The following is a 72,089-nucleotide window of genomic DNA, read 5'->3' as shown; positions in this document are numbered from 1 at the left end:
AAAAAATGGCTCAAAGTAAAACGAAAGAATCTCAGGTTCCGGATTGTAAAACTGTCCAGTAAACTTAAAGAAAGGCATATTAAGACAATCATGACACAAGAGGAGCGTAAGATGAGGAGCAATAGCCAAGACGGTAAGCGCCAAGTCTTCTGCTGTCACAGTACTGACGGTTCCTTCTACAGCAGCAGCAGCAACAGCAGCAGAAGCAACAGCAGAAGCAACAGCAGCTTCAGTTAGTGCGCTGGACGAGGAACGTATCGCATTTTAATGAGTTTTATACCACGCGTATAAACAGGGGAACGTTACCCTTACCGCTTTAGTGCATAAGGTTCATATTTTACGTATTACGGTGTTTTATCTGGTTTGCACTAAGTGTTGAATGGTTTCCCATCAAATTGTTGTTCATTGTTGGGGGGAACTAATGGTTCCCTCTCTCCCCCCACTGCCTATCCCCCAAGATCACCCCTCCCCCTTCCCCCCAACCCACGCTTGGATCTATCCAGCTGAAACAAATCACTTTTGCTCACCTTTTTGCCACTGTAACAGCTTGAATATTTTTGTAATTTAGTGGTGTGTAGATGATTCACTTTGTTAGTTTGTATCTTATAATAAAAAAAGAGAGAACATCTCATTTTTCAGTGTACTATGAACTGCGGTGTCTGAGGAGTAAACAAGATGGCCGCCAACATTGTGGGGGCGAGTTGACCTCCCGGAAACATTGCAGAAACGTTTTTTTTTGTAAAGACTTTTTTCACACAATATACATAATATATATATAAATATATAGCTTTAAATCTTTTCACAGCGTCCTTATTGTGATGGGAAACTTCCCCTCAAAATGTAAAGAAGTGTTTGTTTGATTTTATAGAGTAGGGCGACATTTTTATCATCCCTTTATAAAAACTTAAATCACAAATCACTTGCGCCTGATGGTAATTTTTAGAGATATTGTCATTGTATAATTTCCTAGTGTTTTGAGGGTGTTTATTTGTGGTTGATGTCAAAGAGGATGTGTATCCAGATGTGAATTAACAAATACCTCTGATCGACGTGATCCCCAATTAACAAGTATTTCTTAGTTAATATGACCTTGAAGTGACAAGTATTTCTGATAGACATGACCCTGAAATGACAAATACCCTGTACGACATGACCCTGATTTGACGAGTATATCAGATAAACAGTAATTTGAAAAGATATATGCATTTTGTGTTTTGCAATGGATCGAATTATATTTACCTCCATTAGCTTCGGTTTAATATGGTGTTGGAAATCTCCTAATGAGACTCTTCCTTGAGGTTAGAACATTTTATTCGAGGCTTTAGAGAGACTATTGGTCGAGCCTTGGGGGTACTCCTCGAGGCCATGAAATTTTGCTCGAATCTCAAGAGTATTGCTTGAGGCCAGAGAGTGTTGCTCAAGGTTGAAGAGTTTTGCTCGAGGCCATATGGTAGGGGGGGGGGGGTTAAGGGTATTAGAGGCCAAAGAGTGTTCCTCGCTGCTTCGGAATACGACTCGAGCCAAGAGAGTATACTGAATATTGTACTCTGACTGACTGCAGACAAGACCATTACTCAGGCTAACGACACCAGGTGAAGGATGCAACACAGGAGGCCCAGTAAACGTAACACGGGACGGGTGACGGAGGGGCAGAATGTAAGACGGTAATAACAGTGACAAACCGACAGTGCTTTGAATAAGACAGTCCTGGATTAACTAATTCCATTCTCTGTTTCACTTTCTCGCGCGTTTCTCTCTTTACCTGCTTCTCTCTCCTGATACAGGGTGTGTGTGTGTGTGTGTGTGTGTTGTAAATGAGCGTATGAGTGGGTCTATGAGCGTATATGTATGTAAAACATCCGTCTAACTCAAAACACACGCACCTCATCTATGACACACCAATTACAATATTTATATAAATTTCCCACAGTGCAGGGACTAATAAATAACACAACAACCACCAAGAACGAAATAATCCCCCCGACAGAGGTGGCCATATTTTTATCATGTTGACAAATACGAAAGAACAAATTTATCGCCCGTCATTCAGATTTAATTTTTATTGTGACGTCTGTTAATTACTTACCCAATAGCCGGACGGACCGCCAGTACCGCTGTGTGGTTCATTCTGATTAATTGTTGACGTACTGTTTAATTGAAAATACCCTGCACCAATCAGAGAGACAAGTGGATGAAGTGATGATTTGGAGAGTGAGTGAAGTGAATGATTAGGAGAGTGAGTGAAGTGAATGATTAATATGGTAGAGGGTAAACTAAATAGGGAGGTGAAGAAGGAGGGTGAAGGATTTTGACTGTAAATGAGAAGAAACACTGGGATAAATTTTGCCGTTGGTCGACTGGAATGTGAAAGTTATAAATACAAATAAAAAATATTAGTAGATAGGAGATTGAAGGATTGTGATAGAAAGAAAAAATGAAGATACAAATACATATCTAGAGAGAAGGATCGTACAGGTAAGGAAAAATAGGGATGTAAAATAATAGATAAGAAGGACTGCATTAATAAGTGATAAAGGTGTTACATAGAGTAGAGTGGCGATTATGGGCTGAAAAATACAGGTTTCTCCCGACTTTATAAAGATATTAAAAAACATACCTATACGATAACTCACTGAATGGTTGTTTATATGGTTAAAGAACAAGGCCTCCTGTATGTACTCGAGTTGCATACTAATCCATATTATAAGCTGTTAGTTGATCTTAAGGTCTCGTATAGGATAGAGAACTGTGTTATGTTCTGAACACGACACATTTATCAAACCCCGACCATGACGACAAGGCAACTCTTCATAAGACACTTTGACTTAAATAACGACTCCTGACTTAAATAACGACTCCTGACTTAAATAACGACTCCTGATTTAAATAACGACTCCTGACTTAAATAACGACTCCTGACTTAAATAACGACTCCGGGTCTTTGGTATTTGTTAATGGCTATTCTTGTTGTGTTGTATCTGCCGTCATATAGTTCACATCTTCACATGGCCTGCTTTAAGGGTGAAGAGGGCCTTACACTTCAACATTTTAGGATAATTCTGAAGAAATGGAATTATGTGTTTTTGTTCACAAGGTTCATTTGTCTAGAACAAGATTATTCTAATTTATCCGAAGAAACTTTAATGATTAGTTTTCAGATTATTTGAATTTTTTTTGTAAATAAAGGATATTTGAATGGTTTCAGATATTATTATTATATTTATTATTATTAATTATTATTATTATTATTATTATTATTATTATTATTATTATTATTATTATTATTATTATTATTATTATTATTATTATTATTATTATTATTATTATTATTATTATTATTATTATATTATTATTATTACTATCATTATTATTATTATTATTATTATTATTATTATTATTATTATTATTATTATTATTATTGCTATTATTATTATTATTATTATTATTATTATTATTATTATTATTATTATTATTATTATTATTATTATTATTATTATTATTATTATTATTATTATTATTATTATTATTATTATTATTATTATTATTATTATTATTATTATTATTATTATTAAAGTGTTTAGTTTTCCATTCATCAGAGCATATCATCATCCTGAGAATATAGAGATGTATATATAGAGAGAGACAGAGGCATGAACTTGATGGTGTGTGACAAATTTTGGTGTATACGTGAAATATCTTGAATTGAATCCTGATTATTGCTACTCTTTTCTGTATTGATACATTATGTTTCACTGACTTACTTACCATTTGTGCCATTTTTTGGTTTATTTTAGATTTAATACCAGAGAGTTGAATTCCCAGGTATTTTTTCCCACTGAGAATGATTAATGTGGAGTAAGACCGAAGTTGGGAGGAAAATGAGAACTTCTCCAGTGGTTTACACAGCCAACACTTATATTAAATGGCCCCCCAGAAGTTTTCAAGGCTTTAGAGTTTATAGATATTTTATTTTGTCCCTGGTCATCCCACGAGAGCCGCCGCCTCTGCTTCCAAAACAAGGAGAAGCTGAGCCATATTGAACTTCAGAGACCACTTTTGTCAAGGCGACTTTCACGATTTTGAGACACGAAAATTTTTTTTAAAGATAATTTGGATGAATCAGCTACATTGTATTATCTGAAGTTCAATTTTGGCTGACGGTTTGAACTGTGTGTGTTGTTCCTCTCCTCCCTCCCTACACTCTCCCCCAACCCTCCCTCCTTCCCTGAACTAGTAGAGGTTTATAAAGAGTTTATTGGTGGACTTGTAGAGCTCTATGATGTAATACACCAATGGCTTAAAATTATATATTTTTTCCCCTACCTTTCCTTATTCCCTCCCTCCCTCCCTCCCTCCCTACTCTTCTTCATCACCCATCCCATCCCCTTCCTTCTTTCAGGACAATATCATCCCCTGGTCCTATTCCTCCCAAAATTTTTCTTTTTTTTTACTTACACGCACGCACACACACACACACACACACACACACACACACACACACACACACACACACACACACACGTATAGGTACATATAACTTACACACATGCTCATATATAGTCATTTAATGGATACAGACAAATACACAAGTTCATGCATAGTTCAAGGGCATACACAATGCACAGGCATACACATAGATGGACGTACTAGACCACACATTCACTCTCAAATACGCGCGTGTTCCCGCAGAAATATACTTATACTACTACACACAGACACCACACCCCCTTTAAACACCGCCATTCACACACACCTTCACAGCCCCTCCCTCCTTCCCCATAAACGTATATAGGCTACACACAGATTCCTCCTCAGCCCAACACGTAGAACAGGCCTCCTCCCTCGCTCCTCCTCCTCCACTTTCATTCAAGCAGTTTACAACACGTTTCTTATAACCAGGTGCCAAACACAGGAAAATCTTAGTTTTGTGCAACTATTTTTATAACATCAGTTTGGAATACTCTAGCGGGAATGTTCTCTTTCCACTAGAATACCTTGAATATATTTTTGTTTTGCAGCTGTTAACTAACCCAGTATTAGATTTTCCATAACATCTTTGATCATCCTCTTAGAAAGGTTAATTGCTCTGTAATTTTTCAGGTATTATTTACCGGCACCTCAAAAAACTACATAAAGTGTAACTGAAGTTTTATACTTGTTTGTACAAATAAAAGAACTCTTATATTTCCCAAAAGAATGTTAGTCTTATTATCCTTACTGAGAGAGAGTATTTATGTACATCAATGAACACAATTCCCTCGACATGTGTACAGTATCTAGTGTCTAATTGTGGGTCAAATATGTTCTAGATTTATTCTTAGTGACCAATATATTTCATTATAAATCACAGCAAGATTACAAATTGTTAATGTCACCTTATAACGCAAAGAAGAATCTGAGTATCTGAGTTAGTGATGTTTAAACCCTAATACCTTGTACCTATATGACCACCAAGTATATGTCAGATATCGCCAAAGTTCTCAAGAAACAAAGTCCGCCAAAAACACAGGTGAAAACAATGAGAAGAGTGTATACTATATGGCCTACAAATGTTAACTTAATTCATACTAAATTTATATTGTATATATTGATACAAATGCTGAGGAACACAAAGGTTATGGTACAGTACTATTACCTATTACTACGATTCGAACTGATTAGTTGAGGTCTGACCCAACACTTAATCCTGTAGATCATCCAGACTTTTTATTTCTAGTATTAACACAAAACTTAGGATCTGGACATTATTATAATCTTGGGTAATATTATATTATTAATGTTTCATAATTAACATTTTAACTTATACATAAATATTAGAAGAAGAAAATCATAACAACCTGTTTAAAAAAAAATAGTGATAACTTGTACAGAACCAAAGGTCAAAGTTAAAAACATATTGTAGATAATGCCGCTGTTAAGAGGAACATGTACCAGGGTATTAATAACACTCCCAGCAATGGTAGGTTTCGGAGCTATGTAAATATACGAGGTTTCATAAGCATCCCGCGTGTATGTTATGTTATAGACTCCTTGTTATCATGAGGTCATTACTAAGATATTGTAATTTAAATTACATTAATTGCTTATTATGTCCTTCATCATCTGTTCTCCTCTCATCCACCACTCACTAACTACATCTTCTGCAATTCCCTTTCCACCGTTTGTCACATCACCACTTCCTCTCCTTTAAAATACTTTATATTTTGCTCCTTCACTCCTCTTTCACCTCTAATTACTTGATTATCTTCATTTTGCTAGTAAGCTTTCATTATTGCTTCCTCCTACTCCCTTCTGGTACTCCTACACTTCCTACTACCCTCTATCCCTCCTGTTGCTCTTCCTTTAGCTCTCACTCTTCCTTCTCCCTCCTGTTACACCTTCTCCGCATCCCACCATCTCTTTCTCGATCCTCCCACTCCTATAACTTTCAGTCCGTCGTCTTCCTTCAACCATTCACTCGTCACCTATAACCACTCCTGTCTTTCTCCACCTCCTCTCACCAACCTGCCCTCAGGTCATTGCTCTTCCAGTCTCTCCCCAGACCCCTTCCCCATCAGCCATCCACAGATCTGGCAAGGGACACGCAGGACTTGAAATTCAGAGAGTGTTTACGGTTTGTGATCTCTCTCTCTCTCTCTCTCTCTCTCTCTCTCTCTCTCTCTCTCTCTCTCTTCGTTTATCTGGCACTCCACACCTTCTCTAATGGTCAAAGGTAAAAAGATTTACGGGATTAAAACCTTTTCAAGAGGAACTGTTTATACTACGAATGTTCCAGAGAATTTACTTCCTTTTCTCTTGAATATCCTGAAAAGGGTTAATCACTAATGAGTATGACTTTTATCTCTTCTATGTACTATAGTCTCTTCTCTCTCTCTCTCTCTCACACACACACACACAAACACATAAATGTGTCTAAATCACATAAGTTTGTATATTTTCAGCCACCGGCTGCAACTAGATTAATAATCCGTTTATTATTATTATTATTATTATTTATTATTATTACTCTCACACACACACACACACAGACACACACAGATAGATAGATAGATATGTTTATTGGCCACAGCCTACAGTAAAAATATTACACAAGGTGCAAACAACCTATTTGAATACAATACCATCATTGTAAAATATTAAAAACAATATATAACTGTAGTCCAACAAATAATCTTTAAACCATATTAAACAGAGTAAAAATGTAGGAAGCATCAATTGGACAAGGAACATTACTCATACAACCATAAAATGTCATTTGTGAACTTGGAAAACACAGACTCACACACACACACACACACACACACATTACTACTATTACTAATACTTTTTTTTAATGGCCTCCAGCCTCCCCCAATAGCCACATCTTCGCCACCATTTTATTACCTTAATATTAAATATCCTAATACATAAGTAGCTATCCTATCTGTGTTGAATTAGTTGAGCCGCAGATCTATGCGGCATTCAGTGACTGTAGCCTCATAGTCAATATCTGCAGCAGTTGTCGGAATTGGGGCAGAAGCTCTCGTTCCCCTGAGGCAGACCAAAGCCGACCGAAGGAGAGAGAAAGACAGTCGACATCTCATCCAGGCTGTAACATAACTTCTGGGCTGCTGCTTCTGTTCGGAGATCACCTCCGCGAGTCTGGCGTAGAAACATCTTGCACTTGGTCCCATCCCACCAGAGGTTGTGAACACTAGAGGAGTGCTACTACTACTACTACTTTGCTGTCACTCGGAATCGAGTATAATGATCAACCAGCTATGATGCAGTGATATGAGTTATTAAGACTGTCACCTATGTTGGTGAGTTCTGAGGTGACTAAAGAGGCCGATACGAGACTGGCAGAGTCGATCACAGATGTTGCACATGTGGGGAGCTATATCTAGTGCGGGAGAGGCGGCAGCAGCGTCTTTCAGTCGTTATGCAGTCGGGCTAACTCGAAAGTATTGACACCTTCTTGTGTGGTGATCCTCCACACGTTACGGTGTGGAGTAATCGTCTCCCAGGTGAGGGGGGGTCGATTTGACACTTTCTCAAGTTTGTCTTCACGCTATGCTTCCTTTTCATTTACCCGCCAGCATTACATTGACTATTCGTTAGGTGACTGTAAAGTAGTTGCTTTGGCAGTCTACTGTTGTCCATACGGGTAACATAGCCAGTCCAGCATAGTTGTTCATGGATAATGGTAGCCTCGATGCTTCCACAGTTGGTGTCAGCAAGAATAGTGGCATTTGTTCTCTTGTCTTCCCAGCGAACTCGAAGGATGGAATGTAAACTACTTTGGTGAAAGTTTTCAAGTACCCTGATGTGCCTCCTGTATGTAACCCATGCCTCGCTGCCATATAGCACGGTGGGGAGGACCACTGCTTGATATACGTGAAGCTTTGTAGATATTTCAGCTCCCTACAGCTGAAGATACAGTTTCGGAGTCTGCCAAAGGCTTGAGAGGCACATCTGATCCGATGCTGAATCTCTTTATCAATGTCCGTGATGGTGGACAGGTAGGAGCCGAAAGTAGGTTAACATTAGAGGTGGAGGTGTGGCTGAACTAGGACACGCTGAAAGAGAATCTGAGTCTTACGTACATTAACCTCTAGGCCGAAGTGTGCATGTGACATCTGCGTAGGTGTTCAGGACCTCTTGTAGGTCGCGTTCAGTGTGAGCGACAAAGGTGAGGTCGTTTGCATACTAAAGCACAGTAATGGAAGCTGCCGACACCTATGTTCCTGCCTGGAATTGTTTTATGATGAAAAGACCCTTCATCCGGTGCGCGATGTCCACCCCGCCTGCTAAGTTGTCACTGGCACGAGTAGGGAAGGCAGCCAAGAAAGTGGAAAAGATAGTTGGTGCCAATACACACCCCTGTTTAACCACCGTTTGGATGGGGAAGAACTCAGACTGGGTGCCATTGTGCAGGACACTTCCGTTCATGCCATCGTGGAGTTACCTCACAATGGCGATGAACATTGGTGGGCAGCCAAAATGGTTGAGGGTCCACTAGAGGGCTTCCCTGTTGACCGAGTCGGAGGCCTTGGTTAGGTCGATGAAAGCTATGTACAGGTCATGACGGTGTTCTCTGCGCTTTCCTGTATCTGACGGGCAGCAGAGATCATGTCAGTGGTGCCACGTGATGGTCTAAAGCCACATTGAGATTCTGGGAGGAAGTTTTCCCCTTCAGGAAGAAGACTGTTTAGGAGGACTCTGGCGATAATCTTGCCAGGTACGGACAAACAGCGAGATCCTGCGGTAGTTGCCACAGTCTGACCGGTCTCCCTTGTTCTTATAAATACTAATAATGGAGGCATCTTTAAGAGCTTGGGAGATTTCCTCCTTTTCCCAAATATTCTCCAGGAGAGAGTGGAGACTGCTGGTAAGCAGAGGTCCTTCTGCTTTATACACCTCGGCTGGGATATCCATCAGGACCTGTGGCTTTGTTATTTTTCACCTGTTTGATGGCAGCACCTACCTCATCCAGGGATGGAGGATAGCTGAGGTGGGTCAGCACTGGATGATGAGGGAACTGCTGGGTAGTCAGGTCATCCACAACCTGGAAAGCCTTTATTATAAAGTCAAAGGAGGTGTGCCTGTCAAGGGTTGTCTAGAGGATTATTCTCATTTCGAGTTTGTCAAAGACAGTATCTTAAATGTTTATGCTATAACTCCAGAATCATACCGTCAGATTTTTCAAAATTTCCTTAAGCCTTCTAACATAACATATGTTCTATTTGCTATTGAAAAATTACGTTCTTTTCAAATGTGGCTTAAGACAACTTAAACTGGCACTTTTGATGACCTTATCAATCTAATGGTCTGTGAGGAATTCAGAAGACGATTTCCCTTCAATATTTAGAAGACATGGGTGAAAAAGATTTGATGAAGCAAGCACAGCTGGCCGATAGATACGCTTTAGTGCACAGGTTTAAGGAGGAGAGTGAGAAGCCGAATAATGTAAAGTCACCCTCAGGACAAAACCTTCGGATTAAAAGTGAGATGTCAAGTCTTAAAGCCAGTGCTAGAAAACCTGTGAGGTGCTCATATTATTGTAAAGACGGTCACCATGTATTTCGTTGTTAGGAACCAAGACGTAAGAATTCAATATATTTTGGGCCAAATTTTATCAAACCTAATGTAAAAAGTGAAGCCCAAGCTACAACCTCAAAACTAAGTCTGTTAGTAATGTAGCCAAAGTCAACGATTCTAGGACGATCTTTATATTGATTGTATATTCGAAGGATAAAATTTCACATACAAAGGATGGTAAAAGGTTTCCTATTAAAATACTAAGGGACATGCAGGTGCTCAAAATCTTATAGTACATAGTGGTCTCCCTGGAATTAGTAAAAATTATACAGGCGAGAAAGTGCTTTTGGAAGACTTGTCCTCTTATTCATCAGTAAACCTTGTCCAAGTTTACCTTTATTGTTACTTGTTAAAGGGAATGGTGAAGGTGGGAGTGAGAGAGAAGTTGCCAGTAGCAGGTGTTACATTTTTACTGGGTAACCTTATAGTGGTTGATGAACCATTGACGGAGAATCCTACTCAGGACTTGGAGAATGAACTTCCACAATTATTTCCTTTATGTGCCCTCACTAGATCCCAAACTTTACTTGATTCTAGTGCTGATTCTTCATGTGTTCCCACTTTCACTTGTGATCTCCCCAACCAGGTTATGACCAGGGACAACTTAATTAAAGCTCAGAAAGAGGATACTTCTCTTGCCAAATTTCATCATAAAGCAGTACCTAAGTCAGATATTGTTTAAATACCTTGTTTTACTATCAAGATAATGTCTCAATGAGAAAATATCGTCCAAGATATTTAAAGGATGATGACACCTGGGCTGAAGTACATCAAATAGTTATACCATATTCTGTTAGAGTACAGCTCATAGAACTGGCTAATGATGCCTTAAATAGTCACTTGGGGATATATGAAACCTATAACAAACTTAGTCAGGATTTTTCTGGCCCGGTATGAAGAAAGAAATGGCTAACTTCATCAACTCTTGTCATTTTTGCCAACCAGTTGGGAAGCCCAATCAGGTTATTCCTCCCGCTCCACTTAACCCTATTCCTTTTATGGAGGAACCCTTTAACAAGATCCTGATAGATTGTGTGGGCCCACTTCCAAAAACCAGGAAAGGTGACCAATATTTGTTGACCCTAATGTGCCCCAGAACTAGGTGTCCTGAGGCATTCCTAGTAAGAAACATCAGAGCTTAAACTATTGCTGATATTTTGTTGAAATTCTTTACACAATTAGGTATCCCCAAAGAAATTCTATCTGACCAAGTGTCGAATTTTAGAAGTGACCTTTTCTCCAAAGATGTTGTCAGAGTTGGGCATGAAACAAACTTTGTCGTCGGCTTATCATCCCCAGTCACATGGTTCCCAAGAGAGATACCATCAAACAGTAAAATCAATGCTTAGCAGATTTTGTTTTGACACAAAATCTGATTGGGATGAAGGAATTCATTTCATGCTCTTTGCAATTAGAGAATGCCGACAAGAATCACTTGGATTCTCACCTTTTGAAATGGTGTATGGTCGTCAAGTAAGAGGACCCCTTAAAGTCATAACAGAACAATGGCTTAGTCAAAATGCAGAGATTCCTAATCAGACTGTTGGTCAATATCTTGATAATCTTAAATCTAAACTAAATGTAGTAAGAAAAATTGCAATAGATAATTTAATGAAAGTTCAAAGTAAGATGAAGAATATTTATGATCGTAAGGCTAAAATCCGAAAGTTCACGTCTGGACTTGAAGTATTGCTATATTTGCCTATTCCAGGTTCACCTCTCAAATGTTAATATCAAGGCCCTTACAAAGTATCTCATCAGTTAAATAAAGTAAACCACCTCGTTCTAGCTCATGACAGTAGAAAGGATTCTCAACTAGTATGCCTTAACTTAATGAAATTGTACCGCAGATGGAATCCTCAGTGTGACTCGGGTGAGAGACCTGCCCTCACCAACCAGGCGTTTTTTGTTGAGGACATAGATTTGGTTGGGGAGGAAAGTCCTATTGTAGAATGTAGGAAAGAAAACTCTTAAATAATAAACAATATTAAAGAGTATTTACAAAACTTGACCACTCAAAAACAGGCGGATGTTATTAAAATATTGCAAGATAACTCAGGTGTGTGCAGGGATGGTCCAGGTAGATGTCATAATGCTGTCCATGATGTCGAACTTTATGCTAATACCTGTCCTATACGACAGACTCCTTACCGACTCAGTCCAGAGAAGAAGGCCAAGATCTGGTGGTACCCAGCTCCTCCCCATGGGCTTCTCCTTCCCTGCTGGTCCCAAAAGAGGAAGGTGGAACAAGGTATTGTATAGATTATCGTAAATAAAATTCATTAACTGTTCCAGACTCTTATCCTCTCCCATTAATTGACGATGTGGTTGATACTGTAAATCGAGCAATGTATGTGACCAAGATCGGCCTACAGAAAGGATACTACCAGATTGGATTAACAGAGAGAGCTAAATTAATGTCAGCCTTCTGTACGTCATTTGGCACTAATTCATACCTAGATGATTTGGTAGTTATTTCAGATACATGGGATGTTCACGTTGCCCGCCTTCGAGCTCTCCTACAGCGCTTGGATGAGGCAGTCCTGACTATCAACCTGGCAAAGTACCAATTCAGCTAGGCCACCATCACATACCTTGGACACGTCATGGGTCAAGGACGATGTCGACCCAAAACTGCCAACGTCGATGCCATCCTCAACTTTGCAGTACCCACAACCCACAATTCCCTTATGAGATTCCTTGGAATGGCAGAGTATTATAGGAGGTACTGCAAGAATTTCGCACCTGTAGCTGCTCCACTGATATCTCTTACCAGCGGGAAAGTCCCATTCCAGTGGGATCAAGCTTTCCAAGATGCTTTTAACCAGCTAAAGAAGTTACTAGCAAGCGATTCAGGTGAGGGCTCAGGTGTCGTCCTACAACTGAATGATTCTGACGGGGTACTTCATCCAGTCTGTTATTTCTCGACTAAGCTGAAACCTCACCAACATAACTATAGTACAATTGAAAAAGAAGGATTACCCCTGGTGTCTGCCCTTAAGAAGTTTGAGTGTTATCTCCAACATCCTACTCATGGTCAGGTCTTTACAGACCGTAATCCACTCATCTTCATCGAAAAGGCAAGAAGCAGTCATCAATGGATTCTGCGATGAGCCCTCCTAATCCAGCCTTTTCGTATCAAGGTCAACCACATCAAAGGAAAAAACAACATCTTGGGAGATGCGTTATCCCTGGCAGTTGACCGACCTCATTGACCACCATAGTTTTGCACTGCACCTGTGACCCCTTCTATGTGTCATCTGCCCATCTCCTTCTACGACTACGATGGACTTCGAGGGGGAGGTGTAGCATAGAAGGTTACACTTCCATGTATATACACTGCATCGCCACCTTTATCTACACGGCTTACTTCACAATACCCAAACCACTAGTTAACCGGCAGTCAACTAGTAGGCACATGAGTCATGAGATGGCTCCTGATTGGTGGAAAACCATCGCCGGCTGTTGTGTATGCCATCTTTGACAGGTGACGTTTACCCTAACCCTGGGGTTCCAGGACAGTCTAACTCTCCCACCTCGGCAACTTGTTCTCCTTGCCTACTCTGTCGTGAAGTTGATGTACAGCGGGATATACTGGCCAACTAATTGTAACGTGTATTAGTACAGCTGAGCACATTATTTTTCACCCTTGTATATGTGTCTTGCATGAATTTTGTTTTAAGAATATTTTATAAAAATCACTTGCATATTTTTCACGTCCTACTATTTATACTGTGTTGGGTGTTGTCATGTCAACCATGAGTGTGGTGTCAAATATTCAATTAATCCAAGTAATGCTATAATAACTAAACCTATAGTGAAATTTGATAATTATAAAAGTTCAAAATACAAACAGATTGCCATTTGTTACGTAATAGAGCCTGAGTATTACAAGGTATTATAATTAAATAATTTCTGTCAAAAAGCCCCTAGACACACACGGGTAAAGAAATCATTTAAATTTAAAGATTATAATAAAAGTAAAGGAACTTTAGACATTTGCCTTATTAGTTGCTCATTTTCCATAACAGATGCCACATGGCTCCCACGCTGGTCTGGTGGTTAATGCTGTCTGTGAAATTACGCCTGGATTCAGTCCAAAAACATTGTTGTAGGGCAATTAGATTATCTCTTGATGACTGGTACTGGTGGAAGCGATCAAGGGTCGTTTCCCTTGGAATGAGATACCAGCGTCCACCACCTTTTTCTACGCCTGGAGGATATGTTCATCAAGGGTCCAGGCGTAGGCATTGGAGTGACGTTTGATATGTGGCCGACTAACGTACTGACTGTGGAAGTTATGCGTGGAGTTCACCGGGAAGGAGTATAACTTCTCCGGCAACTTTAAATCGAATGTGGGAAGAAGGTTAGACATGAACGAGATGTAGGTGGGACAGTACTTCGGAGGGATGATAATACGGGTACGACTCTGGACAGGGATTGGTCCAACTGGGAGTGAGTAATGGAGGCTGAGGGCGACGTGGTTAGAGGACCTTACATGGGATGCCACTTGTCCAGAAGTAATGATGTGATCAAGGGTACCTCCACGAGAGTTAGTGGCACCACCATAATCCCAGTGAGATAGCTGGTGACGGCGGATGCACTCAAGAAGACGAATCCCATTTTGGTTGGGATTAGGAGAAAGATCCCCAAGCTCAGGGTGTCGAGTTTCGTATCGTTTGTGATTCCACAAACATTCTAAGAGATATTGTGAATAGTTATCCGCTTATCGAACTTGACGTTTACCTTTACGAGAGCCAGGTGTGGAACAGGAGGTGGTACAGTGGTCGCTTTGTAATGCGCGACTTGAGGGGGCCAGGAGACCAATGGTCCCCTCAAGGCGAGAGGTGAGAGCGTCTAGGTATCAGTAAAGGTTATGACAGACGTGATGAAAACATATTGAGTTTCTACAAGAGAGGCGAGAGTGTTTTCAGTCGTGGTGTGCCTGCTTCCCAGACCATTGACTCCTCGTTCATGACAATGAGGACATTTCTAGTTAGAGGTTTCTGACGCAGATGAGGGAGGTAGCCTCGAGGTAGAGTCATCGGAGGTTGTGGGTGATGAAGGGGTCCTATGAAGGCATGACCGGGAGTCATGGGCCTCAGTGCACCAGGCAGAATTCTCTGGAGCAGAGCAGTGGCGAGATATATGACCGATTCCCCAGCACTTGAGGCACAATGGTTGTTCAGTCTTCATTTTACGTAGTTCACAAGATGGGAGACAGGGAAGAAGCTGAAGACGATAGCTGGCATGGGGAGGGTCTGGGAGACTCCAGCGACAAGCAGAGTAGATACTGGGAATTTCTTTGGCAAGAAAGGATCAATGCATATAGGGTAGCGAGTGAGGAAGTAGCTATGGAATTTGCAGGGCCTGTCGGGTGAATACCGAACGTCGAAGAGCAAAGAGAGGAACTCACCAGTCCTAACTCTAACTATGTTGTCCGTGCGTCTTCTGGAGATGTAGACGATGCGAGATGTAACAGTAGACAACTGATCTCAGCAAGGTCCCGATCGAGGTGAAAGGTCCAATGACCTCGACTAGCCAGCGTATTTATGTATCAACCGAAGGGTTTCCTTTGAAGAGGAGTTTGATGTAGTCAGCTCGGGGGGCAAAATCTGGAGGTAAAGGAGAGGGCTGGGAAGCGGCTAGAGTGGAAGTTGTCCTAGAGATGGGGATGCCCGCGGGCTGGAAGCTGTACATGGTCGGCTTCCCGCGCTGTAGTGCAAGAGGGTTGATATGAGGGACCCATATGCTGAAAAGCAGAAGCCTCTGTATTCTTGGGGTTTTGGAGACAAGAAACGAGGATTCTCTGTCACTGTCTGAAGTGGACTCCAGGGGGCGTTTGGTGGTGGTAGAGACCTGGTGGCTAAGCAAAGCAGGGTGGGGCCAAACTTCCCCAGAGAGTATACCCTCGTCGCTTAGCACTAGGTCGGCCTCCAGGTTCGGCAAGGGTGACGGGTCCGGGAGTACTCCATAACACCCCTAGACACCACGATGGGCAGCCCATCGGGCGATGGTGACAATGTCACCACAGCGTCGCTGCCCGGTCACACAGAGTGGTGGAGCAGGGTCGAGGTGTTGGAGGTGGTTGGTTAGTATGGAAATACGTCACTACTACGTCACACTCTTCGCGCTGCGCATGCGCAGACGCGAAAAGAACCAACCAGAGGGTCCAGGCAGAAAGTCCAGACATGTTATCCCAAATTCTGTTTAAATCCAGAAACTTGGGATTTCACAAGTGCCACTATGCTGATAATTGGGCTTCACTGTAGTTCTGTGCACAGACTGGGGGTAGTCAAGTCACTAGATTCGTCAGAATTGAGAATTGTAGGGAGTGCTCACTCACAGCCTTTGTTGACGTTTCACGTCATCCAGTTCTCGCTTTTGACTGTCCTGTGTACCTCTCACCACACCGAGGTTGATGTCATTACCCCGTCACTATAGTTTGGGTTACCGCTCATTCTCTCGTTTGGGACAAGTTGTATGCACTGCTCCGGACCACCACACAACGTCTGCTGCTCGTGTGTGGGAGTGTGACCCCTTCACTAAAATGTGCAAATTAATATTAAAACAAGTAGTCCTGTCTTTTAGGAAATATAGAGCGTGAAACAGTTCCATACTGTATTTTTTTGTTGTATCTCGTGCATAAGGGGTTTTCAATTAAAGAATAAGCACTTTTGTATTTGTTACATAATTTTTCTTTTATGTAATAATTTCAACGTATAAACACGTTATTGATATGCATGTAAAATATATTGACCTTCTGTTGTTATAATGATCAAGATCATAGTTTTCATAAGTAATAAGAAAGACAGTCTTCCCTGCGAACTTCAATCATATGTCATATTCACCAGGAGTGACAACACCAATGAAAGAGGAAGTGAGGAATCGTTTGTTTGTTCTCATGTTTTTAGTATTACATTCAGAACGGAATGTTAGAGAAAATGTGTATAACATCCTCAGCTGTCTGTAAATCAGGATATCGACAGATTGTTGGAACAGCAATATCTCATTTAGTTTCGATACTGACTCGTTCGAAAAGAGACCCGAACTTTTTGAGGTGACTGTATAGTACATAAACGACATAGATAAAAATATATCGAGCCATATTGTCAAGTAAGCGGACGACACGAAGATATTTGAGAAGGTAGCAAGTCAAGATGGTGTCACAACAATGAAGGGAGACCTACATGAGTTGTTCAATGGTCTCTAGACTGGTAAATAGTCTTTAACACTATGAAGCGCAAGACCCTACACGTAAGTTACAAGAACCTTAATCACAAGTATTCTGTAATAAAGCTTTTCTGGATACTGTCGATAAGGAAAATGATATAGGAGTTGTGACAGATCATTTACTGAAGACGGCGCAACAAGTGGTGGGTGGAGCTGTGAGGAAAGTAAATCGAAATTGGGTCAAATATGAAGCGTACACTACAGTACCTTTTGAATACAAAGATAGGAAATTGCTCCTCCAACTGTACATTCTCAAGTACTCTACGTCCCAGTCTGGATTACTGTATAGTGTACAAGCAGGGAAACCCTACCTCTAGAACAGTGGTTCTCAACCTTGTTTGCCCCATGCACCCCTTTCACCATATGTCAGAATGTCATTCCCCCTCCTTTCCAAGATTGACAGCCTCAAAAAGTGCATTCCAAATAATATGCATATAATATTGAAAATCCTTTATTTTTTCCATAACAGTACATATACATTTACAATTTTACATGGATTATTTTTATAGTGGAGTTTTACAAATAAATGCCAATTGAAAATGTTGATGGATTTATAAAACTTGAATAAAAGTAAAATAGTTTTTTTTATTTATAATGAATTACTTAACAGACCAAACTGAAGCATAATGCAATAAACAAAAAATTCAATAGAATACCAGGATATTGTAAATTTGTAATTAATTTTATTCAGATGAAGATTACAGTCAATGAGAAACCTGTGATTATTTTTTCTTCGCCAATTCTGGGATACACGGAGGAGTGCTTGAAAGGGCACAACGCAGGTCATTTTCTACCTCTAATCTACTACGTTGCTTCGTTTTAATTTGCAACAGAGTTGAAAAGCCTGACTCACAAAGATATGTCGACACAAACGGAAGCAATGCACGGATAGCTCTTTCTGCCACTTTTGGGTAGGAATCGCACATCAAGGGCCAAAATTCTGTGATTGATTTCTCATCGAACATATCTCTTGCTCCCGAATCAGTTTTTCCCCCCCTGAAAACCTGAATTCCCCCCTGGTTGAGAACCCCTGTTCTACCAGAAGGGTAAGCATACTGCAGAGAGAAACAGCATTTACGACGTTGGCTTTGCCATTCGTCAATCCATTCTGCAGAGGCTAACTGAAATGCCTGTTTGGATCAACGAGCACCTCCTGACGTTCCGGGTCCCACTGAATCACTCACGGCATGTCTTTTTCGACACTGCATATGCCTTTATATAAGCTTTGGGTAGAGCTCCTTTTAACTTGGCTTATAAATAAGTTAAGGGGTTAAGTTACAAACCCAAATGGTCTTTCTCCATTTATTGGTAAACTAAAATGGTCACAGTCTATTGGTAGATGCACCGTAATTAACACTGTAAGTTGCGAGTGTTAATTAAGGACAGGGCTCAGCTTAACTGAGTTAAGTCATCCGTCCGATTCTCGTGAGGCTCAAGTGAAGACTGGTGCTCCTGAGGGGAGGCTGGGCTGACCCTACATTCTCCAGGTCGGCCTACTGATAGAGGAATTTCCCCTCACGTGAACAGCACATGGCAACTCACAGCTTATGGAAAATTACCGTGGGATGATTGTATTATATAAACTGAATCTATTAACCCAAATATATATAATTGTTATTGTCATGAGATAGAGGCTAATGCACCCTAACACTGGATGCAGAGGATGACATCAGGGAGGCCTTTTTCGCCGACCTTGGCAGAATGCTAATCTCTGTCTCCAGAAAATACGTTTGTGCTCCTAGATGATTTCAATGTTATAGTTGGTAGAGATGCTGACATATGGCAGGGAAGCATAAGGAAAAATAGAGTAGGTAAGTGTAATCCCAACGGCCCACTCGTCCTCAGCAGGTGTGCTGAACATAACCTCACTATCACCAACACCTTGTTTAAGCAGACCGACAAGCTTAAGGGTTCTTGGCAACACCCACGATCCAAACATTAGCATCTTATTGACTAAATAATTTTAAAAGAAAGAGATCGCCGAGATGTCGTCATCGCCCGAGCCATGCGTGGCTCAGACCACTGTGACACAGACCATCGGCTCGCCAGCCAGTACTCTCCCTTTACGTCACTCCAAAACAGCGAAGGCAACAAGCCTCCAGAAGAGTCTTTAACACCAAGTGACTGGCGGATCCAGTAGGAGTACATATCCAGTGGTAGCACATGCCCATCTCAACGATGGGCATCAAACAACCTAAATTCAAGTGCCAAATGGGGTTCCCTTAAAGCTGTCATTACAAAAACCTGCAACGAAACCCTTGGCCACATCAAAAGAAAGTACCAGGTTGGTTTGATGAAAACGACCCGGATCTCGAAGTACTCGTTAATAGTAAACCTGTTTCTCTCACTGACTGGCAGAGCAACCCTAAGTCTCGGACCAATTGTGTGTGATGGCCGTATGCTAAAAATTGAATTTTGTGTCACATTCGAAAAATCACATACTCCTTTGACATCGATCGGGTCCCAAGATTTTTGCTATGCTTAAACCACAACAAAATCCACGCTTGCAGGTTCCAGCAAAACGGCGGGGTTGGTACCCGTGCCTCAGTTTGTATACACACATAAGCGAGGGAAACTTGGAAAGCATGGCAACTGGGCGGTCAACTAACATTACACAAAGGGAGAAATGTCTTGTCATTGACTTAGTCAATGATAAAAAAAGATGTAAAACCGACAAGAGAACAGACGTGAGCATAAAAAAAAAAAAAAACCGCCTGGCAGGAAATAACCAGTGCATAATATAACGAAGCAGGAATGGGCTAGGCACGAACCATGAAGCAGCTAAAAAGAATATGGGAATATTCGAAGAGCAAGTCAGTACAGCATTTGTATTCATTTTAAGTGAAATTAAAATAGTACATTCATATACTGTAGTACCTTTGACCTTCTTATATTTCCTGTAAACTGAGAAGGTGCCGGGCATGTCATTCCTCAGACTCCACTCATTCCTAAGCATAAAATTCTCATAATACTTTTTTTAAATGTGTGCATAAGTTTATTTTCACATTTATGAAAATTTTGTAAGCATCCACTGTTAGTGATGATAGCAGTAATAGTTCAGGACAGTGTCATACCTAAATTGTGAATTTAAATGGATTTACACTTTGTCCAGACATTGCATAACTTGGTTTTACTTAACCTATAAAATTTATATAGAATGACTTAATGAATGGGTACTACTATAGTATATGGTCTTACTATAGTATATGGTCTATCAGAATATTTACACTACAGTATGTGGTCAACCGAACTGTAGTTGGTCTTCCTGGATATTTACACTATAGCATCCACTAACCTGACTTAACCTGACCTAACTCAACCTAACCTAGGTTGGTTAATGGGTGTTACAGTGTAGATATTCCGGTAGACCAACTACAGGTCAGTATACTTTAGTAGCATCTAGCAGACATGGGGCTGAGTATTAATCAATATCAAATAATCATAATTTCCTATGATGATTATGTAATCATCATATACTCATAATCATATTTTATGATTACCAATCATTCACATTACTGTATATTCAGTAATCAAAATTAGAAAATCATATAATCAATGGTCATGTGTGGCTATTACAGTACTTGAAAATTTTCCATATTTATTATTTTAAAAAAATAATCAAGGCCTGTAAGTAATATTTAGTATAAGAGAAGCCAAATTTAGATCTACTGTACCAGATTTTGAGTTACAGTATGTTACACTGAGAATGCATTTTTGTTTTATTTATTTGCAAGTAAGGAATATGTTTGCACTGGATTATTATTGTCAACTACAATAGTGTAAACTACTATATCATTGCACCATCCAAAGAACTTTAATTAAGTTTCGTTAAGAATGCTATTTTTATTTATTTTTGTTGACATTCAAGTAAGGAATATTGGTAAAGTGTTATCCCCGTTAGCCGGAAAAGTTGGTGCAGAGTACTACTGGGGATGAGAGATTTCCAGGTAAAGAGAAAACTCTCTCTAACCTGGAAAAATCCTCCATCCCTGGCATTTTTGCAGGTGCTGGAAAAAAAACCTTGAAATTATTGTGACATTATATATTATTTCATCCTAGGAATTTGCTCCCAGACCTGGAAAAAATGGAGAGTTCCACATTTTTTCGAGTAAATAAAAAAAAAATGCACCATATTTTCAACCTCAGAAAATCATTCCCAAGCCCGTAATTGAGAGAAAATTTCTGGCAAATGATGAGCAAATATCAATTCCGGGTATTGGAGAGTTCGGTTAAGAGGGTTTCCGGTTCATGGAGATACTATTAATGTATTACAATTGTGTCTACTGCCTTATGTAAATTATTTTAAGAGATGTGCTCATTAATTTTTAAATCAAAACATATCTATTCCCTAATTAAATTTAATTAAGATTTCAATATATTTTTTTACTACTTTCAAATATCAGTAAGGAATATATTACAATACTACTGATTTTCAATACATTCAGAAAAAAAATATTATATATTAGTGTATTAAGTATACTGTACAGGGGGGTATATAAATTCTCCTCAAACATAATCCTTTTTACTATGGTAATTGCTGTAAATATTCATAGAAATTACATTGATATGATTTGCTTTGCCTCAGAGCCAAGAAAACACACAATCAACACAAACGTGAGGTGTATAGGACTGGTGGAGGAGCAACCCCCCCTCCTCCCCCCTCTCCATCCAAGATACAAATGAATTAACAGAAAAAGTAATGACTATCCTCAGTCAAGAGATTGGGCCTCAGCCCATATGTCCACAAGATAATGATGGCTAGTTTTGATCCTTTTTCTTTAGATACAAATATTCAGCTCATTTTGGCAAGAAATAATGCAGTACAGTATATAGATTCTGGTAATTGAGAAGCTGGTAGCAGATCATGTGATTTTATTTACTCATCGGTTATAGGTATACAGAAGCCGTATCGATGGGCTGTGTTACGAATGGCATGGTTATGTTATGTTAGTATTAGCTTAAGTTAGGTGATGTTAGAAAGAAGCTCATCTTAGTAACTATCATTGTCTATAGTCTGCTCACCACCCAATAGACATTGACGTTTTGTATATTGCAACTTTTATTTATTAGTTTGTAATATATGATTTTTACACTGATTAACTTATATTTAATCATATTCTTGCAGGTATTGCTGACAATGAAGTGTTCCACGCTGATGTCATTAACATCAATGAAGAATACAAGGAGATTTTCACTGAAACAGATGAAATAGTTGGCGCTGATTCATTGTCTACTGGCAGCCAAGTCACTGGCAGACCATCTGTTGCAGGTTGTAGCAATAGAGCAGATGTCTACACACCATACACACTGGTACCCCAAAAAGTAGCAGCCTGAAATTTTCAAAAGAGGACTGCTACAATAAATTCCGAGAAAGTTTTCCCATTACCCGGAAAAACTCCGGGATGTGGGAATTTTACGTGTTTGAGAGAGTTGTCTTTCTACTTAGATATCTCAGGTGCATATATAAAAATTTGAGTAAGACTATATATATATATATATATATATATATATATATATATATATATATATATATATATATATATATATATAGAGAGAGAGAGAGAGAGAGAGAGAGAGAGAGAGAGAGAGAGAGAGAGAGAGAGAGAGAGAAACAATGGAGAACCCTTAGCTAAATTATCTTGTCCCTAGTATTATCTTCAAAATTGAAAGAGAGATAAATTGATCCCTCCTATGTCTTGATATGCTTATCATGAGAAATGGTCATAACTATAAATTTAAGGTGTACAGAAAGCCTACACAGGTAGATAGCTTCATACATTTTTTATCGAGTTACCACGAGTCTACCAAAATGTCATTTTTTTCTGCTATGTTTTTGAGATGTTTGCTTATTTGTGACACTGAGTTTATTGAAGAAGAACTGCAACACATTCAGTCCATTGCACGAAAACTTGGATACCCTTCATTGTTTGTTGATCGTTGTTTTAAAAGGGCTAAACAATCCTTTTATTCTACTAAAACTAGGCAAGTCCCTTAAATTATCAAACATTAATGTTGTTTTTAAGTATGACTCAACTATTTCTAATATAATAATCATGAATACGCCAACCTTGAATGTAAATGGAAGTGCTTACTGTATTCCATGTAGCAATTGTAATGGAAATTATGTAGATCAGACTGGGAAGGCATTGCAACTCAGAATTAAACAGCACAAGTACAATATTTGAACGGCATCTGAAAGCAGTGCACTGTTCGTTTATATAAGGAACAATAATCATCCCATAGATTGGGAAAACAGTTTAGAAGTGTATAAATCATCATGTGTCACAGAAAGACTTCTAGTTGAAGCAAGTTTTATTCGAGAAATGTATTCTTTAAACCTTGTAAATGCAGCCGCCTGCATTGTTTTAAATGTCACATTAACGTTCCTTGCAAAGAATGTAATTTGTTCTACTTCGGCCACACGGGTAAAGATCTCATAACTAGACTTAAACAGCATAAATATAGTGTTAGGACAGGCCAGGAATCCAATGCTCTGTTCATTCATATGAGAAGTAATAAGCATTGTATTGATTGGGATAATGCCTCCTCAATATTACCTTGTAATTCAATTGTCAGTAGGAACATTATAGAATCTAGTCTCATTAAACATACCGAATCTATCAACATGAATTTGAATAATGGTATGTAGAAACTGGATAATTTTGTGATTAAGAAGATTTGTAACCAGGTGAGAAGGTTGGGTCATCTTACCCTATGACCTGACTACGGGCAGCTGCTGTGCTTAGAGAGGGCATGGTCAATTCTTTTGATTAAGAAGATTATTAAGGGTCACTGACTTATGACCGGAACATTGTGGACAACGGATGTCCCCTTGGGACTTGATCTCACTCTCCTCTAATATACTGTATATGTAGGTGCGCGTGATCTAGGTATATGCTGATAACCACAAGGAAAGAAGATAACACGAAGTTCCCAAGCGCTTTCGTGTAATTCACATCTTCAGGGGTGAGTATATATAAGAACATAAGAAAATAAGGAGTCTGCAATAGGCCGATTGGCCTGTGCATGGCAGCTCCTGTAGAGAGTTACTACCACTCTCTATCATCCATGAATCTATCCAGCCTCCCTTTGAAACTTTCCAGCGTTCCAGCACTTACTACAAGGTTGCTAAGCTTGTTCCACTCGTCCACCACCCTATTTGTAAACCAGTTCCTTCCTATCTCCCTCCTAAACCTAAACTTATCCAACTTGAATCCGTTGGTCCGAGTCCTATCCTGTTCGGATATTATAAGAACTTTATATCACCTTTATTGATTCCTTTCACCCACTTGAATACTTCTATCATATATCCCCGCACTCTTGGTCTTTCTAGGGAATGCAAGTTTAGTTTCTTTAACCTATCCTGATATGGAAGGTTTCTAAGTCCCGGAATCATTTTCGTCATTCTTCGCTGCACCGACTCTAGTGAATTGATATCCATTCTATAATACGGGCACCAGAACTGAACCGCATAATCGAGGTGCGGCCTGACTAACGCAAGATATAGTTGCAATAAGACCTCTGCACTCTTATTACTTACACTTCTAGATATAAAACCCAATACTCTGTTTGCCTTATTTCGAACATTAACGCACTGTTTTCTAGGCCGTAGGTCCGGGCTTACAAGTACCCCGAGGTCTCTTTCACAAGTCGACTTCTCTAGGTTGATGTTGTTAAGGCTGTATACATTGACAGTATTTGTTCTTCCAATGTTAAGTAAGCTGCACTTGCTGGTGTCGAATTTCATTTGCCATTTTTCAGACCACCCCTGCAGTTTATTTAGATCCTATATATATATATATATATATATATATATATATATATATATATATATATATATATATATATATATATATATATATATATATATATATATATATATATATATATATATAGTGACCAAGGCCCAGGTTGCTGATCTGACTTTCTGCTTCATTTACACAATTGCCGGGTTTCAATTGTTTCTCTTACTTTGACAACACAACTTACATACTGTATATTGTTTCTCACTCTTTATTTTGTTTATCATTATTATTATTATTATTATTTTTGTTTTGTTTATAAATTTTATTTAGTATTAATTATTATTATCATTATTCTTATTACATTTTCGCCTGGCTGGGGCTCTAGAGGGGGCAGTTGAAAAGATATCGAAGTCTTTAAACTGCTAGGAGAACATATGAGCACGGGGGTGGAGGAGACTGCAGTGGGAGCGGGTAAACAAAGTGAAAGATTACAGGGAAATAGTGTTAGGAATGATGACAAAACTAAATTAGAAAGGGAGTTTAAAACTAAACGTGGTAAGGGGAGGACTCAGAATACGACTAACTTAAATGTATACTACGCGAACAGTAGAAGTATGAGAAACAAAATGGATGATTTTAGGGCCTTGGTATGTACCGAAAAAATCGATATAATAGCATTCACTGAAACATGGATCAACCAAGACACACGTGAGTTACCGGTCGAATACCAAATTGCGGGTTACAAACTGTTCCATACCGATAGGCAGACCAGGAAAGGAGGCGGAGTAGCAATCTATGTTAGGGATAATTTGAAGTGTGAAATAAATAAGGAAATAAAAACTGAGCGGAATACAGAAACAATTTGGATAGAATTAATCGACGGTAGGGAAAAATTAATCACACGAGTAATATATAGACCTCCCAATCTTGATAGAGTCAATGAGCGACTTATCTGGGATGAAATGCGCAGGGCTTCCATACACAACAAAGTCTGTATAGTAGGCGACTTTAACCTTGGCCAAATAGATTGGACTGACCTTACGGGTAACTCAGAATCAGAGGATTTTCTCGAGACGATCCAGGACTCTTTTCTAAGTCAATATATAACCGAACCCTCCAGGGGTAATAATATACTCGATTTAGTTCTGTCAAACAGAGAAAACCTCATTAGCAATGTCGAGGTAGGGAACGAACTTGCAAACAGTGATCACAAAGAAATTAGATTCCAGTTAGATTTTCAGGGCAGGACGTAAGGAAAATTCCACTAAAGTACCAGATTTCAGAAGGGCAAACTTTGACAGTTTAAAGAGGCAGCTGAGAGACGGGGTGTTGCACTTGGCCGTGAACTTGACAGATGACACCGACCTGATAACGAGATCTGAGATTGCCGAGTTCCACGACAATTTAGATAGTGAGTTACTTAATGCACAAAGGCAGAACATACCATACAAAAAACTCAGATCAGACAACAATGACCCTAAATGGATAAATAATTATTTAAAGAACATTATTGGCCAAAGGAAGGCTATAGGTAGAAGGATACATCGTGGCGAAATTCATCTCCGGGATTATTATAGGGTATTGGCGAGTAGGGTTAAAACCGAGATAAGGAAACCCAAGAGGAATAATGAGGTAAGGATAGCAAGGGAGGCGAAGACAAACCCCAAAGGATTCTACCAAATGTATCAAACTAAAACACGAGAAAAGATTGGACCAATATGGTCAAACACCGGCGAGCTCACTGATAACGACAGAGAAATGAGCAATAATTTGAATAAATATTTTTCAACAGTTTTCGCCACCGAAAATTTAAACATGATACCCAGGGCACCGACTTTATTCAGAGATAGTGGAGAAAACAAATTAAGCGAGACAGTAGTGACTAGTAACGATGTTAGTAAGCAAATAGACAAACTAAAGCCTAATAAGTCACCTGGTCCCGATGAGATATTTGCCAGAGTATTAAAGGAATGTAAGGAAAAGCTTAGTATGCCCTTAGCAAAGTTGTTTAACATGTCCTTAAAAACGGGTGTAGTACCAGAATCCTGGAGGATAGCGAATGTACTACCGATTTTCAAGAAGGGGGATAGATCACTATCCTCTAACTACCGCCCAATCAGTCTAACATCAATAGTAGGCAAATTACTGGAAGCAATCATTTCAAACTCTATTCGAAATCACCTGGAGAAGCACCAATTGATCAATGATTCCCAGCATGGCTTCACAAGCGGACGTTCATGTCTAACTAATCTATTAACATTCTTTTCATCACTTTTCGAATCGGTGGACGAGGGGCACAATTATGATGTGGTATATCTCGACTTTAGCAAAGCCTTCGACAGAGTCCCCCACGAAAGACTAATTAGAAAGGTAGAAGCACATGGCATCAAAGGTAATATCCTTATATGGATTAGGGCGTGGTTACAGGACAGGAAACAGCGAGTGAGCATTAATGGCACTAAGTCCCATTGGAGCAACTTCACAAGTGGGGTTCCCCAAGGCTCAGTACGTGGACCATTATTATTTATTATATACATAAACGACATAGATATCGGCATAGACAGCAACCTAAGCAAATCTGCTGATGACACTAAAATATTACGTGTTATTAAATCTGACGAGGACTCCACAAAACTACAGGAAGATCTAAACAAATTTTTCGAATGGTCTGAAAAATGGCAGATGAAATTCAACGTGGACAAATGTAAAGTACTCAGTATAGGAGATGTAAAGAGGGAAACCAGATATCAGATGAACAACGATGCCATAGAGAAATCCGACTGCGAGAGAGATTTAGGAGTAATGATAAGTAGGAACCTTAAGCCAAGTAAACAATGTGTATTTGCTCGTAACAAGGCTAATAAAGTACTTGGGTTCATACAAAGGAGTGTTAGTTACAAGACTAGCGAGGTCATCCTAAAACTGTATCTTGCTCTTGTGAGACCACACCTGGATTACGCAGTTCAGTTCTGGTCACCGTATTACAGAATGGATATAGAATCCTTGGAAAGAATTCAGAGGAGAATGACAAGACTAATCCCGGGCATTAGGAACCTTGAGTATAGAGATAGGTTAAAGCATCTTAATTTGCACTCCCTCGAGAGACGTTGAGGAGGGGCGACCTGATAGAGGTGTATAAGTGGAAGGCAGGGCTAAACAAAGGGGACATTACAAAGGTACTCAAACTATCCAACCAAGAGCGAACTAGTAACAATGGTTTTAAATTAGACAAATTTAGATTTAGGCGTGAAATAGGTAAACATTGGTTTGGAAACAGAGTAGTGGATGAATGGAACAAGTTACCAAATATCATCATTAACTCGAATACGCTGAATAGCTTCAAACATAGGTTGGATGCTTATATGAGCAATAGGGGTTGGGTGTAAACGGGACTGACCAGTATGGGCCAATAGGCCCGCTGCAGTTTCCTCCATTCTTATGTTCTTATGTTCTCTCAGGCCCCGATATGGGTCAGTGACCTGTGCCAAGGTGGGCCAATCTCAGTAAAAAAAATATATATTAAAAAAATATATATCCCTATGCATCCATCCATGTATCAAATAAACAAGTGTATTGGTTATATGTTTTTTATTTCAATCCTTCCCCATCTTCATGCAGTAAAGTATTCCAAAATAGAAAAGGTGGGTATACCCCATTATGATAATTATACAGTAAGAAATGAATTGCAAAATTATCACCAGACAAGCACAGAAATGAGGATATGCTCAGTTATGTAAGTCTAGAAATAGTTTCTATTTATATGGGTTCTTTCGATATCACCAACAACATTCTTCTTCCTGTTTATCCAGGTTTCTTCCGGGATGGGATATTGTGTCATGAGGATCCTCCGGGTTTTCAACAAAGTGTTGGCCATCAATGTCATGCAGTGTCATGTGACAAACCTTTCGTGCACAAAACCTTTGGATGAACTCACTACGCATACGCAACAAGATTATGAATTACCGATATTGATAAGCATTCTTGTGATATGCTTTTCGCCTTGGTTAGGTTAGATTACGTCGTACTGGAGTGAATATCGCATAATAACGTACGACAGAACTTCCTGGCAAAACTTCGTGCAAGCACATTTTACATAGCAGGAAGGTTTGTCGCATGAAACGTACATTGGGACATTCTGTTGAATGACCATGATATATAAGGACTGCAGCAGCAACACTTTTTTAAAAAGGTAAACAGTGCAAATAATATTGTAAATTCAAACCCATTGCTGTTAACCACAATTTTAGATAGTTTCTTGTCTGCTCTATATGAGAGAAAATTTGTACACCTAGAGTAAATATAGCCTTTTTTTATTCTCTCTTCATAGTAGAAAAAAGCTTAAGTATTATAATAATCTAATATTCTATCTACCTAACTTATTGCTGCAATACCTAAACTAACCTCTGTATACTATAGCTGAATACAAATATAAATAACATTATTCTATGTAGGATTTAAACATGAACTGTAACTCTTGAGCATTACCCTAAATAAATTTCAAGCAGAAAATAAAAATATAAAGATATTGTTGGTAAAAATAATGAAAGATATGAGGGATTCTCAAAATGTTTGATCATAGTAAATGGTCAGTAAAGCTTTTCTTCGGTTAACCTATATAATTAACATGTGTATATCATCTCTACAATTATATTTTTCAAAGTATGAGTATGAAATAATGGAACAATGTTGAGATATTATAGAAACATTCATCTAGCTTGGTCAGAGCAACTCACATTTTGGCCAACCTTAATACACATCAACGAGACTATAAACTCTCTCTTACCTTACTTGATTTCATCACAGCTATAATAAGAAATATCTACTGTCAACTTTACATACTTTATAGTATCAAAATCTAGAATCGAAATTAGCTTTGATCAGGTCAGAATCATCCACCGTGCTGATGACATTGGAGTCGGACCGCTATAAATCTTGAGAGTATCGTAAACGCTTCAGAAAATTAGAACAATTTCACTGTATTAATAAATATCTTTTATTTAGTAGCTTTTATAATTTCTCAGATATATTATGAATATAGCAGAATATTTTAAAATATCTATATGTTACTAAATAAAACATTATTTGTTTTTACAATACACACTGGGCAGCCTCACCTCTTCTCGAAATTTTGCGCCTGGATTCCAATATTTTAATGAATGCACCAAATTTTGTTATAGCAAAATAACTTTTAACATACCAATTAATTTCAACATACAATCATAAAACGCAAGAATTTGTTGGTTAACACAAGATGTATGTATTTGTCAGATCCACTAAAACAATATATGGCCCGACTACTCTTGGCTGGCCTCCCTCCACTCATCCAACGGTAACTCTTCAATTAAAGACAAAGAATGGCATCCTCAACGCTGCTCAACCTGAAGTGGTTGTCCTAACTACCCAGCAGTTTCCTCAGCACCCAGAGCTGAAACACTTTTCCCACACGCATTTTGTTTCCAAACTTTCTTGCAACGTCATCGGTGTTTTGCTTTCAATCGCCTATAAATTTTAGTCTCTCCTGCAGTGTTCTTGCTTCACATAGGAGATCATCAAGGGCCCCATTCTGCCACATTGTCAATCTTCTCTTCATTGCTGCCACATTTCCTCTGTGCTTAGTCCTTGCGTGTGTCCTCTTGACAGAATAGATAGGGTATTATTGCCAGTATTTGAAGAGCTAAAGGGGCAAGGAAGCAGTCCTGGGTGTACTGCTACTACTACTACTACTACAGCTTCCCCCAATTGCCACACTTTCACCACCACTTAATTCCTTAATATAAAATATCCTAATACACAAGTAGCTACCCTAGCTGAGTTAGTTAAGCCGCAGATCATGCAGCATTCAGTGACTATTGCCTCATAGTCAATATCTGCAACTCAGCCAGGCTGCAACATGGATTCTGGGCTGCTGCTTCTGTTCAGGTAACACCTCGGTCATGCATATAATAAGAATAATCTTGTACTTGGTAACATCACGCCAGAGGTTGTGAACACCAGAGAAGTGAAGCTGCCTTTATCCACATTCTGAATTCCCATCGCTTATGCCCTGCTCTTGTTGTTACCATTCCTCTTCTATGAAGTTTCGAGAGATAGGTCATGGTGAAATGCTGCCATGGGGTCGAATATCCTGACCTCAAAGAAAGTTCCCTGTCCCTGCGTCCAGAATCCTCGAGCCCGGATGTCCACATGGGCTTCGTTGAATGTGATGGAGATTCTCACCGTCCTATGGAACGACGGTTGGTTCCGCCGTGACGTCGTGGCATATTTCCTTCAGCATATTTGCGGTCAGATCCCTTACTACGTCATGTCTCATGCATACGAAGCCCCCTTTCTTACACACCATGGAGTGGCCAATGTCGTAGGATGTACCATACACGCACTGGGTGGGTAAAGGTTCTACTGGCCAACCATACCTTTGAGCAATGGCATTTGTAAATTGTTGTTTGTTAAGGCTGAAACCTTTTGTCCTCATCGGTAACGTTGTTACCCAGTTCGAAATACTAACCTCCTGCGCTATTGTTACTTTTTTTCAAGTGCTCTGGCAATTGCTGCATCAGTTGTTTAAGTTTATTATTCTGGGTATGCTGCCATTCTTTTGTAATGGAGCTTAGTTGACTCTATGGTGGTATCTCCTCTTAGGTCCTTGAAGCTTGTTATATAGAGGTCTGAGGGGTTCCTGTTGGTGTTTTTAGCATACATTACAAAGCTTGGACACTAAATCTTGATGTTGTGGAGTGATTATGTTCAATGAGTTGCAAGTGTCAACCTTACAATCACGTTTGTAAAGGCCTGGGAATTAGGGATAGAAATCCCTTACCAGACTAATCAGGTTCTTAGTAAAGGAAAGTCAAGGACCATGTTTTTCTGAGGAATAGCAAACAACCGTTTGAGATTGACATCTCTTTATTATAAAAAATATAACACAAAACTCTGACACCACTCAACAAACATCAAATAATTACGGGAGTCAAACAATTAAGTCAGTCAACAGTTAATGGAGTCAAACAATTAATGGAAGCAAACAATTAAAGGGAGCAAACAATTAATGGGAGTCAGCAATTAATAGAATCAAACAATTAATGGGAGTCAACAACTGACAATCAAACAATGAACAGATATTTCCTACGGCAGTGGCCCTGGGGGAAGGTTCTGGAACAAGGTGATCCACACTCAGGGTAGGAAAGCGTCCATTCAACTCCACACTCGAGTGACGTCTTGAAATGGCAGGAGAACACCGGGGCACAGACGGAATGAGATGAACTGACGGTCGTGGTATGTGGTAGTGGTAGATGACCAGAGAATTGACAGTCGATAGGTGAAGGTCTGGGGACACAGCCCACGAGTCCAGGACCTATGATGAGATCGCAGCCAGAATTTGACGAACAGCTGGGTAGCTAGATAGTGACTGTATGGCGGCTGGGTTGAATCTGCCTGTGACACAGGTAGCAGCTGCCGTTCTCACATCTGTCCAACCGCCCAAGTGTTGGCCGCATCAGCAAACGAGAGAGTTAGCAGCGGTAACGAGCAGGAAGATCGTTTCCGCCCTTACAACGTTGCTCAAATATCTTTGACCATGGCAGCTTCATCTCCAGCCTGGTTGCCAGCATATACATGCAGATTCCCTGAAGCTGCCCGGATATCATTAGTAACCACCTATGGGCTTACATTCTGGATTTTTGTCCAATGGAATGAGGCGACAGGCTGTGAGAGCTTGTAGGTGATGGCAGCGAGAGGTTGCTAGCTCTCTTGCAAGGGCGGCCGTGACTTTGTAGAGATCACTTGCTGTATCGCCAAACTTGTTAGTGCTGAGGATATCTCTCCCTCCATCTGCATCCAGGACTGAAGGGCCTACCCCTCCCTGTGTCTTCAGTGTTTTTTCCACACCATCCTTCCTGTTATTTCCTCGCAAATGACAGCGTTTGGAGGGACATAGGCTCCCTGGAAACTGATGCCTTCCTCTGTAGTTGCACGGGAATGTTTTTCCTTCAGTTGCAGTAAGGTCTCTCTGTTTATTGACAGCATGCCACCGGAAGATTCCTCTGTGAGAAATCTTGCCGCCGACGACACTTGTTCTACTCGCATCTTGTTACCAAACTTTTTTGGCAGCATTCTCAGTGAGTTGCTTTCCGTCTCCTGTAAATTTCAGTCTCTGATGCCGTGTTCTTGCATCGCATAGTAGATCATCAAGAGCCCCAATTCTGACACAGTTTCCATGCACTTACTCTTTGCATGTGATATTTGGCAGAATAGATGAGGTGTTATTGCCAGTATATGGAGAACTATAGCGGCCAGGGAGCTGTCATGAGTGTAATTATGTATGACGCGAGTCATCTCCATGATCATTTCTTTGGTGGACCCACATTTGGGAAGTTCAAAGAGGTTAGCTTGGAACCACCTGGTAACTTCTGAGTCGGCATCGTTGACCCACTTTACTTCCTATTCTACTGACACGCCTTTTCAATGTGTTAGATGTCTGTCATTCATCCCATGTACAGTCACCTCAAACAGTCAGAGTCTCCTTCCGAAAGTGTCAGTATCGAAGCCAAATGAAATAAATGCATCACCAGCAGTGTTGAGATCCTGAACTATACTCGCATCTGTCAGTACGTTATACACATTTCCTCTAACATTCCGTTCTGAGTGTAACAATAAAAACATATGAACAAACACATGATTCCTCACTTCGCTTTTCATTGGTGTTGTTACGCCTGGGGAAGATTTCCTGTTTTTTCATTAAAGCAATCCTGGTGTTTACCTTTGTTCTGGCTGCAGGTTTTTGTGATGACAGCTCTGAGGGTACCTCATTCGGCACTTGGATTCAGGTTGTTTGTTGTTGACTTGTTTATCAGCCCCTCATTGAGCTTCTCTCTGAAAGTGTGTTCTACCACTTGATTTCCTGTCGCTTGGTGTAGCAATCGCTTCTGGAGGCGAGTTGGCTTCTCCGTTTAGGGCGACGTGAAGAAAGAGTTTTGTTCTCACGGGCCGATGTTCTGTCTCACAGTGGTTTGAGTCACACATGGTTCTGGTGATGTAGGAAAACTCGGCAATCTCTTCCTCTGACACTGTTGAAGTCAATGAAGTAAATGAGATGCCAATGTTTGGAACGTTGGTGGTGCCAAGAACTCTTGAACTTGTCGGCCTGCCTAAACAAAGTGTTTGTGATAGTGAGGTTGAGTTCAGCACACTTGCTGAGGAGGAGTAGACCGTTGGGATTCCACTTGCCTACGCCGTTTCTCCTTATGGTTCCCTGCCATATGTCAGCATCTGTGCCAACTCTGGCATTTAAGTCACCTAGGAGTGCAACCTTATCTTCTCTGGGATAGAGGTTAGCATTTTCTGCATCCAGTCAAGAAGGCATGCCGTGAGTCATCAGTGGGACTCAGTGCATCATAAGGCACTCGTTGATCTCAACCGATATTTCAGTTACCCTGTGCAATATGAATCGGTGAATGGCACAGAAGAAGGTACAGCCGGACTCTTGTCTCTGTGAGTCGACCTTCTTCTGGGAGCCGGAACTCACTATGTTGATGTTGTATTTAGATAGATCTTTGCCACAAGGGCTTTTTTTCAGGGTCAGTATCCAGAAGGATCCTGGAATTCCATGCACCGACCATAAGACGTTGCATAGTGAGTTTTTAGGCAAGCTAGTTTTACGGCACCTAGCCCACTCCCTATGTGGGATGAGCTGAGTAACTCCTGGAAAGGGTTGTTCACTCACACTGACAGGACCGGATTGCACGCTTCCTAGATCCTAGTGCATAAACGACCATCTTATCTGTGCCGCCCCTGTGCATAGTTCTGTCCAGGGATTCCCGATAGTTATCTCAGCCATCAGTCCCAGTCGCCACTCCTCTGTCGTCATAGGACTTTTAGGGTTTTAGTGGTTCTGATGATAATTGTAAGTGTGACAGCTGGATGATGGTTGCATGAGAGTTAATTTATATGGTGAGGCAGGAGCACAGGCTGCAACCACACACCTTGGCTCTCCCTTTTCCTTATCTAGTGCTGTAATTAGCTGCAAAAGCTGGGGGTAGGGAGAGATCAGATTGACTGCAGGTATCCCAATTTCTTAAATTTTACTTTTGTAGATTTTTCATCTTGCATTGCCTTCATATGCCAGTGCAGTCGTTAGGTTTCTGTGTTGGTTACCTCTTCCTCCTATTCCGTTGTTGGGTCTTATTAACGCTCTGTAAGTATATGTTCTAGGGATTGCCAGATGATGTGTATGTCCATTATCTGCTTCACGGAGCCCAAGCCGGTTTTTTAACCTGGGTTTCTTCTTCTATAGTGTTTCCCTGAAGAGTGACCACAAGGCAGTGGTTGGCACCTACCTACCCGCCTGCCCGCCACCCTCCTCCCCCACACACACACTTCAACACTGTGGTCTCGCTCACCTATCTCAAGAGAAACATTTACTCCACGTCCCACCAGTATGACACACCGCTCCCTAAACGAATATCTCTCTAATTTAACACACACACACACACACACACACACACACACGCTCCACGACCCCAATTGACCTCCCAATCAAAATATACAAGGAGTTTGCAGTCGAACTTGCCACCCCCCTCTCTTCTATTATTAATGCATCCCTCAGACAAAGCAAATGCCCCAATGAATGGAAAACCGCATTTGTCACCCCCATCCCCATGGTCACCACCCCACAGTCCCCTAACGACCTCAGGCCAGTTGCCATTACCCCCATACCCAGTCTACTTTGTGAGGACTTTGTTTTTGAGTGGGCATTTGCCGGTATCTCTCAGTCAATTGATCCACAGCAATTTGGCAATATGAGGACCTCCTCTACATCACACCGCTTGGTGAGCTTTCTGGATTTTCTACACAAAACCTTGCAGAAACGTAAGACATCACTGGCCGTTGCCCTTGTGGACTTCAGGAAGGCCTTAGAGCTTGTTGATCACTGCACTGTTATCAACAAGGCTATTGCACTAGGGGTGCCCACCAACCTGGTCTCATGGCTCACTGATTTCTTGAGTGGACGTCGCCAGGCAGTGAGGTATTAGTGCTTGGTCTCCACATTCCAACACCTCACCTGCGGTGTTCCCCAGGGGACCAAGATGGGACCACTGTGCTTCCTCATCCTGATCAACGACGCTCTATCGTACACTCCTCACAGGTGGAAGTACGTGGATGACTGCACTGTGGGGGTTTCAGTGGACAACACCGCACCAGACTACTCATCGCTACAAGGCACCCTGGACAGGCTACAGGCATGGACTACGGAGAACAAGGTCACCATCAACTACACCAAAACCGTAGTCATGCACATCAATACCGCCACCACTCCAGTGCAAGCCCCAGCAGTCACAGTGGGTGCCCATCTTCTCCAGCTGGTGCTGTCTGCCAAACTCCTGGGTGTAACTATAGACAACAAACTTGACTGGAAGGCCCATGTAAATAACACAGTCAAGTCAGCCTCGTACCGTCTCTACATGCTACGACGACTTAGGTCACTTGGGACACCCACGCCAGAGCTGAGGACCATGTACAACGCCTTTATTCTTCCCAAACTAACGTATTTATCACCAGCTTGGTCGTCTTCTCTCAACTCCACCCAACAACGTCAGCTAGAGAAGGTAGAGAAAAGGGCCTGCAGAATCATGCTCGGCGCAGAATACTCCAGCTACACCAACGCTCTCTCCACCCTGGAAATGCCATCCCTCAGTGACCTCCACCACCAAGCACTGGAAGGGTTTGGCAGTGGACTACTGCACCACCCTCGTCATCGCCACCTCCTGCCACCTGCAGTCCCCCACCCAACTCGTGCAGTCAGCCACTACAAAAAATTCAGCCCATAAGAGCCCGCACCGATAGATATAAGAACAGCACCATCCCATCTATTGTTAAAATAATAAACAACTCCTGATTTATGTACTGTACAGCCCTGTAAATGTATTCAATGCACATTATATCATTATGTCTAAATCAAATGTAAGTCTGTATATTTTCAGCCACCGGCTGCAACTCTATTAATAAACCGTTTATTATTACTATTATTATTATTATTATTATTGCACACACACACACACACAGGTGCTGATGGTCTATTGAGGTAAGATTCTGCCAAGCAGTGAAGTGGTTCTTTACACCTTTAATTAACTTTGGAGAAGTTTTCTCATTAGCGAAGAACAATGATTTACCAAGCTACTAACTTCTTGTAACCTAACCCAATATCTGAGGCAGCGTCATGACCTCTGCCAGATTACAACTTGCTCGTACTCGATATTACACAAGGCTAGAATTACTGATTAAACTTTGTCGAGTGGAGAGCTGGATTACGTTAAGATTCATCACACTCACAGAATGTATTAAATTTATAGTCATACACAATACACTTGTATATATAAGTTGATTTTGATGGCCTCAGAACACATACAAAGTTGAAAATTATACCGTTGCCCGCAGGCTCTCATAATGAGGTGGAGTTTGTGTATCTGTGACTTAAAGAGTACTCATGTAACCTGACATCTTAAGAAGCTGGAATAAATTATGGTAGTATGATGGCACTACTGCTCCCCTCTATTATGAAGGAGATGAAGGGGGCATCCCTACTATAGGCAACAAGTAGAGAAAAGATTTTATGACAATAAACTCTTTTCTTGGTATATAATCTGTATAAAGGGAACACCTAAGTAGTAGGTATTCAGAAAAACAGTCAGAGAAAAAATACCGATATTAAGGCATGGAAAGCCTGAGTTGCATCCCGAATTAGCGTATGGACTTGACTTTTTCTTCATCTGAAAAATATTTCTGGGCCTTAGCCAAACACATTTATTTTATATTCTACAATACATTCGTTCTTCCCGTGTTTCTCCATAATCGTCCATTATTTAGCCTAAATCCTATACTACCTGGTCGCGCATGGTCTACTCTCGAGGTGGGAAAGCTTTACTCCCCAGTTCTAGAGGTTAGTTCTCTTTGACCGAGGATTAACGGAGAGCAACTCCTAACATGCTCCTGTTCTTGCCCACAAATTTCGCACATATCTCAGCTTAACCTTCTCCTTTGTCTTGGAAGCAAGGTTTGGATCAACCTATCCCAAAGAAATGAGACAGCACTGCAACCATTTAAAAAAAAATTGAAATTCGCCCCAATTCACACTTTCTTAAACACTTGGGATCTCATTCCATTCTTTCTAATCACCAGCATGGTCATCGCAGAACAAGATCCACTGATGATATTTTCTATATAGCCCACCTTTGAGTCTCTCCATACTTGGGAAATTTGAAGAAACCTCTGTTGTGGTCCTCGGCATCTCCAAAACTTTTGACAAAATTTGACACATGACTCAGCTTTATAAACTTGAATACTGCATTATGCTTCTTTTTTATACGGGTGTTCTCTGCTCTTTAACATGCCTCGATCAGTACTTATTACGTTAACAGAGGCGTTCCAAAGGGTCCTTTTCGTTTCACTTACTTCTTTATTCTCCCGCTGAACGACTTTTTCTCTTCAACCACAAGCCCTTCTTACTCTTATGGCGATGACTTCACTCTAGATTTTTCAACTCACTGCTGGTTTCTACCAAATTCCATTGTTCGTTCTGTCTCTCGTTACGCAATAATTTTCTCTCTACATCGGAATTATATAGCATCTCTGAATGTAGAATCAGTATCTTTACTCAGTTAAAAATAAAGAAGCCGAATATCTGCATATATATATATATATATATATATATATATATATATATATATATATATATATATATATATATATATATATATATATATATATATATATATATATATATATATATATATATATATATATATATATATATATATATATATATATATATATATATATATATATATCCTGATAACCGCAAAGAAAGAAGAAAACACGAAGTTCCCAAGCGATTTCGTGTAATTCACATCTTCAGGGGTGAGTACAGAGTCTGTACTCAACCCTGAAGATGTAAATTACACGAAAGCGCTTGGAAGCTTTGTGCTTTCTTCTTTTCTTATGGTTATCAGAATATACCTGGATCACGCGCACCCACAGTGATTTACTTGCATATATATATATATATATATATATATATATATATATATATATATATATATATATATATATATATATATATATATATATATATATATATATATATATATGTGTGTGTGTATGTATGTATAGTATATATAAATATATATATATATATATATATATATATATATATATAGAGAGAGAGAGAGATTTCATACTATCGTATCCTCTGCCCCCGCCCCAAAAAAAAATGTCAGTTCAGTCAAACAAACGTACACCTATGTTAAAAGTCACATTATTTTATCCTCTATCCTGGAAACCCCTTTTAACTTAGCAAAATATATTTTCCTTAAACTGGGGCAGCTAAATACAATATGTAAATATCACAGCTGTTTTCCTTCAGACCAACTAAATCATAATTACACTTGTGTCGTCCGCCCCTGGATGGAGTTTTGCACACATATCACAGGTTGGTTATTTTTCCATCCCCTTTGCATATTAAACAGAGAGAAGTCAAAAGCTTTGTATGCCATTGACTCTCTCTTTCTCACCGTGTGCCTGTATGACTATTCGAAAGATCTAGTCCCTCAGCACATGGTAGTCTGTCTCCTCCAGCAGTCACTGTGGAGTTACATCTGTTGGAAGATAGTCTCTTATGATCCCTTCTTCTCTTACGCAACCAAGGTAAGAACATAAGAACATAAGAATGGAGGAAACTGTAACGGGCGTATTGACCTATACTGAGCAGTCCCGTTTACACCCAACCCCTATCGCTCATATACCCATCCAACCTATGTTTAAAACTATCCAGAGTATTCGAGTTAATGATGATGTTTGGTAACTTGTTACACTCATCCACTACTCTATTTCCAAACCAATGTTTACCTATCTCGTGCCTAAATCTACATTTCTCGAATTTAAAACCATTGCTTCGCGTTTGCTCCTGGTTGGATAGTTTGAGTACCTTTGTTATATCACATTTGTTTAGCCCTGACTTCAATTTATACACCTCGATCATATCGCCTCTCACTCTACGTCTCTCGAGGGCGTGCAAATTAAGATACTTTAACCTGTCTTTGAACTCAAGGTTCCTAATGCCCGGGATTAGTCTGGTCATTCTCCTCTGAATTCTTTCTAGGGATTCTATATCCATTCTGTAGTACGGTGACCAGAACTGAACTGCTTAATCCAAATCAGGTCTCACAAGCTCAAGATACAGTTTTAGGATAACCTTGTTAGTGTTGTAGCTAACACTCCTTTATATGAACCCAAGTACTTTGTTAGCCTTGTTTCGAGCAAATACACATTGTTGACTTGGTTTAAGATTCCTACACCTAAATTTTTCTCACAGTCGGATTTCTCTATAACAACGTTGTTCACCTGATACCTGCTTTCTCTGTTACATCTAGACTAAGTACTTTACATTTGTCCACAATAAATTTCATTTGCCATTTTTCAGACCATTCGAAAAATTTGTTGAGATCTTCCTGTAGTTTTGCGGAGTCCTCGTGAGATTTAATTACACGCTCTATTTTAGTGTCCTCAGCAAATTTACTTATGCTGCTGTCTACGTCGATATCTATGTCGTGTATGTATATAATAAATAATAATGGTCCAAATACTGAGCCTTGGGGTACTCCACTAGTGACGTTGCTCCAATGGGACTTAGTGCCAATAATGCTCACTCGCTGTTTCCTGTCCTGTAACCACGCCCTAATCCATTTTAGAATATCTCCTCCAATGCCGTGAGCTTCCACTTTTCCTATTAGTTTTTCGTGAGGGACTCTGTAAAAGGCGTTGCTCATGTCGAGATATACCACATCATAATCGAACCCGTTGTCCATTGATTCGAAAACAGGTGAAAAGAATGTTAATACTGTAGATTAGTCAGACATGAACACCCGCTTGTGAAGCCATGTTGGAATCATTGATCAACTTGTGCTTCTCCAGGTAAGGAATTCCCTACCGTTCAATGTTTTTTCCTTCCTCCGACGATCTCTCTTTCTGCTAGAGATAGGTATAGGCCCATACGGTAGTACAATAGTTTATTAATCTTACACAATCATTAACACAAACAATAAATGTCAATACAATATTATTAAATAAAATGGAAATAAGTACGAGTATGAACAAAACAGAAAAGAAAAGAATAGTGTATATCTATATATATATATATATATATATATATATATATATATATATATATATATATATATATATATATATATATATATATATATATATATATATATATATATATATATATATATATATATATATATAGGAATGTTGGAGAGAAAAAGGAAAAGAAAGAAGTCTAGGTAAGTCACTTGACGTCAAACTTTGCTGAATGTGTTTGAATTATTTAGACAGATAAGAAAAGAATCCCCCAAGTTAACCAAGGCAGAGTGAAAGTTGCAAGGACGGAGAAAAATAAATCTTGTAGTGGAAAGGGCGGAGGGAAGTTCATAGCGCAAACCCGAAATTACTTTAAATATGGTGGATCAAGCTGTAAACCTTGATGAAAAAATAAAAGGCCACCTTATATATGAATGAATTGAATGTGTTATTAAGTTCCTGTAAATTGTAGACTGTTGCGCAAAATGGAAAAGTTACAAAACATGTTTAAGTATTGCAGTAAAAACTGGAAACGTTTAGCAAACTGGAGTAAGACAGCCATATGTTTAAAAATATAGTTGGGGTTTAATTGAGGATAAGGAAGCTGAGCATGGTCAATAAACTATTCACAAACATCGTAATATTTTCTATCGAGACTCGACTTTGGGAGAAGCGAGATGGCAATCCCTGGCTGATCCTTCGCTCGAAATCTGATTATATATATATATATATATATATATATATATATATATATATATATATATATATATATATATATATATATATATATATATATATATTTATATATATATATATATTATTTTATATATATATTATATTTAATAGAAAAGGAACAGCTTTCTGTCTTGAATAAAGACGAAAGCTAAGTATTATATATATATATATATATATATATATATATATATATATATATATATATATATATATTTCATGTAGATCCACAAGAAAACGTGGATATGATAAATCTTGATAAAATCACACAGGAAAAGGGAAACAACGTGTGATTTTATCAAGCTATATATATATATATATATATATATATATATATATATATATATATATATATATATATATATATATATATATATATATATATATATATATATATATATATATATATATATATATATATATATATATATATATATATATATATATATATATATAGCGGAATCGCCGCCCTCCGTGCGGCTCTTTCGCTAGGCCACGGTAGGACGCCACCCTCCGGGAGGCTCCACATTGTCTCACTGTAGTGCATTAAGGTAGACCACATTTTTGGTTTTGCCATTAGCAGCAAGTATGTACAGATTTTTGCCAGTTCCCACTCTGGAGCATCCAACATAGAACTGTCCATGAGAGAAGCAAGGAAACACCAGGTTTAGGCCAACCATCTTTAGGGACTGTCCCTGGCTTTTGTAGATGGTCATGGCAAAGCTCACTTTATCCGGAAACTGAAGTCGCTTGAACTCAAATGGCAGGTCATTGGTGATGAGAGGTATCCTTGGTATAAGCACGTCCTCTCCTTTAGCTTTTCCTGTCAGTATTGTAGCTTCCATTACATGTGGCATCATGTTCTTCATCACCAGTCTTGTGCCATTGCAGAGGATTGGTGGTTCAAGATTTCTTAAGAGCATTATAGGAGTTCCAATCTTGAGAGTGAGGTGGTGAGGAGGCATTCCAGCGGGCTCCAAAGAATTAAGGAATTCTGCAGGGTACTGGACTGCTTGGTCCTGGTCGATTACTGTGTCAACAGATTTGAATGAGGTCTCACTGCCAAATTTGCGCGCTCACTCAGACACTTGGGATCCTTGTAGGGGTGGATAATGTTTGGGTAGACCATGTTAGTGAGCTCAGTTGAGGACTTTACAACATTTCCACATCCTTCAGGAATGACCCATGTTGATTATTTGTCCTTTTCATTCAACAGGGAAAGTTCCATTCCCAATCTGTAGTACAAGGTTTACAAACCGTCCAGCATCCTGATCTCCTTGTAGATCTCCAAAGGTATGATGCCTTTAGGCACGCATTCAGTTCATCAGCTGGAATGCTTCAAGGAATGACAGGTAGGGTCTGGCGAAAGTCTCCAGCAATGACCATTGTAATGCCACCCATAAGATGTTCATTTTCTCGTATGTCTTGCAAGGTCCTGTCCAATGCTTCAAACGCTAACCTGTGAGGCAGAGTGCATTCATCCCAGACTATGAGGCTGCATTTTTCTAAGCGTTTTGCCTTTGCCGATCCTTTTTTGATGTTGCACACTGGATTTTCATTGTGAGCGAGGTTGAGAGGTAGTTTAAAAGTTGAGTGTGCAGTACGTCCTCCTTCTAGTAGTGTTGCAGCAATGCCTGAGGATGCCACAGCAGGAGCAATTTTCCCCTGATGACGTACTTTGGCCAACAGAAGGTTGATCAGGAATGTTTTTCCTGTCCCGCCAGGTGCATCGAAAAAGATCATACCTCCCTGCTCCGCTTGTATCGCTTGCAAGATCTGTTCATAAGCATTTGCTTGATCAGGCACCAGGTGAGGCTCATTTTCTTGAAGAAAAGTCACCAGAACTTCATCTTATTGGCGACCTGGGGTGCAATGGTGTGCATGCTCGCCTCGCCAGCAACAGGACCCGAGTTTGATCCCAGAGAAAGGTGAACAAACAGACAGTCTTCTTTGTTTTATATAAATAGATCATCACTACATATAACACCACCCATCATCACTATATATAACATCATCCATCATCACTACATATAACATCATCCATCATCACTATATATAACATCATCCATCATCACTACATATAACACCATCCATCATCACTACATATAACACCACCCATCATCACTACATATAACACCATCCATCATCACTACATATAACACCACCCATCATCACTATATATAACATCATCCATCATCACTACATATAACACCATCCATCATCACTATATATAACATCATCCATCATCACTACATATAACACCATCCATCATCACTACATATAACACCACCCATCATCACTACATATAACACCACCCATCATCACTACATATAACACCACCCATCATCACTACATATAACATCATCCATCATCACTACATATAACACCATCCATAATCACTACATATAACACCACCCATCATCACTATATATAACACCCTCCATCAACACTACATATAACAACATCCATCATCACTACATATAACAGCATCCATCATCACTACATATAACGCCATCCATCATCACTACAGCTCGGTAAAGTAGTCTCCGAGATTCTCGTGCGGACACACAAACATACAGATATACTTCTTTGTTTCACACACACATATATATATATATATATATATATATATATATATATATATATATATATATATATATATTATATTATATATATATTATATATATAATATTATATATATATATATATATATATATATATATATATATTATATTATATATATGTTATATATATGATATTATATATATATATATATATATATATATATATATATATATATATATATGTATGTATATAATACGAAGTGTGTGTGTGTGTGTGTGTGTGTTGGTCTCACATACACTGACAATGCATAATTTTGCAAGCAATTTAAACATGAACGCTGGAATGAATCAGCGGTAGTGAGGTCAATAGTATGACTCGGGAGTGTGATAAGGTGAGAAATGAATGTGTTCTCAAGCTGTGTGGGTAGAATGGGTAGAAGATTGAGAGGAGGCAGAATTCTCCATAAGGTAAAACTAAAGAAGGTAGGGCGAGTGTAGCAGGTGGGGGTGATGCGAGGGTGACCACAGAATAGAAGAGTAAGGACAATGTAATAATTTGGTAATGAGCACACACACACACACTCACACACACACACACACACACACACACACACACACATACACACACACACACGCACACGCACACACACACACACACTTGTCAACCGTCAGTGAGACAAGACGTGCCCGAAGGCGCTCCCGGTTTTAGCAGCCAGGCCGAGTCTGTTTGGCCCTGCCACTCCCCCTGCTATACCCCAACGCCCTACCAGCCTTACTACACCGGGATCTATTCAGCAAAACATTCTAGTGATTAGTGAACGATTGATTACCGAGCAGTGTTCCTATAGTGCACTTAAGGAAAAGCACAAAAGCACAGCAGTGTGACTGGACCCGACCTAACCTGACCGGAACTTTCTCAGCAAAACATTCAAGTCATCAGTGCAATAAGTGATTATCATACAGTGCTCCGATAGTGCACCCCAAGGAAAAGTCAGACAGTGGGCACTTTATCGGTCACCTTTAAAGTGCCAGTGACAAGGACCACCGCGGTGTTTACATATATCGTGAAAACTGTGTCGGCGACCCCAAGCACCAGGGACAAAGACCCACGGTCTTTACGACTGACAAATATTAACAGATGTCTACCAGTGTCAGTGGCGCTCAAGTGCCGTCAGTGACAAACACTTCCGTCCGCCCACAACAGATATCAACAGATGGCCACCAATCACTTACTCCCGACGCACTCTGTACCATCTAAAGCGTGGGAACGGTTATCCTGATGGCAGTGTTATTGCGCAACTCAAGTCACTGAACATATTCCACGCACGTAGCCGTAGACAAGGCCGTCATACACATAAGCCCATTAAAACCGTAACCTCCACTAGGAAACCGGAGAAACCCACCCCTGACAGACCGTACCACCACACTGAAGTTCCACGGATATGGTATGATCTCCCGTCTTTGCTGCTATCCAACGTCAATTCCCTAGCTAACAAGTTCGACGAGCTGGCAACTACAGTCAGGTCAGCCGCCGCGAGCGTCGTTGCCATATGTGAGGCTTGGCAAATTGTGCCTGAAACGTGTCATATTGAGGGATATCAACTCTTTCATCACCTTCGTTCACATAGACGCGGAGGGGGCGTTGCCCTCTTCTGTCAAGATGACCTACGCCCGTCACGCCTGGATGTTCAAGTCCCAGCAGATGTGGAAGCATTATGGGTACGTGTTGTGCCACCAGCCCACCCGCGCCACACTCCTTCCATCATAATCTGTGTGGCATACCATCCGCCTCGCTCACCCACCAGAGACACTCTTATCAATCATCTCATTACCACCTCAGACCACCTCAGAGTTAGGTACCCATGTGCCAAGTTAGTATTATGTGGGGATTTTAATGAAATTGACACCACTGATATCCAGGACCAGCTATCACTATCACAAGTTGTGACCTTCCCCACACACGGTCAAAATACCCTTGACCTTATCTTAACTGACTTAGCGGACCAGTACCAACCACCTCAACCAATGCCTCCTATCGGGTATAGCACACACTTATCAGTGCTCTGGTCCCCAGCTGCCACTCCCACTTAAGTACAGAGACCCTACATCAAGTTCCTACAGGCCGATTACTGACTCTGCCGTGCGCCTCTTCGGGCAGTGGATAGTTCACCATCCCTGGACTGAAGTACTTAGCGTGGATGACGTGGAAACCAAATGGATAAATTATACCAACACCACCACGGAAGCTCACCACCACTTCTTCCTCGAGAAGTCCGTCAGATCTCACCCAGCTGACTTGCCCTGGATCACACCTCGGATCAAAAGACTTATGCAACAGAGAGACAGAGCCTTTCATCTCAATGACCACAACCGCTACAGGTCCCTTTGCAACCGAGTCATCCGCGAAATACGCACTGCAAAGAAGTCCCACTACCCAACCAAATTACAACACCTGAAGCAGACCAACATCAGTCAATGGTATGGTAAGCTTAAAGAACTCTGTGGACTAAACAATAAGACACACCCCCCTCCCCTTCCTTAGCCATCTCACTAATGTTGACGCAGCTGAGCAAACAAATAACCATTTCGCTACTATATGCCAGACGCTCCCCGGCTTGACACAACCACTCTCCCTGCTTACCTACCAGCCCCCCTTCCCACTGACTTAGTAGAAGAATTTGAAGTAGCAAAACGCCTGGACAAACTAAAATTAAAACGCTCTACCACCCCCATTGACTTACCAATGAAACTCTTCAAGGAGTTCTCCCCGGAGCTTGCTAAACCCCTATGCTCCATCATCAATGCTTCTCTCAGTCAAGCCAGATGCCCAGCTGACTGGAAGACCTCTTATGTATCACCAGTGCCCAAGTCAACCAGCCCACAATCCTTAAATCAGCTACGACCTATTGCAATCACTCCAATACCCAGCCTAATCTGTGAAAGTTTTGTGTTCGACTGGGCTTATGCTGATATTGCAGGAGTCGTAGACCCTCAGCAATTTGGCAACATGAAAACTTCCTCCACCACTCACTGTCTTGTCAGCTTTCTCGATTATATATACCGCCATCTCGAGAAACGAAAAACGTCTGTAGCTGTCGCCTTCATTGATTTCACTAAAGCGTTCGACCTAGTCGACCACAATATAATCATCAACAATATTGACCCGGGCTTCGTGTAGAAGTCTTATACCATGGCTTAACAGACTTCCTCAGTGACCGACGCCACGCTTCCGAGGGCTGCCCCAATCTTCCTTTCAGTCACCACCTGTGGCGTCCCCTGGCACCAAGATGACCACACCTCTGTTTTCCTTATGCTCATCAATGATGCCCTAAGAGAAACCCCTGCTCGCTGGAAATATGTCGATGACTCCACCATTGGGATCAGCGTCAACAATTCTGCTCCCAACTATACCGCCCTTCAGGATTTATTGAACAGTCTCCAAAACTGGGCCACCAACAACCATGTCACCATCAACCATACCAAGACCATGGTTATGCACATCAACCTTTCCTCCGACATTGTCCCACCTCCTTCCATTACTCTAGGTCCGAACACACTCCAGGTTGTAGATTCCACGAAGCTCCTCGGCGTCACCATAGACAACAAAATTAACGAAACCACACGTGTCATGAAGTTGTCAAATCCTCCAGTTTCCGTCTCCACCTCCTCCGCCGACTCAAGTCCCTCGGAGTTCCTGCACCCGAGCTCCTCAGTGTTTACACAACATTCATACTTCCCAAGCTCACCCATGCCTCCCCTACCTGGTCTTCCTCCCTAAATGCCACACAACGTAAACACCTAGAAAAAGTGCAAAAGAGGGCATGCAAGATTATTCTCTCCCTTTCCTACTCCACATATCAAGAAGCGCTCAACACACTGACCCTTTCGACTCTCACTGACCATCACCACGACCTCATCTGCAAATTTGGTAAGAAGCTTCTACACCATCCTCGACATCGGCTCCTACTACCACCTGAGATCCCTAGCCCGAGAATTGCTGTTCGACACCACAACCGCATCCAGCCCATACGTACAGTCCGATCGCTATAAGAATGTTCAGTCCCAAACTATTGCAAAATATCAATAACTTGTAATAAACAGTATTAATTCAGCAAACACTACCTCTTTGCACTGTCACTATGTTGAAATGAACTGTAGTTTGAGCTTTTCCCCATCTAGTTATTATATATCTTATTTGTATCACTTATGTTACTTGTATATTATTTGTAATTCGAAACCCATTCCCCAAATATGTAACTGTATATTTTCAGCCTTCTGGCTGCCAAGCTCTTTCAATAAACCGTTAATTATTATTATTACTATTATTACACACACACACACACTGTGTGGGAACTACTATACCACGTGATGCCCCTCATAACACCATTTGTGAGGGAGTTACTCCACTACGTGTCTGCTGTTCAACACCTCAGGGCACAAGATCTACGTGACCTCCACTGTAAACATTAATCTGTATGTTCACTGTATGTTCCTTTACCTTTCTCTAATGAAGGCTTTTGTTCAACCACCTGTATGTTCCTTTACCTTTCTCTAATGAAGGCTTTTGTTCAACCACCAATGTCAATGTATATAATAAGTCATTTATGTCCAATGTATATTTTCAGCCTTCGGGCTGCAGAACTTTTTCAATAAACTGTTAATTATTATTATTATTATTATTATTATTATTATTATTATTATTATTATTATTATTATTATTATTATTATTATTATTATTATTATTATTATTATTATTATTATTATTATTATTATTATTATTATTATTGTTATTATTATTACGCACTGTGTGTGTGTGTGTGTTTATAATAACAGAGTATGTTAGTATATAATAAATAAATAAGAATACACACACTGTGTGTATGTGTGTGTTTATATTTACAAAGTATGTAAGTATATAATACATAAATAAGTATACACACACACTGTGTGTATGTGTGTGTTTATAACAACAAAGTATGTTAGTGTGTACATAAATAAGAATAAACACACAGTGTGTGTATGTGTGTGTTTATAATAACAAAGTATGTTAGTATTAATACATAAATAAGTATACACACACTGTGTATGCGTGTGTGTTTATAACAACAAAGTATGTTAGTGTATACATAAATTAGAATACAAACACATGCGAATACAAGTAAAAATGTGTCGATGATGTATACAAGAGTGAATTCTTAATACATCACAGCACGCATTTTATTTGTTTATTCTTAAACTCAATTAAAATTTGGAGAAATAAGAAAAAATACAACTTTATATCTACCAAGACGTGATTTAAAAATAAAGCAAAGGTGCAGTTGGAAAATGCGATCTAATGTACTGAAATATATTTCCAGCAGTCTGCATTGCTTTAAGCTTCGAAATTCAAGGTTCTACACAGCACTAAATATTTGTAGAACATTTCATCAACTACTGTAGAGAGTTTTTGTTAGTTCCCGATAGTTTTTCAGTACTGTCGACAGCGTAATTATTTCTAAAGGCACACGACTGTTTAAAGGTGATTACGTGATTACTCGTTCATAGTAAAGACAAGGAAACTTAATGAGTTGACCCTAAAAATGTCACTCCAGTCCTTTCTTGTTTCGAGTCCATGTTACTTTCCCTGTGGCCTGTAATGACGTTTTTAATAGTTAATGTGCCCGCGTGTACAGAGGAAGCACGATAAAGCTATGTGTGTGTGTGTGTGTGTGTGTGTGTGTGCTATAAAAAAAATGTTTTTATAGTTAATTAAGTGGAGCGTTTGTCAGTCACGAGAGAAGCTACATATTTTTAGTTAATATAAGTTGAGAGTTAAGGTCGTCATCAAGCCTGCACAGGAACATAATAAGGCTGACGATAAAGAGGCGAGGGCAAAGGTAGAGGAGGAGGAGGAGGAGGAGGAGGAGGAGGAGGAGGAGGAGGAGGCTGGTGTCACATCAGGTTAGAGAGAAGATAAGCTGCCACTCTTTTGTCCGGAACTTGGACCCTCAAGTTTTCATTAAATGAGGATCTAAGTTGGTTATGATTACTTGAACTAAATTAACTTGGCTCGCCTGGGCGCATCAGCCAATGGTGTCTGTCGCCCCATGACGTTAGTTTCACCAAGACCGCTATACGAGATGCCTTTGGTAATTCACTGTACATCGAACAGAACAGGGAACCTGTTCACTTCAGTAAAAATAACTTGGAGGCAACATAAAAAACAAGAGTGACCATGAATTTGTTAGAGGCTGTATCAGCGTGCATTAGTTAAAAGGCTTTCACAGTCAATCAATCAATCAAGCAGCCAGAATTGGTATTCACAAGTGGAAAAGCAGCTAAGAAATAAATATCAAGTGCTCATTTATTTTTGATCGCCCTTTCTCGTTTCCTTTTAGTTGGTCATCCAGGCTACAGGCTGCAAGTAGAATCTACATGTAACAGTCTACAAAATGAAGCCTATGATTCCTCAGAGTTTTAGTCATTTGTTTCTGGTAATGCTTGCACTAAGGCCATGATGATTGGATCAGACTTTATATACTAAGGTAAGAAGAATTTGTTTGTTTGTACGAAAACTTTACGACAATTTGTTTGTCTTAAAGGGGAGAAGAAGTGGTTTGTGTGTATCAGGCGAGGGGGAGAGTTTTTGTCTGAGGTGTTGCCTGTATCGAGGACGTGCTCGTTGGACCAGCAAGGTAAAATAAACACGACACACTACCCGGACATCAAATAACAAAGGTTTATTGGCACCAGGCAACACAGGTGAGGGGTTGGGCCAGCTTCAGGTGACACGGGGGCAGGTGAAACATGTGACATAGGACTCAGGGGAAATATGTGAAACAGGTGACACTGGATACGGAAAAAATATGACACAGTTGAAACAGAACAAAGGGAAACATTGTAAGAGGAATTAGATGAAACATGTGTCAATGGTGAAACAGAGGAAACAAGTGTCACAGTAGGGAAGTATAATATAATGTGGCACATGACACATGACACAAAAGTGACACAGACGATACATGTGACAAAGTACACAGAATAAACGTTTAAGAAGTAAACCAGGACACGAAGGAGGCAAAAAACTGACAAATATGACATAATTACCTCAGGCAGCAGAGTGTCGGCAAATATGTCTTGGCGACTTTGATTTTACATTAAAGCTAAAGTTCTCAACTGGCTCAGCCGTGTTAATATTGTTAATATTATCGACTCTGTATCGGTATTTTTATGTCTAAATAAACTGTTTCAATAAGAAACTCGAGTAGCGTCACTCCTTAGGTACAGTATGTATTGTAAACACATGTATGCACTTTTCTTATAATTGTGGTGCAGGTGAAGTGTATGATTGCATTATTTCGTGAAATATTCAGGTCATTATATATATATATATATATATATATATATATATATATATATATATATATATATATATATATATATATATATATATATATATATATATATATATATATATATATATATATATATATATATTTTTTTTTTAAAATCACACGGGAAAATGGAAACAACGGAGTACCTTATTCAAGATGTCTTGAATAAAGACGAAAAAGCTAAGGTACTCCGTTGTTTCCCATTCCATTATCTTATCACGTTTTTTCTGATTTATATATATATATATATATATATATATATATATATATATATATATATATATATATATATATATATATATATTATATCTTGATAAAATCACAAAGGAAAAAGGGAAGCAATGGAGGACCTTAGCTTTCGTCTTTATTCAAGACATCTTCAGAAGCAACTGAATTACAAGGACTGAGAGAGGCTTATGCACACAGGGTGAACTTACAAAACATGAGGTCAGGTCAAAAACATGACAACCACTAATACACACACTACCATCAAGTATGTGATTTTAAAAAGATTTATATTATCCACGTTTCCATTGTGGATCTACATGAAATATTTTTAGTATATATATATATATATATATATATATATATATATATATATATATATATATATATATATATATATATATATATATATATATATATATATATATATATATATATATATATATATATATATATATATATATATATATATATATTTCATGTAAATCCACGAAACGATAATTAAAGAATAAATCTTGATAAACATCACACAGAATAAACAACGAGTGCCTTGGCTTTCGTCTTTTATTCAGACATCAGCAGAAATAACTGTACAGAAGATGTGAACAAGATATATATATATATATATATATATATATATATATATATATATATATATATATATATATATATATATATATATATATATATATATATATATATATACTGTATACTAGCAGAATCGCCGCCCTCTGGGTGGCTCATCCGCTAGGCAACGGTAGGACCTCACCCTCCGGGAGGCTCCACATTGTCTCACTGTTCAGTCCCCAAAACTTCTTCTTCCATCAATAGTTCATTAACAGTGTATGTAAGTTTATCCATGATTTTCACTACAACGGTACAGCAAAGTAAATTTTTTAGCATTAAACTGTTATTATTTTATTGTCTAATCATCACTACATATAACATCATCCATCATCACTACTTATAACACCATCCATCATCACTACATTTAACACCATCCATCATCTCTACATATAACACCATCCATCATCACTACATATAACACCATCCATCATCACTACATTTAACACCATCCATCATCACTACATATAACATCATCCATCATCACTACATATAACCCCATCCATCATCACTACATATAACATCATCCATCATCACTACATATGACACCATCCATCATCACTTCATATAACACCATCCATCATCACTACATATAACATCATCCATCATCACTACATATAACACCACCCATCAACACTACATATAACATCATCCATCATCACTACATATAACACCATCCATCATCACTACATATAACATCATCAATCATCACTACATATAACACCATCCATCATCACTACATATAAAACCATCCATCATCACTACATATAACACCATCCATCACCACTACATATAACACCATCCATCATCACTACATATAACACCATCCATCATCACTACATATAACATCATCCATCATCACTACATATAACACCATCCATCACCACTACATATAACACCATCCATCACCACTACATATAACACCATCCATCATCACTACATATAACATCATCCATCATCACTACATATAACACCATCCATCATCACTACATATAACATCATCCATCATCACTACATATAATACCATCCATCATCACTACATATAACACCATCCATCATCACTACGGATCGGTAAAGTAGTTTCCGAGATTCTCGTGCGGACACACACAGTAGGACGCCACCCTCCGGGAGGCTCCACATTGTCTCACTGTAGTGCATTAAGGTAGACCACATTTTTAGTTTAGCCATTAGCAGCAAGTATGTACAGATTTTTGCCAGTTCCCACTCTAGAGCATCCAACATAGAACTGTTCATGAGAGAAGCAAGGAAACACTTGCTATTCATGCCAAGTTTGGTCCGGGCGGCTCATTCACTACGCCACGGTAGGACGCCACCCTCCAGGAAGCTCCACATTTTCTCACTGTTCAGTCCCCAAAACTTCTTCTTTCATCAATAGTTCATTAACGGTGTATGTAAGTTCCACCATGTTTTTCACTACAACGGTACAGTATATTTTTTATCATTAAACAGTTATTATTTTATTGTCTAATCATCACTACATATAACACCATCCATCATCACTACATATAACACCATCCTTCATCACTACACATCGGTAAAGTAGTTTCCGAGATTCTCATGCGGACACACTCACACACGAACGCACATATATATATATATATATATATATATATATATATATATATATATATATATATATATATATATATATATATATATATATATATATATATATATATATATATATATACTAGGGTGACAATAGTGCATAGGGGTGAATTTCTAAAATTGATTAAATGGAATGGCCATTGGTCCAATACTGCGTACCCATGAAAAAAGAACACAGGCGAAATCCTGGGTCATTTGGACAATATTTAGAGGTAGCTCAAGTCAATTGAAGTTTTATCCTTTTGGCAAAAAATACGAATATTCATAATATGCAGGTTTATTTTAAAATTTACATATTGAGCAAGTTTATGTGTACACTGTACATATAAATGATTAATTCCTTTTTAAAATGAAACTGCAGTGAACACGCTTACATCAATGGGTGGGAGAGGTGTGGACAACCCATTCATTGTTTTCGCTTTTTGCTTGTAAGGTCCTTGATATTTTGACGTCGTGGTACTCTGACAGGTCTTGGAGGAGCCGCAAATCATTAGCAGGAGCGGAGGATGGAACGGAGGCCGTGAACCATGCACTGACATACACCTCTAGCACAAAGAATGTGAATCGTTTCAAGCCTAATGTCTCACGAGCAGTTAGTTTAAACTGATTAGCAAAAATCAGGATCTTCATGACATAAATGAGCTTAGCCATCCACCGTGCTCGGTGAAGTGCTCCGGGCCGTCGGAGATTAAACTTGGGTAGAGCTCCATCGAGACACCTGATTGCTAGCTCCAGTACCTCACGGTAATCATCACGTGGCTGCTGCTTCTTGCCCAGATGATGTTTCCAGCAACAGATGAGGTCATCTCGTTTCTCGTACAAACTTGGAGGGAGGTCTGAGAGAGGGCTGTAGTCATCTTGACTGATGTCCTTCCACTTATGCTTGAAGCGAGAGAAGAGAGTATTATCTGGTCCAGAGGAAGGCCCCATGCATTCCACATACGCTTTCTCGGCAACAAGCTCAAGGATGTGGTGACGACACGCGAGATGCAGAAGACGGCGGCCGAGTTTCTGCTCCAGAATGACACATGCCCCCGACAAGTGCCCAGTGTTTGAAGCTGTTGTGTCAAAACTGAGTGCTGAAACATTCTCTGATATTTTCCACTCTTCCAGCGCTGCACTGACTGCTGTAGCAATGGCCTGTCCAGTCCCTGACAATAGTTTCGGGACACCAAGCAGCTTTTCAGTATTGATTCCGGAGACAAGAATGGCGATTCGGTCAACACTCGCTCCTTGTTCATCAGGAATAATTTTTCCATCCCAGTGCACAGTGAGCACTTCACTAGGTTGAAATTTTTCTTTAATTTCGTTGGCAATCCCAGAACGGTGGGTCGCTCGCGAAGTACGCACTGTCTCATAGTTTAAAACTAGTTCCATTGGGTCATGACCTAGACTAGCAGCCGTGGCACTGACGATCCGGAGAGCAGAGCGGTGACTGATCCCAGTGCGGTCCAATGTACTTGACAATTCAGGGGTGATAACTTTGAGAGTAGCACGTTTACGATTGGAAGAAGATACCACTGGTGATATCGCTAGGGAACTTGTAGATGATGACGAGCTTGATTGTGATTCTGTTTCAGACGAAGAACCCAACTCATCATATTCAAGAGCAGAACTGGCTTGATTCTGTTGTAGAGATTGCTTACTCTTGCTTTCTTCCCGACGCTTGATGGAACAAGCAATCTTTTTGTCTACTCCTGCCATTACACCTCTTCTCCCTTTTTCTCGTTGCGCTGCCAGGAATGCTCGGTCTTCTTTGATGGTCAAGAGCTGCATTGCCTTGGGGTGGGCAACATCGAAGAGGTCCTCTAACTCATCACAAAAAGTTTCCTCTTTCTTACGTTGTGTGTCTGTAGTGCGAGTGCAGTTTTTCTTAAGTCCCTTCCACATTAAAAAAAGATCCACTACCTTTCGTCCAATACTCTTCTCAGTTATGGTAGGAATCCGTGCTTTATTCCAGAAACTAATAACCGATGCTGCAACTTCACTCGCAGAATCATTCACTGTTTTCTTATGTTCATTGTGACCGTGGAAAAACAGACGTAGAACATCTCCTCTTGAAGGAAGTTGTGCACCCGTGATTTCGGTTATGTGTTGACCAATGAGCCAAACTTCAGTTTTTGAACGTGTACTCTCCATTGAACCTGAAACAAACAAAAACATTTATGTAACTTATGTTGTTACTGTTATGCAAACAACAGCACCCATAAAGCATACGGCATGCAAGATCACTTGTATAAAGTTTTTAAAGTGTTATATACCTAAATTGATGCATTGATTTTAGACAAAGACAATGGTACTAACCGTAATACTGCAACAAGAGCGACGCGCACACACCCACCGTCACGTCTCACACACAACTGATGCTACTGTACCAGTCAGACACTGGCACACAACCTCTTCTCCCTACCCAGACTGACACCCGCCTCTCCCTCCCCTCTGCATTGCCAATAGCTGCACCAGCCAAAATACTCATTACTCATTTTTAGAAAAAATGTTAGGAACAACTTTAGTTTGAATTTGCATTCTACATATACCTGCAAAGTTTCATAGTAATCGGTTCATAAATAAAGAAATTAGAAAAAATCAATAATAATTTCAGTAGTGTTAACTTCAAATGGCTTGAGCCACCTCTAAATATTGTCCAAATGACCCAGGATTTCGCCTGTGTTCTTTTTTCATGGGTTCGCAGTATTGGACAAATGGCCATCTAAAAATAAAAACTTTCACTTTTTATTGTCACCCTAATATATACTGTATACACCACCCAGTTTATGCACTGAACACAAGCTTTCATTTTGTACACCAGAGTCTGTACTGAAGGTAAGTGAAAATTTATTCATAAGCACAGTTTATATTATGTAAAAATATTATAATATAAATAAAACTCAAAGAAAAAGTATTACAAATATACAATTTAATTATTTTCCTTTATAATTTTATTTTTGACACTCAATGTTCATTCGCCATTGACGTCAATTGAGCGATTATTTCGGTGAGTGACATTCTATCCTTTGGGTCGGGTTGGGTGGCTTTTGTATATAAGTCAAAAAGTAATTTTTCTTGGGCTGGGTTGAACCCCTTAAACTTCCTTAAAACCTGATGTATAATATGCCCAAAGGAGAAGACGTCAGAGAGGCTTGTTACCTCTTCACCCCGCTTCACTTCTGGGGCGACCCAATAGATTCTGGCCTATTCCGCAGGCTTAAACGGCTTACAAAATTCGCCGAGTTGCGAGCTATTCCCGAAGTCTATTATATGTAGTTCGACCCCACCATCTGGCTGTTTGGTGACGGTGATGTTGTCACATTTCAAATCATTATGCGACAAGTTTTTCTAGTGTATTTCTAAAATCCTCTCAGCAATTTTTGCCAGGGTGCAGACAATTTTTTCTTTTGGACAATTTAATAAGTATTCCCCATATTCTTTTCCGACGTTCGACTAGATAAGTGTGTTGTTGGGATTGGTGGAAACGCAATGCAAAATGGGGGCACCTCCAGCTCCGTTCAAGTGAGAGAGGATCTATATTTCCTTCATAAAAGCATTCAAATTATTGTGTTTGAGGATTTTCATAACCCTGCATTCACCTTCATGCTAGACCAGCTTTACCAAACCGTTCGCCCCCTCGCCAATTGTCGACATTTGATGGACATTGTCCAAATTTTCAATCACTCTTATGTGTTTCCACACCATCTGCTGAGTTTGGGTATTATTATTTTTGTCAACTCCTTGATGCCCTACCAGACCGGCTGTTTGTACTGCATCATCTTTAGCCCTGGGCTGTTGTCCTTGACACTTACTCGGAGCAGCTGTTTGGCGGGTCTTGTTGAAACGCTTCATGCACAAGTTGAAGACATTTTTTATTGCCTCATCTTCAGCCTGCTGCCGAGCTTCTTGACGCTCGACCTGAGCGGCTATGTGGTGGGTCTCAATGAGACGATTCCTACGCTCATCAAAAATGATTTTCACAGCATCCTCATCTTCAGCCCGGTGCCGAGTTCTTTTACTCTCGATTGGAGTGACTTTCTCGGGGCCCGCAGTTTTGACACCCTGGTCTTCAGCCCGGGGTTGTTGTCCTTGACACTCAACCGGAGCGGCAGTTTGGCGGGTCTTGTTGAAACGCTTCATGCACAAGTTAAAGACATTTTTTATTGCCTCATCTTCAGCCTGCTGCCGAGCTTCTTGACGCTCGACCTGAGCGGCTATGTGGTGGGTCTCAATGAGACGATTCCTACGCTCATCAAAAATGATTTTCACAGCATCCTCATCTTCAGCCCGGTGCCGAGTTCTTTTACTCTCGATTGGAGTGACTTTCTCGGGGCCCGCAGTTTTGACACCCTGGTCTTCAGCCCGGGGTTGTTGTCCTTGACACTCAACCGGAGCGGCAGTTTGGCGGGTCTTGTTGAAACGCTTCATGCACAAGTTAAAGACATTTTTTATTGCCTCATCTTCAGCCTGCTGCCGAGCTTCTTGACGCTCGACCTGAGCGGCTATGTGGTGGGTCTCAATGATACGATTCCTACGCTCATCAAAAATGATTTTCACAGCATCCTCATCTTCAGCCCGGTGCCGAGTTCTTTTACTCTCGATCGGAGTGACTTTCTCGGGGCCCGCAGTTTTGACACCCTGGTCTTCAGCCCGGGGTTGTTGTTCTTGACACTCAACCGGAGCGGCAGTTTGGCGGGTCTTGTTGAAACGCTTCATGCACAAGTTAAAGACATTTTTTATTGCCTCATCTTCAGCCTGCTGCCGAGCTTCTTGACGCTCGACCTGAGCGGCTATGTGGTGGGTCTCAATGAGACGATTCCCCACGCCGTCAAAAAATGATTTTTCACAGCATCCCCTGTTTCAGCTCCGGTGCTGGAGTTCTTTTTACTCTCGATCGGAGCACTTCGGGGCCCGCAGCTTTGACAGCCTGGTCTTCAGCCTGGCATAGTTGTTGTCCTGACACCCAACCGGAGCGGCGGTTTGGCGGGTCTTGTTGGGAAACGCTTCATGCACAAGTTGAAGACATTTTTATTGCCTCATCTTCAGCCTGCCGAGTTTGACGCCTCGACCGATGGCTATGTGGTGGGTCCCAATGAGGACGATTCCTACGCTCATCAAAAATGATTTTCACAGCATCCTCATCTTCAGCCCGGTGCCGAGTTCTTTTACTCTCGATCGGAGTGACTTTCTCGGGGCCCGCAGTTTTGACACCCTCGTCTTCAGCCCGGGGTTGTTGTCCTTGACACTCAACCGGAGCGGCAGTTTGGCGGGTCTTGTTGAAACGCTTCATGCACAAGTTAAAGACATTTTTTATTGCCTCATCTTCAGCCTGCTGCCGAGCTTCTTGACGCTCGACCTGAGCGGCTATGTGGTGGGTCTCAATGAGACGATTCCTACGCTCATCAAAAATTTTTTACTGCCTCAATTTCAGCCTGTTGCCTGATCAGAGCTGGACGCCTGGCGGGTCCTGCCAGTTCTTTTCAAATCGGCTCACATTTATATTTTTGATTCATTGTTTGATTTTCTTTAGATGACCATTACATTATTTTGTCATCAATTTTATTTTGTAAATGGGTTGAAATCGTTGTGATGAGGTTGGTGTTGGTGATGATTGGATGATGGTACGTTGTTGTGTTGTTAATGTTAGTGATGATGTTGATGGTAGTGATGATGATGATGACTGACGAAATTGATGATGGTAGTGATGATACTAATGTTGGGGATGGGAGTGATGATGATGACAGTGACGAAATTGATGATGGTAGTGATGATACTAATGTTGGGGATGGTAGTGATGATGTTGATGGTAGTGATGATGATGTTGATGGTAGTGATGATGATGATGACAGTGACGAAATTGATGATGGTAGTGATGATACTAATGTTGGGGATGGTAGTGATGATGTTGATGGTAGTGATGATGACAGTGACAAAATTGATGGTAGTGATGATACTAATGTTGGGGATGGTAGTGATGATGATGGTAGTGATGATGATGATGACTGACGAAATTGATGATGGTAGTGATGATACTAATGTTGGGGATGGGAGTGATGATGATGACAGTGACGAAATTGATGATGGTAGTGATGATACTAATGTTGGGGATGGTAGTGATGATGTTGATGGTAGTGATGATGATGTTGATGGTAGTGATGATGATGATGACAGTGACGAAATTGATGATGGTAGTGATGATACTAATGTTGGGGATGGTAGTGATGATGTTGATGGTAGTGATGATGACAGTGACAAAATTGATGGTAGTGATGATACTAATGTTGGGGATGGTAGTGATGATGATGATGACAGGGACGAAATTGATGATGGTAGTGATGATACTAATGTTGGTGATGGTAGTGATGATGATGATGATGACAGTGACGAAATTGATGATGGTAGTGATGATACTAATGTTGGGGATGGGAGTGATGATGATGATGACAGTGACGAAATTGATGATGGTAGTGATGATACTAATGTTGGGGATGGTAGTGATGATGTTGATGGTAGTGATGTTGATGATGGTAGTGATGATACTAATGTTGGGGATGGTAGTGATGATGTTGATGGTAGTGATGATGATGATGACAGTGACGAAATTGATGATGGTAGTGATGATACTAATGTTGGGGATGGTAGTGATGATGTTGATGGTAGTGATGTTGATGGTAGTGATGATGATGATGACAGTGACGAAATTGATGATGGTAGTGATGATACTAATGTTGGGGATGGTAGTGATGATGTTGATGGTAGTGATGATGATGTTTATGGTAGTGATGATGTGGTAGTGATGTGGCAACGATTCGTCACGTGTGGCGGCATGTGTTGCAAGATATCCCAGGTGGGAGGCAGAGGCAACCTGTGGCTGGTGAAGCTCAGTCTGTTGCAGTGGACCTTGCAAGAGAGGCTGCACAGAGTGTTACAGCTACAGGCTTCTCTGAGACAACCAACGACGACATCATGGAGGTAATCAGGGAACCTGAGGTGACTGCAGACGAGATGTTGGAAGATGATGATGTCAGTGAGGAGGCAGGTGGTGCGGCAGCACGAGAACAGAAGTTAACACATGGTGATGTAAAGGATGCCATCGAGTTTGCCGAGAAACTCAAGCTGACCCTTTCCAAAGACCATGTCAATCACTGATATGAAGTCTCCAATAACCATCTAGACCAAACTATGGAGCCGTATATCAAGATGTATCGTGACCACATCAATGCTAGCCGTCAGCGTAACATCACCGACTTCTTCACCCGCAACCCACCACAACCACAGCCAGCCCAAGTCAGCGATAGTGACAGTGATAGTGACTTTGAGGGGTTTGTCAGGGATGCCCTAACATCTGTGGTGGATAGTGATAGTGATTCATTTGAGGGCCACTAATATGCCCTCTGCCTCGGAACCAGCCTCCATCCCCGTGTGCCCAGCCATCTCTTCTACTAACGTAAGTGTTAAACCTTGATTTTTTTTTTACCTGGTACAGTATATTATTCTCTTATTGATATTTCTCTTCTATATTATGTGTGTGTGCATACCATCATAAAATTAAAATACTATTTTTACTACAACGTACGTATTGTGTCGGAAAAAGTGGAGTTTGGGGGTCGGCCCAGTCTCTATTTCAATTAATCCCAAATGTTGTTATTTCGTTTACGCGTTTCTCGTTTTACGCGGACCTCCACGGGTTCAATTGACCGCGTAAATCAAGACTATGTTGTACTTATTCGTTTTATATAGATAAGATGATATTTCTTGTTTGAACTTGTTTTTAGATGAACATTATTTGTCATCACTTTATTTGTCATCTGGTCTGATTTCTTGTGGATGAGGTTGGATGTTACAGCGATAGTGATGATTTGATAACATCCAAAATGATGAAGATATTGATGATAGTGATGATATTAATGTTGTTGGTGATGGTAGTGATGATTTTGATGGTAGTGATTATGATGACAGTGATGAGATTGATAATATTGATTTGCAAGATGGTAGTGATGTTGATAATGATGATGATTGTAGTTTACACAATGTAGACCACTCAGTTAACTTAATGTACACCACTCAATTTAAACATTGTACACTACTCAATTTAAACATTGTACACCACTCAATTTACACATTGTACACCACTCAGTTTACACATTGTACACCACTCAGTTTACACAATGTACACCACTCAGTTTACACATTGTACACCACTCAGTTTACACATTGTACACCACTCAGAACACAGGTCAATGACCCACACCAGGGCCTGGGGGCAAAAATATAATAATAATAATAATAAAATAATAATAATAATAATAATAATACTAATACTATTTTTTTTTAACAAACGTGGCCTCCAGCCTCCCCCAATAGCCACACCTTCGCCACCATTTAATTACTTTAATATTAAATATCCTAATACAAAAGTATCTATCCTATCTGTGTTAAATTAGTTGAGCCGCAGATCTATGCGGCATTCAGTGACAGTAGCCTCATAGTCAATATCTACAGCAGTTGTCGGAGTTGGGGCAGAAGCTCTCGTTCCCCTGAGGCCGAGCAAAGCCGACCGAAGGAGAGAGAAAGACAGTCGACATCTCATCCAGGCTGTAACATAACTTCTGGGCTGCTGCTTCTGTTCGGAGATCAACTCCGCGAATCTGGCGTAGAACCATCTTGCACTTGGTCCCATCCCACCAGAGGTTATGAACACTAGAGGAGTGAAGCTGCCTTGATCAACGTTTTGAATTCTCTCCCCATATGCCCTTCTCTTGTCTTTCTCGTTCCTCCTGTGTGCAGCATCGAGAGCTAGGTTATGGTGACATGCGGCAATGGGATCAAAAATCCTGATGTCGAAGAAAGCTCCCTGTCCCAGAGTCCAGAATCCTCGAGCACTGACGTCCACACGGGCTTCGTTAGATGTGTTTGAAGTCCTGTGTTGGAAGATCTCACCATCCAATGGAAGGAGGGTCGGTTCTACCATGACATCCCGGCAGATTTCCTTCAACATATTTGCTGTGAGATCCCTTACCTCGTCATGCCTCATGCATATGAAGCCCCCCTTCTTGCACACCATGGCGTGATCGCCATCACAGGAAGAGCCACACACGCATTGGGAGGGCAAACCTTCTACTGGCCGACTGTACCTTAGAGCATTGGCATCTGTAAATTCTTGTTTATTAAAACTGAAACCATTTGCCCTTATCGGTAACGTAGTTATCCAGTTCGAGGCGCCTATCTCCTGCGCTATAGCTACTTTTTCTTTTCAAATTTTCTGGTACCTGCAGCAATAGTTGCTGCAACTTATCACTTTGGCAGTGCTGTCGGTCTGTCATAATGGACCTACGAATCTTATTTACTTCACTGGTATCCACTTCCCCTGTTACATTCTAGGTTATTATATGATCAGTGAGGGCTGCCGTGAGCTTAAGTGAATTTTGATGTTCGGTGGCAGCAATCTCCCCTGGATTGGTTAGTCCCATCCCTCCCAGTCTTGGTGGAAGTGCAAGAAGTTCTCTTTCTGCTGGGGTTAAGTCAGGGTGTTTCACTAATTTAGGAATGAAATTGACACTGATAACTTCTTCCAGAGGGTGGAGGAGGGGTCCGATATCAGGGATAGTACGCAACAGGTAGTTCGAATGATGCTTGACTCCATGGGTGAATGCAGCAAAGGCCGCATGTGGCTCTGTGTTAGCAATCTCAGACAAAGCTTGGATTTCACTAACCCACTCATTCACCTTTCCCGTAGTGCCATTTACTGTGCCTAGATGTCTTTGGCCGTCCTTGGTGGTTACAAGTGTTCCCTGAGGAATGCAGTGATGGGTAGGGAAACACCGTGTAACACTGAAGTCCGTTTATTATGGATGACAGAAATACAAGTGGTGACTCGCTTGTGCCATGCACGGCTCACACAGTCAGACTGAGGCTGCCTTGCCATATGGCAGCCTCGGGGCAATGTTGCCACATAACGTGCAGTGTTGCCACGTGATGATATATATAAATGCTACTCGGCACAGTAGCTTATATACAGGGTTGCTACTCGGCACAGTAGCTTATATACAGGGTTGCTACTCGGCACAGGAGCTTATATACAGGGTTGCTACTCGGCACAGTAGCTTATATACAGGGTTGCTACTCGGCACAGTAGCTTATATACATGGTTGCTACTCGGCACAGTAGCTTATATACATAACCTACATCTCCCTCCACCCTCACGCTCATAGTCTTTGTCTTGAGCGGACTTCTTAGTCCTAAGTCGCTCCGAGCGTCGAGGTGCACTGTGGGGCGGATCCTCGTGAGGTGTAGGTGACTCGTCCTCGGTCAGGCTGCCAGCAGCAGGGGGTGGGACTGGCCGGAGGAAGCGGCGGTTCCTCCACCAGACACGGCCGCTCGGCATCCTGACCTTGTAGTCCCACGACCGGCCGACGCCCATCACTATGCCCACCTTGTCCCAACGTGTCGTTGTTGGGTCCTGGACGCGGACAAGGGCACCAATCTCCACTGGCTGAAGAGGGCAGGTAGTCCTTCGCAAAGGCCTTGGTGTGTGCAGGAACGCAAGAGCGGAGAGGGTGACCATTAGGGGGCAGGGAAAAAACACTTTTATTTGAGTTGCAGGCTGCACTTTTCAGGCATCGTTTGTATGACTGTAACAAACACCTGTGCAAAATTTCATGCCATTTCATGCATACTTACCCTGCCGCATCGCGAACGACTTTTTGTCAACTTTTAGTGTATACCAAAAATTAGGTGTCATTTAATGTTTTCCAGGATAACGATAAATTTTACATGGGTGACATCGATTTAATTCACATGTTATTTTACAGGTACACCGTATAGAAAATCATTACAAGTTCATATTGAAATTCTTTTTTGTGCGGAACCTTGGCATCATTTTCCTAGACAATAATCTTTGCCTAATATATCCATCTCTCGATTCGTATCCCGTCACTTCAGTGCAAGCTTCAGTCATCACTTTTATGCCTCTCTCGACCGCCTGAGTGCTGTTTGGCCACTTGGGCACCACTAATGGTGTCTCAAGAATGTCATTAACCTGTAGATTTGACAGAGAAGCAATGTAAGGAGGCTCAGTCTTGAGTTCATTCCTCCAGTTAATCATGGAATGATAGTTTTTTGCTTGCCACTTTAGTTTCGGAGTCACCACCTTTCTCATGTTGACTACAGGAGGCACATCCTCATTCCCATCTCCATCTTTACCCTCCTCATCAGTATAGTTTAACAAATTCTCGTCAACAGCAGCATCAGAATCTTCCTCCTCCTCTTCAGATCTGCCAGTGCATTCTTCCTTTTGCTGATTCTCCTCTCTAATTTTTCTTATCATTGAGACAGCTTTTTCTCTAACAGTCATGTCCTCATCTGCACACATACCAAGAAGAAGTTGATCTGTGTGGGCGAAGTATGCATTTCTCTGGACAGCCTTCTTCACTATCGTCTCCTCCTCACTATTCAGGTGTTTCATATATAGCAGGGACTGGAATACGTTCCTTGAGCCGTGTGTTACGTAAGGGTGTATCTTGATGTAAAACCACATTGGAGCACTGAACTTTATTATTGTAATGACAGTTCTTTTCAACTCATGGCTGGGTCTTGATGTTGCTACATACAGCCTGAGGATTCTACTCCATAAGGTGTTCCACCTTGACACACAGGGAGGACCTGGCTCAATAGCAGCCAAGTCATCTTCAACAACACCTGTGATAACTCCTTTACAAATCCTATACAGGCATTTCTGATCCCAGGACAGATCTTTCTCCACTTCATCATTAAACACAGGGAAATCAGGGAAACTGACTGGCTGGAAGGCGACAACTGGAAGCTCAGACAAAGACTCCTTGATCTGCTTTCCAATGGGACCACGCCAATGCTCAGGACCACTTGGTTTACCATCATAGTGATAAAAAACTGCGCGGAAAGGCAGCTCATTTCCGTGAAGCTGACATATGAAATAATGGAGCGGGTGACCAAGTAACATTTCAAGATGATGAATGACTCCATTTTCTGATCCTACATTTACATTGGTTCCATCACAACCAACACACACAATGGGCTGCTGGGTTAGATTTTTCTCCACCAGAAACTCGTGAATAGTTTTGGCAATCTGCTTTCCGTGTCCAGTCTTGGGAGTCACATGTGTGAGATATTCATTGCCAGGCTCAACCATGATGACATAATGATCTTTCACCATCATCCTCGAACTCCATTTCTCGGTCTTCTCATTCTTTATCATCACACGAGTGGCGGTCTTCTTACCATCAAAATAGAGTGACGTCAAATTATATAAACTAGCCATCTCAATTTCTTGCCTCTAAAATCGGTATTTTTGTCTCGCATCCCGCAGCTTATGTGGTCCAATAACCTGACTCTTGTCATCCTTTGTAATAATGCCATAGTCAGTTAAGGTGGCAGTAGCAATGGCAGCTCCAGCATAATCACTAATCAAGTATCGGTCACAAGCGGCAGCCAGTGTAGGGAGTCTTGTCCGGTTCTGTGAACTGGTGTCTGTCAGAGCCCTTGGATCAGGGACAAAATCAGCATCAGTATTGACGAGAGGAATATCTCTTGAATCATCTGAATTATCCTCAACATAAGGAATATCTCCAGCTACCAGATATCTATGTTTTTGCTCAAGCTGTCTCCTAACTCTGTCCGCATCATGCTTCTCTCTTGCCGTCACTCTGTCCCACATCTTCGTCACGTTCATGTCAACCCCTGCAATCTTCATCTTCCTATCACCTCGCTGGTCAAGGACAAGACAACTTAAATGAAATAAGAGATATGAAAAAAAAGTTGATAATCACTGAACAGAACATTGCACCGCCACAGCGGCTGTTTGGCTAGTACTGTAGGTAAATTTAAAAATTTCAGTAGAAAATGCGGCAGACTAAACCTCGACATATCAGCTTCAAATTTGGCATGGAGTCTTAGATATGTATAAGGAACAATGCCTGAAGAGTGCAGCTTTGAGCAAAATTTCACTGCCCCCTAGTGACCATACAGGATCTGGGCAGGGGAGCGTCCTGTGTGGGTGGGAGTGGACGCGGGTTCTGGGCAGCTCTGTGTGGCAGCACCAGGAGCGTCGCTCGTTGATTCACGCACCCTGCTGGCGGTGTACCGAGCAGCTGGGATCTGCTCGGGAAAGTCTCTGGGTACCACGCATAACTCCTTCAGGTGCTCCCACGACAACAAGGGTGTAGCGAGAGTAGGCTGCACGTCGATCCATCCGTGACACGACCTGTCGCCGTAAGTGATCATGCGCTTGAAAGGAGCTCACAGCGTCCGACATCTGGGAACCGTCCACATTGTAGTACAGCAGCTGCGGCGGTGGTCCCAGGTCACGTTTGGTGAGGCCCAGTTTCTAGAGGTGCTTCAACCCAATCACCGTAGTATCGGCGCCGGTGTCTGGTATCACCTCGATGTGACCCGACACATCACCGTGTGTGACGGCGACGCGGATAGTAGGGGAAGGGGTAGCCCTGGGGAGTGTGGTCGATACCACCCTCCTGATGTGACTCCGCTGCTGCTTGGGGCTGCGTGGGCCATCTGGAGGGGGCTGCGTGCGAACCACCCCAAGGGAAGTGCGCTGCTGTCCTCCTCGTCTCAGGCTTTTGGGCTTGGGTTGGCGGCAGCACTTGTCATAGTGTCCATTGCGACCACAGGCCTGACACTTGCGGCCTCGTGTAGGGCACCTGTCTGTGTTAGACCAGTGGCCCTTACGGTCACATCCACGACACAGTGCGTCGGCGGCCGGGCAAGTCCTGGGGCCGTGCTGCTTTCCACAGCTGCCACAGGAAGCACTAGACGGAGGCGTGGAAGAACGTGTGGCAGCCTTCGCGTTGTTGGCCGCCTTCTTACCCTTCTTGTACTGAGAGATTGCTCTCACAGCAGGAGAGGCCCGTAAGGCAGAGGTGGGGGACTTGGTGGCCTCGTATGACCGACATTCAGTCACTACCACCTGGAGTGTGGAGGAAGCGTCCAGGGGGATGAGTCGCTGCACCAACTCTTCCTGCCTGACACCTGCCAAGATCCCGTGCTTGATCCAGGCTTCCTCACATTCCCGGCTGTGCGCCTTGCAGACGTCGATCTCCTCTGACAAACTCTTCAAGCGTACAAAAAAGTCGTCAAATGATTCGTTCTCCGCCTGCTTGCAGCTGGTGAAGGCGCGGCGACGCAAAGCCTCGTTATTCCGACCTTTAACGTGCTCCTGTAAAAGGTCGAGCCCATCCGTCACTGAAGATGTAGAATCGGGAGGCACTTGCAACGTGTGCTCCAAAACTCTCTGGGTCTCCAGCGACAAACACATCCGCAGTTGGATGAGCTGTTTGTTTTGAGGCATGCTGTCAAGGTCCACCATCGTGGAGTAATCTGTCCAACGCCGCCTCCACTCACGAAAAAGCTGAAACGTGACATCTGGTGAGAGGGCGGGTGGGGGTTAAACAGATGCCTTGGGAGCTGTTTGTTTGGAGGCAAGAGTACCTGGAGGACGCTGGTGTGGTGGAGGAGGGAGGATATTGGCGCCTTCATGCGCGCTACCTGCGAGTGAGGGAGGGTGGGTTAGCGCCAGGGTCGCCAATAGTGCCTCAAAACGCAACTTTTCCTCCTCTCTTCGTGTCTCCTCCCTCTGAAGTTCCATCTCTCTGCGTCTCTCGTCCCGGTTGTCCATCAACCTCAGAATTGTGGCAATGTCCGTCACTGGAGGTGGAGGATGAGAGTTTGCGCCCGGTGGAGGAGAAGGTGGTGGGGAGTCGTGTCTCCCATCTTGACGTTGTCCCTTTTTACCTCCCATCTTTGTGTGTGCGTGGACTGCACTGTTTAGTATATAAAGTGGCACCTCAACAGCTCGAACCACATATATATGACATAAACAGCGCAGAAATACGCATAGCGTCCACTGTTCTGTCCGTGAGTGAGTGCGTGCGTGCGTGTGTGTGTCTGAGAGAGCACTTCGTGGTGGCCATAATGCGGGTGGCTAGAGACGCAGCGGGAGTGAGACAGTCAGTGTCTCCCGGGATGTCACACGAGAAGGGTGTACGCCTGCGTGCTCCGTGGGTACCACAAAAAGCAGGCAAATGCTCAACTCTCAGCTCTAGACACACACTAATACACTGACACTAACACTGCCACCGCCACTAAAAAGCACTGTGACGGCCCAACACTGCACATGGCGGCGAAACACAGCGCAACACAATACAACACACTATGAGTCGACGCGCATCACCGGCAGACGCAACTGTCTCGGCACCGTTTACACACTTGTAAGTCCACAGATCCCAATCACTGCGCCATGGCGGTTACAAGTGTTCCCTGAAGAATGCAGTGATGGGTAGGGAAACACAGTGTAACACTGAAGTCCGTTTATTATGGATGAGAGAAATACAAGTGGTGACTCGCGTGTGCCATGCACGGCTCACACAGTCAGACTGAGGCTGCCTTGCCATATGGCAGCCTCGGGGCAATGTTGCCACATAACGTGCAGTGTTGCCACGTGATGATATATATAAATGCTACTCGGCACAGTAGCTTATATACAGAGTTGCTACTCGGCACAGTAGCTTATATACATGACCTACAGTCCTTAGTTATTTTGACCTCAGTTCCACCAAAAATCTCCATTGCCCATTCACAATGTTCTGGCTTCACGATGAGGAAGGACTTGCTGGCGTTTGGGTGGTACCCTATTTGTGGACCTCGCGATGTTACCAAGTCCCTCCACTTTTCCTGCTCCTGTAAGGTCATCAGCATATGCCACTTGTTTGACCCCAGTTGTCTCAAATTTTATTTCTTGTTGGAGCACTGATAGCCTAATTGCATACATTGCCATTGCAACAGGGTCCCCCTGTGTTGTTCCCTCGGTTGACTGTAAGATGGTATCACCTCTTAGAGCCTTGTTGTTTACTATGTAGAGGTCTGATGGATTCCTATACGAATTTTCAACATACATCGCAAAGCTTGGACACTTGATCTTGATGTTGTGCAGTGCAGCCTTGCGGTTAAGTATGTTGAATGCGTGGAGGAGGGGTCCGATCTCAGGGATGGTACGCATCAGGTAGTTCCAGCGATGCTTGACTCCATGGGTGAATGTTGCAAAGGCCGCATGTGGCTCTGTGTTAGCAATCTCAGATAGAGCTTGGATTTCGCTAACCCACTCATTCACCTTTCCCGCTACGTACTCGGTCTTGAAGTCTGTAGTGCCAATTACTGCGACTAGATGTCTTTGGCCGTCCTTAGTTATTTTGACCTCACTTCCGCCAAAAACCTCCAATGCCCGTTCATAATGGTCTGGCTTCACGATGAGGAAGGACGTGCTGGCGTTTGGGTGGTACCCTATTTGTGGACCTCGCGATGTTACCAGGTCCCACCACTTTTTGATGCACTCCACTTTTCCTGCTCCTGTAAGGTCATCAGCATAGGCCACTTGTTTGACCCCAGTTGTTTCAAATTTTATTTCTTGTTGGAGCACTGATAGGCCAATTGCATACATTGCCATTGCAACGGGGTCCCCCTGTGTTGTTCCCTCGGTCGACTGTAGGATGGTATCACCTCGTAGAGCCTTTTTGTTTACTATGTAGAGGTCTGAAGGATTCCTATACGAATTTTCAACATACATCGCAAAGCTAGGACACTTGATCTTGATGTTGTGCAGTGCAGCCTTCCGGTTAAGTATGTTGAATGCGTTTGAAGCATCCACCAGGAGAACGGCCTCACAATCACGCTCCTCAAATATCAATCTCATGGCGTGAATGGCCGCCTCCCCACCAGCCTGGTGGCCAGCACACACTTGTAGGTTCCCTGCTGCTGCCCTGACATCATCCTTTACCTCCTCCATTATGCACTTTCCGATGATCCGCCTCAGCACTTCCCCCACCCCAATAGGTCTACATCCTGGTTTCTTTTCCAGAGGAATAAGGCGGCAGGCCGTCAGTGCCTGGAGGTGATGGCAGCAAGAGGATGCAAGCTTTCTTGCAAGGGCGGCAATGGCAGTGCAGAGATCGCTTGCTACAGGGCCAAACTTGTTTGTGCTGAGGATGACTCTCCAACCGTTTGCATCCAGACCTGAAGGGCCGGCTCCTCCTCGAGTCTTCAGTGCCTTTTTCCACACCATCTCTCCTGTTATTTTCTCGAACAGGACAGCATTTGGTGGGATATAGTCACCCTGGAACCTGATGCCTTCATCTTCGCTTGCAGGGCGATGTTTCTCTTTCAATAGTTTTATTGTCTCTCTGTTTATTGGCATCACTCCACCGGAGGATTCCTGTGTGAGAGATCTTACCGCGAGAGACACTTTTCCCACACGCATTTTGTTTCCAAATTTTCTTGCCACGTCATCGGTGTTTTGCTTTCCGTCACCCGTAAATTTTAGTCTCTCCTGCAGTGTTCTTGCTTCATATAGGAGATCATCTAGGGCCCCAGTCTGCCACATTGTCAATCTTCTCTTCATTGCTGCCACATTTTCTTTATGCTTAGCCTTTGTGTGTGTCCTCTGACAAAATAGATGTGGTATTATTGCCAGTATTTGAAGAGCTAGGGGGGCGAGGAAGCGGTCCTGAGTGTAATCAGACATGAAGCGAGTCATCTCCCGAATCATTTCTTTGGTGGCCGCACACTTGGGTGGTTCAAATAAGTTAGCGGGCGACCACTTGACAATTTCTGAATAGGTTTCTTTGACCCATATGTCTGCATTTTCCATCGACATGCCATTCCACTGAGGTGGCTGTCTCTCATTCTCCTCGTGGACATCTGCTACTAAGGGAGCAGCATTAATTAGTACTACA

This window comes from Homarus americanus, unplaced genomic scaffold (assembly GCF_018991925.1).
Source record: "Homarus americanus isolate GMGI-L3 unplaced genomic scaffold, GMGI_Hamer_2.0 scaffold39675, whole genome shotgun sequence".
Lineage (NCBI taxonomy): Eukaryota > Metazoa > Arthropoda > Malacostraca > Decapoda > Nephropidae > Homarus > Homarus americanus.
The sequence above is the reverse complement of the archived record's forward strand: the minus strand, read 5'-3'. Positions refer to the sequence as shown.